The sequence below is a fragment of the Zea mays genome, chromosome 5 (assembly GCF_902167145.1).
Source record: "Zea mays cultivar B73 chromosome 5, Zm-B73-REFERENCE-NAM-5.0, whole genome shotgun sequence".
NCBI classification, from domain to species: domain Eukaryota; kingdom Viridiplantae; phylum Streptophyta; class Magnoliopsida; order Poales; family Poaceae; genus Zea; species Zea mays.
The window spans coordinates 15,464,712-15,536,012 of record NC_050100.1 but is presented as its reverse complement, the minus strand read 5'-3'; the positions used below and the strand labels follow the sequence as shown (position 1 = coordinate 15,536,012).

At 46.0% G+C, this 71,301-nt stretch overlaps 4 protein-coding genes, 1 long non-coding RNA gene and 1 pseudogene across 7 annotated transcripts; 3 read left to right on the top strand and 3 right to left on the bottom strand.

Moving 5' to 3' along the window:
* Window positions 1–4,246: 4,246 nt before the first annotated feature.
* LOC542417 (beta tubulin 4) lies at window positions 4,247–7,900 on the top strand. Its single transcript, NM_001174182.1, has 3 exons — window positions 4,247–4,772; window positions 6,596–6,865; window positions 6,960–7,900. Exons 1-3 carry the CDS (start codon window positions 4,373–4,375, stop codon window positions 7,631–7,633), a joined length of 1,344 nt encoding a protein of 447 aa, NP_001167653.1. The 5' UTR covers window positions 4,247–4,372; the 3' UTR covers window positions 7,634–7,900.
* Window positions 7,901–18,211: 10,311 nt separating this feature from the next.
* LOC103626020 (atherin) lies at window positions 18,212–20,054 on the top strand. The gene is given in 2 exon segments (XM_008646405.2): window positions 18,212–18,620; window positions 18,623–20,054. Coding segments are annotated over 2 exon segments (1,251 nt in total). The 5' UTR covers window positions 18,212–18,583; the 3' UTR covers window positions 19,837–20,054.
* Window positions 20,055–45,711: 25,657 nt separating this feature from the next.
* LOC103626019 (protein P21) lies at window positions 45,712–46,654 on the bottom strand. The gene has a single exon (XM_008646404.4). It carries the CDS (start codon window positions 46,593–46,595, stop codon window positions 45,933–45,935), a length of 663 nt encoding a protein of 220 aa, XP_008644626.1. The 5' UTR covers window positions 46,596–46,654; the 3' UTR covers window positions 45,712–45,932.
* Window positions 46,655–49,131: 2,477 nt separating this feature from the next.
* LOC111589504 (uncharacterized) lies at window positions 49,132–49,299 on the bottom strand (annotated as a pseudogene).
* A 3,235-nt stretch (window positions 49,300–52,534) lies between these two features.
* On the bottom strand, window positions 52,535–60,542 carry LOC100192032 (Trafficking protein particle complex subunit 1). Of its 3 annotated transcripts, none has more exons than XM_023302406.2 (5): window positions 59,980–60,542; window positions 57,122–57,236; window positions 56,136–56,254; window positions 53,774–53,835; window positions 52,535–53,272 (listed from the first exon to the last, which is right to left on the bottom strand). In XM_023302406.2, the coding sequence occupies exons 1-4, from the start codon at window positions 60,228–60,230 to the stop codon at window positions 53,784–53,786; spliced, it is 537 nt and encodes a 178-aa protein (XP_023158174.1). In that variant the 5' UTR covers window positions 60,231–60,542; the 3' UTR covers window positions 52,535–53,272; window positions 53,774–53,783. The 3 variants fall into 3 exon arrangements, with proteins under 3 accessions (XP_023158174.1, XP_008681012.1, NP_001130927.1); XM_008682790.3 differs by having other exon boundaries at window positions 52,535–53,102; NM_001137455.1 differs by having other exon boundaries at window positions 52,657–53,835; window positions 59,980–60,486.
* A 443-nt stretch (window positions 60,543–60,985) lies between these two features.
* LOC103626017 (uncharacterized) lies at window positions 60,986–61,418 on the top strand. The gene is made up of 3 exons (XR_552668.2): window positions 60,986–61,080; window positions 61,163–61,227; window positions 61,374–61,418. It is a non-coding gene; the product is annotated as an uncharacterized lncRNA (long non-coding RNA).
* The last annotated feature ends 9,883 nt before the right edge of the window (window positions 61,419–71,301 follow it).

The window sequence follows — 71,301 nt, the reverse complement described above, 5'->3', positions numbered from 1 at the left end:
TAGCCTTCGTACGACAAACGATTCAACTCGAAGACCCTATTCAGGCGGACGTTGGATCCACGGATATCCCAACTCCGCACAACCTCAGTCCTCGGCACATAACATCCCACAATCCGCACTGCCCCGTCTTCCACGCAGATCCAACGCGAAGGCCGGACTTCGCACTAGCTGCTCGCCCAGGGAGGGCATCTAGCGAGGGCATACTTCGCCCAACGCCCAGCCATGATCCAAGGGCCACACTCCATAGCTGATGAATTCCTCAACTAAATCGCACCCACTACTCATGCGGGCAGCACAACGAAGGGCCTCTTCGTCACTATCATCCTCCGCCACCTCAAACGGCGGGAACGCCACATAGCAGTGGGAGCACAACACGGCCGCCGGGAGTCCTGGGAGGTCTTCGACCTCGCCTACCGCCACATAAAACCAATAATCATACCAGTTGTCCCACTTGTTGCGGGCGCAGGGAACTATCTCAACAACTTCCGCTGAAGTCTTCCCAGTCCTCGGTGTGAAGGTGCATGACCCAAACTGTGCAATCTTGCTTCCAATTTTTCTTTTCTGCCAGTGCAGACAATAATTCTTAGCGAAAACCTCTACGGAGGGCTGACCGCCATACGAAGTCACTGCCCAGACATACTTCGCCAGGGCCACCACGACATTAGGTGTCAATTGATGGATCTGCACGTCATACCTCCGCAACACTTCCACCACAAAACGATGCGCAGGCAACCGAAGGCCGGCAGTGAAAAATGCCTCGAACACAACCATCTCACCCTCCGGCTCAGGAATCTCTTCCGCCCCCGGAACTCGGCCAACTTCGTTCCCAAAATACCCCAACTGCTGTATGTTTTGCACACGAACCAAGGAGATCCTCGAAACACCGAATTCCACCGTGTGGCCTGGGTGTAGCTCCACGGCTGCCAAATCACTGAAGGTACCCTCGGACGACGATTCGCCCAATGGCGTATTCGTAGCAGATGAAGAAGAAGACAACATGGCTACGTACCATCGGCGGCGGCGCGCGGTCTGCTTGACGCGGGCCAGTTCTCCGATGAACAGGAGCAAGGAGGGCAGGCGAGCGGACGACCGGTTTCAAAATGCTAGGGTTTTGCGGCGCACAGAAAGGTAACAGAGCCTGAGCCGTGCCGCCCCCCCTTTTTATACACAGGGCGCGACGCTTTGGGAAGCCCGCAGTCCAACAGTACCGCATCCGTCAACGGTCACATCAAAAACCCCCGCGGGACCACTTCGAGCGAGGGCAGCGTCTCCACCATCTAGCGACGTCTTCGGCACCAGATGACTCAGTCGAACTGGTCCCTCGGAGGGCTAATGTTGGGGCAAAGGCGAAGACACTACCCTTCGCTCCAGGCCTTCGCCAACTCGCAGCACCAACAGAGGCAAAATAACTGGCGCGGCCCACCCTTCGTCCTCTTCACTGCAAGACGAAGGCCTACGACGAAGTCTCTCCATCCCGTGTCCTCGGTCCTACCTGGGGGCCCACGTGGGATTCGGCCCGTCGTGACAGGCCCCGCACGGACAGGCGTGTTACGGGCCTGATTTGTAATAGCTTTTCTATAATGACAGTTTGTAACCCTCCCTTGTGGGAATATTCTGGGGATAATCCAAGTGTCTGAGGGCATAAACGTCCTTACATCGGGAAGTTGGGCGCTCGGGCACCTATAAATACCCCCGTACAGTGCCCTTGAGAGGCTGGATTAACAGAGCAATTGCCATCTCGAATTAAACCTTGCTTGCATTCTTTCTACCCCCGTTGGATCAACTTGCCTAGGAGAGCAAGTTCCAACAACCCGCTAACTCGTGTCGAATTCCCCTATTAGAGTACGGGTATGAGATAAAAATTGTCCACATGATTATGGATATGGGACAATCATTGCGTAAACGAGTATGGGTTTGGGAAGCAATAATTCGAACCCGATTACCCATGAGTATTTCATACATGTACACCTGTCCTGTTTATATGAATGAGTTGAGGCCGAGCTGGCCATCAAACCCAGCACGCCAGCGCACCAGGCCCTAGGTCTTAGCCCAACAAGGCAACACAGCATGGCAACTAGCAGACTAGCAAAAAAACAAAACCCTAAAATAACCAGCCATACGCTACGCCCTGCCCAGCCAGTCAACCACCGCACACCTAGACAGTTGCGCTGGCATTGCACACTAGCGACTTCACCAGCGACGAAGAGCACCGCCGACTGCTAGGAGCCTAGGACGACAATGACGGCCATGGATCCTCCAGCGCCAATGAACTCGGATGGTGACCAAGGAAGGTGAGCAGACTTCCTTTCTCTATTACTTCTATTGGTCCAAAAGTACTGATTTCTTTTCTAATGGATGGATGGATGAATGGGTCATGGTTTATGGATGAGTGCTTGTTGATGTGGTGATGTATGAAATCTGGATAGTTTATGCTAGTTGTTAGTATCCAGTTATCCCTTAATTGAGGATGAGGACCCATTGGGGACCCGAAATCCGAATGAGAATGTATATGAGATGAGTTTTACACCTATCATAGGTATGAGTATCGATATGTGGATGGATCAAACATGTTAGAGATGGATTTAAGATGCTATAACTTGGTGGAAAATTATCTATTGACATCTCTAGACGCCATAATCAAACCGTTTGGGGGATTGGCGACAGGACCCTTGTCGCTCTGGGTAGGAGAGGTAGATGCGGCATGTGCCTGCAACTGCAAGCGTGACCTCCCTCCCTCCATGGCTCCATGTGTGCCTGCGATTCCTGTGGTCATCGCTCTTATTTACACGCGTCATTAAATGCTGTCTTATTTATTCGCAGATCATGGCATATACACTATAGAGTATGCCTTGGAGAGTTGGTTGGTCGAAATCAGACGGAGCATGTGGCTGTGCATGTGGACTCGCATGGGTTCGATCGTATCGGCAGGATTATTGGCAGGTGGTACTCCCATTTGATCACTAGTACAATGATTGACAACGGCAATATATATATTTCAAGCTGAAGAACACAAGAGATATCTTCCTGACAACATTACAAATGCTACCCAATAAATGGAAAAAGAGGGCATAAATATCAATGTCAGCGAAGTGTCACTAGTCTATATATTAGTCATTCCATTTAGCAAAATAGAGATTAAACTGAACTAAAAACCAGTAACTAAAGATTATTCCATCTAACCAAACGGAGCCTTAGCTTGTCAATTAAAAACATTTTTTTTATCTTGGGTTCAAAATAGTAAGCTGACAACGTTAATTTGCATTAAGTGTACATTTGTTTTTTTAGCTGGCCGGAAATGAATAAGACCATTCTTAGTGGGTATGTCACCGAAATTTCATTCTCATTAAATACAATGCCATGTAAGCAAGCAAGATGATATGATATGCCAATTTAATGAAGAGAGGTATGAAAGAGTTTTATTGTTTGTTTGAGAGGAAAGGTACCGGAGGGGATTGGAGTGGCTAAAATCCTTTTGGTATTCAAAATTGAATATCAAGCGATTTTAGCCCTCCAATCCCCTCCGCTATCTTTACTCCAAAACAAGCGTTTTATGGGGAGATGATAGAGTTTTATGGGAATTAAACTCTAGCACCGTTTTCAAGATAAATGTTGACATTACACTCTTGAAAAACAGTGGGATGAAACTATCCATTAAGGCTCTATTCTAAACCTATAAAGCTAATTGTTAATTGTTAAAATTAGTTAAGAGGCTAAAACAAATCAACTAATGGACCAACTAATTATTAGTTATACCTTTTAAGTTGCTACTAGTTGTTAGATGTCTCAATCTAGCTAACAGCTAATTAGCTAGCTAATAATTAACTCTAGAGGTTTGGAAGGGAGCCTAAAAATGACCTAACTATGAATGGAAAGTGACCATTGCGAGGAGTGTAAACGTGAGACGCGGTTGGAGGACCATTAGGACAGCCCAACGTTGGCGTGCCCCACCTCCAGACACCATGTCTACGTCCCAATCTTGTACTACACACCTGGTCCACGGTTCCACGATTATGAACTGAATCACAGCTTTCACTTGCCGAAATGCATGGAACGGAATGGAAACAGGCAAGCAGCAGCAGCAGCAGCGAAAACTGTAGATATACACCTGGTCCTGCACAACCGATGGTGGTGAAGATAACCTACAGAGACAGACAGGTGGACCCAGACCACGTTCTCCCCCTCCAAACCGGGGTGGCCAACTGGCTAATATAACTGACCGCCCCGCACGACGCCCTCCGTCCCACCCGCTTCGGCCTCTCCCTCCTCCTCGCTCGCTCGATCGCTCCCACGTCCTCGCCTCCCTCCACAAACCACCACCACCATCCAGGATCGCAGCGCGGCGCGCGAGAGAGGGGTGAGCAGGTCGGGCAAGATGAGGGAGATCCTGCACATCCAGGGCGGCCAGTGCGGCAACCAGATCGGCGCCAAGTTCTGGGAGGTGATCTGCGGCGAGCACTGCGTCGACTCCACGGGCCGCTACTCGGGGACCTCCTCGCAGCAGCTCGAGCTCGAGCGGATCAACGTCTACTACAACGAGGCTGGGGGTGGCCGCTATGTGCCCCGCGCCGTGCTCATGGACCTGGAGCCCGGCACCATGGAATCCATCCGCGCCGGCCCCTTCGGCGGCATCTTCCGCCCCGACAACTTTGTCTACGGCCAGTCCGGCGCCGGGAACAACTGGGCCAAGGGCCACTACACCGAGGGCGCCGAGCTCATCGACTCCGTCCTTGACGTCGTGCGCAAGGAGGCCGAGAACTGCGACTGCCTCCAAGGTATGCACCTACACATCAATTCCACGCTAGGCTAGCTGTTCCTTTCGTCGATCTCGTGTTTCCGCAGTGGATCGGTCGCGCTCTGCTTCAATCATCAACTCTGATCTCATGGTATTGCCTGCTTCTGTCTCGTAATTTAGATCGGGCATTTGAGACACAAATGCAGAGGACATCGATTTTGGTCCAAATTTGTACGTCACAGCAGTGTTAGAATTTGTCACGTACATTGTGAATCTGCTGCAATCATCCTGCATTTGTGCCTCTAACAGCCATGGATGGATGCACGCGATTGCTTGATCCTTCGTGAGGACAGGAATAGGACAATACTAAAACACCCTAAAAGAGAAATTAGTTGCATTATAAACGAACGGAACTAATATGCCAGCTTAGTAGCATGTACAGGCAGGCCTTGATGGGTAACAGATTGTCCAGTACAGCTGATGTCAATTTGGTGAATTTGTTTTCTTCGAGGAAATAGATCCAAGGAAACTATTTGAATATAGAGATCATTCATTGCAAAATGAAAGAATTCGTAATTTGTTTGAAATCCAAACAACGCCTCATTTACTAGCATGACAAACTGAAAGACCAACATCATTTTCCTTTCTGATCATTCTTAGTACAGTAGTGTTGTTCAACTGTTTCTCCCGTTGTCCCACAAGTTGCATTAATTGTCCGATTTCCATTGAGATGGTTTAGTACTTGTTTCCATTCATCTTGTGCTTATGTGCAGTTGAATGGAATTACTAATGTTATAATTATTTGCTATATTCGATGAGCTGTGTTATTCTTTGAGATCTTAATTGATCAGTTGACAGTTACATTCGTGTGTGTCGGCGTAGCTAATTTTTAACCAGAAGTAATCATGCGGTTATTACTTAAATAATTCATACACACACTGTAGTTCTGAAAAGAAGGTAGATTAGGCCTGTCTCATCTGGTTCCAGTTTTTCTCTGCAATCTGTACTGCAACTTTGCTAGTGGCAACGGGGCCAAGTGTTTTCAACTAAAATATTTATCAGTGGGCACATAGAAACATGATCACGGCCAAGCAGAAGTCATTGCCACGCATTTGTTGTCCTACCAAGCTAGTGTCCCGTTTGTGAATGTCAGTTTCATTGCTAGCTGAACATATGTGAAAGTTAGTTTTGCTGAACAGCAAAAAATTCACAAATTGCTTCTTGTAAATTTACACCTTCGTTTTCTAGAGATACTGGTTTCAGTACTTTCTGCTGCCAATGACCTGGTTTGTCGGTCAGAAACCAGTTTTCAGGACTGAAGCATGTTACATCAGATGTCAACGTCTTCTTAGGCTGGTGAAAGTTCTTGAGATTATCGCAATATACACTACTAATGGCATTATCATGCTCTAATTAATCACAACTTTGTACGACCAACCGAAATAAAAAAGAAGGTATCTAGATCTGCTGCTACTGCAACAGTGTCGGTGGTGCTTGCAGCGAATGAGACACTGAGACAGGCTGTACCCAGTGGGCTGGTGGTTGGGTGGATTACTCATGTGTTGCTTACTTGTTTAATGTATATACTTGCATGATTGCATTTGGACTTATATGAGGTGAAATGGATTTTAGCGCAGCATAATAAAAAACATAAAGTTAGTTATACAGTGCATAACTTGGCACGGTATATGACCTGCGGGTCATGCTTTTCGACGGGCTTTGTACATGCATGACCGAACTTTGTTGATGCCTAATAGTCTAAGTCTGAACTCTGAACCATATAACATAACTCTGACTCTATGATCACTTAGTGTCTCCAGAACTGAAACTGTCGGCCACTAACATTGCTTGCACATTTGATAGGGTTCCAAGTATGCCACTCCCTGGGTGGCGGCACTGGTTCTGGCATGGGCACGCTGCTCATTTCCAAGATCCGGGAGGAGTACCCGGACCGCATGATGCTCACCTTCTCCGTGTTCCCGTCGCCCAAGGTGTCCGACACCGTCGTGGAGCCCTACAACGCCACGCTGTCCGTGCACCAGCTCGTGGAGAACGCCGACGAGTGCATGGTCCTTGACAACGAGGCGCTCTATGATATTTGCTTCCGCACCCTCAAGCTCACCAACCCTTCATGTAAGCATTATCTCGTTCGCTTTCATGCATGCTGCCAAATTGCCAACGCGCAAACAATTGCCAACGGATGCATTTAATCCAAATGAATGTGCAGTTGGTGACCTGAACCATCTGATCTCGGCGACGATGAGCGGCGTGACATGCTGCCTGCGGTTCCCGGGCCAGCTGAACTCGGACCTCCGCAAGCTGGCGGTGAACCTGATCCCGTTCCCGCGGCTGCACTTCTTCATGGTGGGGTTCGCCCCGCTGACGTCCCGCGGCTCGCAGCAGTACCGCGCGCTGACGGTGCCGGAGCTGACGCAGCAGATGTGGGATGCCAAGAACATGATGTGCGCGGCGGACCCGCGCCACGGGCGGTACCTGACAGCGTCCGCCATGTTCCGGGGCAAGATGAGCACCAAGGAGGTGGACGAGCAGATGATCAACGTGCAGAACAAGAACTCCTCCTACTTCGTGGAGTGGATCCCCAACAACGTCAAGTCCAGCGTGTGCGACATCCCGCCCGTCGGGCTGCCCATGGCCTCCACCTTCGTGGGCAACTCCACCTCCATCCAGGAGATGTTCCGCCGCGTGAGCGAGCAGTTCACGGCCATGTTCCGGCGCAAGGCTTTCTTGCACTGGTACACCAGCGAGGGCATGGACGAGATGGAGTTCACAGAGGCCGAGAGCAACATGAACGACCTCGTTGCCGAGTACCAGCAGTACCAGGACGCCACCGCCGAGGAGTACGAAGAGGAAGAGCACGACGGCGAGGAGGAGCACGCCTGATCTGGACGCCAACTCATCGGTGCAAAGCGTTTCAGTTTCATCGCTCCTATGGTACACAAATCGCGACTACGTATTCCTACAATCCTACTACCTTAAGTATGTATATTCATGTACTGCCGTATTTGCCTTACTGCTTTTATTAGCTTGTGTGTGTATCTACAGTCGTGTGTGTTAGTGTTTTCTGAAATTGTGATATATTGCCACCGCTGTCCAGATTCTGTGGGTATGTTTATTCATATAATTGGAATGCTCTCTGTTCTTGTACGTATCCCCTCCATTGTTTTTTGTTTGTCAGATTTTAGCTGAAAAATGAACAAGCGGGCCAAATATTCGACAACGGAGTTAGTAAATGTTAGGAATATTCATTTCATCGTAAGGGTGTTTTGTGTTTCCTCATTTGCGCTCATGTGTTAATACATCTCCGGTTGTCTCTACTACTTTATTATCTTGCTTTCGGCGCCAAAGTGCTCAGTGCGATTTCTTCTTTTTTTTTAAGATAAAAGAGCAGAAGTTCTTAGCTGAGGCTCGTTTGTAGCTGTGTATTCTAGCTTTATTTTGACAGAGGTTGGTGAAGAGCCGAAGAGATAATCAGAGGATAACGAAAACCCTAGTTTTTTTTTTTTTTTGCTATGGAGCATGTTTCAAAGATCAATCCAATTCCAAGGTGTCCTTCTAAATTGATCATAAGAAACATCTGAGACCGCCCGCCTCAAACAAAAAATCATGTAATTCACCGAAAGAGGGGTTTTAGAGTGATGAAACTTAGCAGATAAGTGATGAGCTCCAAGACATGATGATATGGCTAAATTCCAAGAACCAAAATGATGAGGACGTCACTCATTCGGCTAGAATGTGACAATTAAATCCAAATATGAGCTCGTTCTTAGGCGAATCTTTTCGTAGCTTTTAAAATAGATCTAAGCATATCCAAGAGTTTTTCTAGCCGCTAAATATGATTAGCAATAAAGGAGAGTTTTTCTAATAATTTATATAAAATAACTTCTAAAACATAAAAAAGATACTCATGCAACTTTTCATGCTCAGTGGCAATTTTATAAATAATATGACCTTCGTCAGTGTTATTCTACGAGGAGTTGAATATCTATCAAACCAATCTCATAGACTGAATATCAAACTAGCTCGGCTCCGAACTTGAGCTGCCCACTAAGTTAACAAGCTGACTTGGCTCGGCTTGTTAAGGAACCGAGCAAGAGAATCAGCTCGACTTTGTTCGTTTGCGAGCTCGAGCTAGCTCATTTAGCTCGCGAGCCACAAAAAAAATCAATATACATATATATATACAACAATATAATCTATTGTTAACTAATTCTATACCAATTTAACAATAGAAAAGAATAATAGTACTCATAATTTCATATATCACATCAATCAACACTAAATTAACACAGATCATCACTTATTAGTTCATCAAACATAAGTGGAGGCTTTGTTGTGCTAACAAATGCTAACTTGTTCAAGCTAAGGAGCTAACTCGAGCTGGCTTGTTAACAAACCAAGCTGAGATGCTAGCTTCGCTCATGACCAAATTGAAATGAGCCAAGTCGAGCTAACTACGAGCTAAGCGAGCTCACGATCCACGAGTACTTTGTTCAGCTCTACTCCCATAGCTCCGGAACCAGCGAGAATCACTCCCGTGCAATCAAACAACAAGCAAACTGACCTACTCTATGGTGGGAGCATGGTGAATCTAGTGTTCATTTTGTACTAGAGAGTGGGAGAGAGAAAAAATGATCCCCGACACTCCCAACTTGTTCCCCACTTTCAAATTCCTCAGGAATCACTTTACAGACTTTTTTGTCAAATGTTTTTGGTCAAATAGATTCACTCAAGCTAAAGAATTATTCGAAATAACTCTACTAGAATCAGCTGGGGTAGAGAACTATGGAACAAAGCTCTACCAAACAGTCCCTTAGATTCTATCAAATTAAAGGACATATCTTAGATTCTATCAAGCGTAATTCTAAGAGTAACCTTTAAGAACTAAGCCGGTAATCTCATAGACCATATATGAGTGGACGAGTGGTGGATCGTAGCCATTCGTCGTAAGGTCTAAAGGCCCATATAAATGAAGGGTTTGAGGGCCCAGGAGAGAAAGATGTGGTTGTCTTCTGCTGAAAATTTCCTCTGTTTCACTGTCACGCGAACCGCATTGGTTTTCCCGGTGACAAACTGTAGCTAACCCGGCCATGGCACCACGCATGCCCATTCCCGTAAAGCTTCCGCACTCAGCTAGCGCAGATCTGATGTCCAAGAGACTGGAGAGATCGGCAGAGCTGAAAGGCGCCACTCTGCCCTGCCCTGCACTGCACTTCCAGTGGCCAAGACTTGCGGAGCTTTAAGGGACGACAGCATTGCGTGTGCTCCTGCGGCGCCAGTCCGGGTCTCGCTAGCTAATCGGGGCCCCGCGTCGCGTCTGCTGCCATTTGCTGAGCTGCAAGGTGTTGCCTGTTTAAGTGTCCCTGTCACGGCACAACGCAAACAACAAGATCGACGACGACTGGGTCTTAGTGCTCCATCATGCACTAGTGGTGTTTTGACTCTGTTTTCTGAGCAGGTCACACTGGGTTTGTTTTAGGCTGTGCCAATGCGACTTGTTCAGCAATTATCTCGTTAGTTCTCCCACTACTGGTCTACACGCGGTAGCCATAATAATAATTATTGCCCCCCAAGGTCGACGTTAGAAATCACTAAGCTTCCAGTGGTTATAAACCATTGGCGTTTCTAATCTGATTCATTAGGTCATATCTTTCACAGTTTCAGGGAGATATATGGTAACCTGAGATGGCTTCCGAGCTCCTGGTGTACGCAGGGCCAGGGGGACCCATCCATCGCTTTCGCGAGGTTCGTCTGAAACGTGGACGGCGTCAGGGCCAGAGGTCGTTGGAACGCGAGGGCGACACGCGTGAAGACGAAGCAGCAGCAGGAGGAGAGACTCTTGCTGTATTGCAGGCAAGCGGGTGGGGGCGGACCAGTGTTTTCGCTTGGAAACAGCTAGAACTAGAACCTTTCTGCTGAGGGAACGGAGCGGAGGGATTTGGAATCGTAGAGCAAAGGGAGGTGGCGTAGAGCGCGATTCGAATAATCACATGGCTAGTGGGGTCTAGACTCCCCACGCAACAGGGGTCAGAGGTGGGCTGTTTTTTCCAAAGAGTGGAACCGGTCAGTGCTACAGGTCCAGCTTGTCAGCGTGAGTGCCTGGCTATTAAAATAAAAACCCAAAGAAAGCATGTGGAACTTTGTGGTCCGACCATCATCCCATTCCATTCGCCCCTGTTGTTGGGTGACCGACGAATAGCACGCAGAGAAACTTGACCTCGACTTGGGGTGGGCGTATTTGATTCGAAGAATCAATATATTTTAGATGATATAGTTCATCGTAAGTTTATTCTCCAAATTTATTAAAATAAACTTATTCTTATATTATTACTAATTATTAATTGAGACGGCCTGGACCCACGTTGTATGGCGTCGACACCCACGGTAGAGTCGGTTGAGCGCCCGTGGAAACTGGACTGCACGTACCTACGCTGCACGGCATGGCCCTGTACCAAGCCCGAGTCGCGAGGGCTCAAGTGTCAAGTCTCCCCCTGCTACCACGAACCCTGCGTGACGGAGACGGCCTGGACTTTTGGGGGCGGATTTGGTGACCCCTGCTGCTCACTAAATCAGTCCTTGGGAAAGGAAAAAAACGAGAATCAGACAAGTGACAACCTATAACTATCTTTCTAGTCTAATCTAATCTACTATTTCGACCACTGTGTTTCAACGAGAATCATCTCGTCGGTCGCGCTATGCTGATTGCGGCCCTTCCGGTCCAGAAGATCTCGTGATGACAACAGTGTAATATAAATAATATAGCAGGAGAATGTATCAGCCATCGATTAGCGGCCAAAAATCCACAGTATTCTATGAGAGGACCGCCAAGCATATTAGTATATTACTAGCGATTAGCGCTACTTGCATGTCAACCTGCCGTCGTCTTTCACCAAAGAGCACCACAACCGCGCCCAAGAATAAAGATATTTGCTCGGCTTTCACGCGCAAGCATGTGACGGCGGCCCGGCTTGCTTTAAAAAATAAATCTATGTTGACTTCTTTAGCACCAAACATTTTTCTTTCTAAAAATTTCAGGTCCCCCGGCCCCCCTCACCGTATAGCTCAAAATTGCCCAACTGCACAGCTTACGTTGCTGGCATGTAAAATTGAGGACATCACTAAGTCAACGCAAATTGCTTATTTGCTGTTAGAATTATATGCATTTTCCATATCATTTTAATTCTATAAATTAATATTATGGTGATGACATATAAAAAAAATTAATCATATAAACCGTGATATCAAGTTGATCTACATCAATATGGACCAAGAGAACATAAAGCATATGTATGATATAAAACATATAAATATAATAAACATATAAACTGACTGAACAATTAAAAATAAACAGATAGTAACATAAACAACATGAATGTAAAATTAAAACAAACAGATATAACATTATATAATATGACAGACCAGATGAGATAAATTCATGGTTACATATGAAACAGCAGAGATGAACATATGAAATATATATAATCTGCAGAACATAAAACAGTAAGGACATAAATTGATCATACCCTCCCATGCGCTCTGAGGACCAACTGGAAGAGGCTCGGGACATGGCCTTACTGCACACGGCGCGGTACCAGCAGTCCCTGCGAAGCTACCACGCCCGAGGGGTCCGGTCCCGAGACCTCCAGGTGGGCGACCTGGTGCTTCGGCTGCGACAGGACGCCCGAGGGCGGCACAAGCTCACACCTCCCTGGGAAGGGCCGTTCGTCATCGCCAAAGTTCTGAAGCCCGGAACGTACAAGCTGGCCAACAGTCAAGGCGAGGTCTACAACAACGCTTGGAACATCCAACAGCTACGTCGCTTCTACCCTTAAGATGCTTTCAAGTTGTTCATATACCTCGTTCCCACGCAAAGTTTAGTCATCAAGGAAGGGTTAGCCTTGCCTCGGCAAAGCCCGACCCTCCCTCGGGGGCTAAAAGGGGGGAACCACCTCTGCGTCGAAATTTTCCTCGAAAAAAGATCTTTTCTGCCAGAATATCTTTCGTGTTTTTTGACTACTTCGAAAGTGGATCCTGAAAACGGCGGAGTACACGTAAGCAGCCAAGGCTGACCGAGCCGAGGGACTCCTACGCCTCCGGGATACGGATACCTCACTCATCACCTTCTGCGATAAGTAACTCGCGTTCGGATAAGTGATTCCGCGGACCGAACAAGTCTTCACGCTCGAAAGCTCCTCTGCCGAAGCGATTCTTCGGGCCTTCTCGACTGCGTCGGTGACAGAACCCTATGGACGGGCAAGAGTACGCGTAAGCGGCAAGGCCGACCGAGCCGAGGGATTCCTACGCCTCCGGGATACGGATACCTCACTCATCACCTTCCGTGAAAAGCAACTCTCGCTCGCACAGACAATTCTGTTACCGACGGAAAAGTCCAGATACTCGAAACGAGAGGAAAAGAAGCGCAGCTTTACGACACGACGATGGTGTGTTTGGGCCTCGGCGGCCGCAGAAAACACACGCTACAAGATAATCCGATCCTGCAGGCTCGGATCTTGACAGTTGAAGGGAGCAGCAGCACCCTCGGCGTCAAACTACACCTTCGGCGAGGTCCGACCTAGCCTCGGATGGCGACCTAGCCTCCGAGGATCTCCACTCTGAAGGACGACGTCATCATCACGCCCGGGCCATCGCCGCCAGGGTCTTCTCCAAGAATCCGGCTCGAGCAGGCGGCTCGGCTGGCCACCCCGAGGCCTCGGCCAGCTGTCCCCCGAAGACATCAGCCCGGCCCGAGGCCTCGACAGATCAACTCCGGCGTCGGTCCCGCTAACGGACGACCCGGCCAGGCTCCGCCCGACCAAGTCTTCTTTTCGAGCCAACTCTGCCTCTGTCCGTGCTGACACCGCTACCCCTGGCTTCGGCTCATCGAAGAGCGGCAGAGGGGTTCCTTTAACTAAGCAAGAGAAGCCTCGGACAGCAAGGCCGACCGAGCCGAGGGACTCCTACGCCTCCGGGATACGGATACCTCACTCGTCACCTTTGCACGGGGCGACTCGCGCTTAGTGAAGCGGTTCAGACAACCAACAGGCGAGTCTTAGTGCTCGAAAATGAGGAAAAAACACGGCTCCGCACCAAAAATACATACACGTTCAGGCCCCGACAGCCACAATGAACAAAAGACCGGCATTCAAGGTGCCATTACAAACGGAACTCTGGTTCCACCTCCACAGGTACGAACAACCCCACACGATTGGGGGCCTGCGGAGCAACAGAAGACCGACGGATGGCTCGCCGTCGCCCGTTCCAGCAGCAGCGACAACGACCACCGCTCCGGGTGGCCGAACTGCAGCAGCGATGGCCTCAGGCCGGACGCTGCTGCAACCTTGCCCACGCCCACGCGTCATGCAACCGGCGTGCCGGTCGCTACGTGCAAGCAACTGCACCGCCGCTCGCACCACTACCACGCCTCCTCGACTGCGGAACCAGTACCGCGACTCGAGGCGACCCTGCGTACGACCCAGCAGTGCCAGCCTGGCGCGACGGTCAATACGGTCAAAAATGGGCCGGCAGTAATGGCGGTGGCAGGCGGGCAGGAGCAGCGGTCACGTCGTCATCCAAGCTTACGTCCCATCGAGGGACAGCGAGAGAAACCTCTCTCACGGCGTGAAGAAGGCGCACCCGTGTTCCGTTCCTCGAACGGCTCGCGCGCGCGCAACGGCCGCCCCGCGAACCACTCGCCCTGTCGCATTAACTCCGCGGCGGGACAGGCGGCGCCTCTGGCAGGGGAAGCGAGCGACGCTTCGCCTTCGCCATAATGACCGCGTCAAAAAAGGTACGCCACGTCATTCGATTTCGTATCCTTTTCCTTTTCCTCTTTCTCTCTCTTACAACAGGGACCGGGAAAGGGGGATACCCCGAAAAGGATCCTTCTCCGTGAAGGAAACAGGCTCCGAGCCTCCCTACTGATCAGAGGTTCAAAGGCTGGCCCCTCGGAGGGGTTTAACAGCCGCCTCAGAGCGCGTGGGCTCCACACCCACTACTGGTCAGAGGTTCGAAGGCCGGCCCCTCGGAAGGGTTCAACGGCCGCCTCAGGCCACTCGGGCTCCGCGCCCACTACTGATCAGGGGTTCGTAGGCTGGCCCTCGAAGGGTTCACAGCCGCCTCAGACATAGAGCGAGGGATGACCCTGGGTACGTTCGATACATAACCAAGGCTCGGGCTATGCTCCCGAGGTACCCTAGGACATTTACGAGACCAGCGGGAACGATCTTGTAACGGAATCCTATCAGAGGGAGGCATCGAGCCCTTGGACCCCGTCGACAGGGTACCGGGTCCGGCAGATCACCCGCATGTACTTTTGAGCGCGCCTCCGGGCCTCTAGCCGACCCCTAACAAATGGGCACGGGCGCCCACTCGGATTACCCGCCAGCAGCTCACCGGAGACACCATGTTCGGCACCCTCCGAGGGCAACATGGCGCTTTCCCCCTCTCCTCCTTGCGGAAAGGCGACGCAGGGGCGTATGTAAAAAAGTCGAGTCTGTCCTTGACCGTCCTCTCGCCCTGTGCAGAGGCTTGGGGGCTGCTCTCGCAAACCCGGCTCCGACCAAACCGTTGACAGCGCCAACATACCAGCCCGAGAACTTGGGACCCGACCGTGCACCCGGGCTACGACCAGCTCACATGAGGGAACGACCAGACCAGCCGAAGCATTGCGCGAGGCATTAAGACCTCGGAGGAGTCAAACCACTCCTCCGAGGCCTCGGGGGCTACACCCGGCGGGTGCGCTCGCGCGCACCCCCTGGAACAAAATGCAACCGAGAAAGACTGGTCCCCTTGCAAAAAAGTGCGACAAAAGCCTCCAAGCGATTGTTAACACTCCCTTCGAGGCTCAGGGGCTACTGTCGGGGACCATAATTAGGGGTACCCTCAAGACTCCTAATTCTCAGCTGGTAACCCCCATCAGCACAAAACTGCAAAGGCCTGATGGGTGCGACTAAGTCAGGGATCGGTCCATTCGAGGGACTTGATCACGCCTCGCCCGAGCCCAGCCTCGGGCAAGGGCAGCCGACCCTGGAGGATCTACGTCTCGCCCGAGGCCCCCCTCCAGCGACGAACATACTTCCGGCTCGCCCGAGGCCCGGTCTTCGCCAAGAAGCAACCCTGGCCGAATCGCCACGCCAGCCGACCAAATCGCAGGGGCATTTAATGCAAAGGTGGCCTGACACCTTTATCCTGACGCACGTCCTCCAGTCGACAGAGCCGAAGTGACCGCAGTCACTTCGCCGCTGCACTGACCGACCTGACAGAAGGACAGCGCCGCCTGCACCGCTCCGACTGCTGTGCCACTCGACAGAGTGAGGCTGACAGGCAGCCAGGCCCGGCCTCAGGCACCGTAGGAAACTCCGCTTCGCCCGACCCAGGGCTCGGACTCGGGCTCAGCCCCGGAAGACGGCGAACTCCGCTCCGCCCGACCCAGGGCTCGGACTCGGGCTCAGCCCCGGAAGATGGTGAACTCCGCACCGCCCGACCCAGGGCTCGGACTCGGGCTCAGCTCCGGAAGACGGCGAACTCCGCTCCGCCCGACCCAGGGCTCGGACTCGGGCTCAGCCCCGGAAGACGACGAACTCCGTTTCGCCCGACCCCAGGGCTCAGACTCAGCCCTGGCCTCAGCCGACGGTCTCCGCCTCGCCCGACTCAGGGGCTCGGACTCGACCTTGGCCTCGGAAGACAGACTCGACCTCGACCTCGGAGGAGCCTCCACATCGCCCAAGCTAGGGCACGGACCGACCACGTCAACAGGGGGCGCCATCATTACCCTACCCCAAGCTGACTCAGGCTACGGGAAACAAGACCGACGTCCCATCTGGCTCGCTCCGCCAGACATGCAATGATGGCGCCCCGCACGCTCTATGACGACGGCGGCTCTCAGCCCCCTTACGGAAGCAAGAGGACGTCAGCAAGGACTCGACAGCTCCGACAGCTGTCCTTCCGTCAGGCTCCAGCGCTCCTCCGACGGCCACGACACCACACGAACCGGGTGCCAAAACCTCTCTGGCTGCCACGATGGCATGTACTTAGGGCGCTAGCTCTCCTCCGCTAGACACGTTAGCACTCTGCTACACCCCCATTGTACACATGGATCCTCTCCTTACGCCTATAAAAGGAAGGATCAGGGCCCTCTTACAGAGGGTTGGCCGCGCGGGGAAGAGGACGGGACAGGCGATCGCGTGAGGCCGCTCGCTCCCTCCCGCGTGGACGCTTGTAACCCCCTACTGCAAGCGCACCCGACCTGGGCGCGGGACAAACACGAAGGCCGCGAGATTTCCACCTCTCACGCCCGTCTCCTCCCCCTTCGCGCTCCGTCTCGCGCCGACCCATCTGGGTTGGGGCACGCGACAACATTTCACTCGTCGGTCCAGGGACCCCTCGGTCTCGAAACGCCGACAATAAATATGAAATATATAGATGTCATTCATTATTATGAGGAATCTAAATTATTAATTGTCATATATCTATCATGAAACGCTAAGGAACAAACTGACAATCTAATAAATTAGCCAATATCCATCATTATTCTACATATTAAGAAATTTGACACAGCTCGCGAGCCGGCTTGGCTCGGCTCGCTACGGGAACGAACCCAAAAGGCAGGCTCGGCTCGGCTCGCTCGAGGCTCGCGAGCCGCTCCGAGCTCGAGCCGGCTCGCGAGCCTCGAGCTTATTTTCCAGCCCTATCTGTCTGTACCAGCAACAATGCTAGTTGATCGTTAATTTTAACAGAAAATACTATAATTTAGATCCCTAAACTTGTAGAATAGACATCCATATACACAAACTAGCTTTACACTAGACCACAAGGTTCAAACGGATCTTGCGTGAACCCGTTTATTCACGTACGTAGCTCGCTGTAGAGGGGCGCACTTCGGCCTCAGCCCATGACGAGAGCAGCAATCGTGTCGCCGCTCCTCACGGCCGTTTACTCAGTCATAGCTCGCTGTAGAGGGCGCACTTCGGCCGTCGCCCACGACCAGAGCAACCCTGTCGCCACTCCTCACGGTCAGTTCGGCAAGCAGGTCTGGCAATGTGTCCGTCGGCAACACCAACAGGAGCCAAGCCAGTGACCGCTGGGAGCCTGCCTTAATGCTTGATCAGCAACACAACCCCAACCGAAGCCTACCAATCTCGGCCTCCATGCATGTTAATTGTCGCCCCTAGGTGGCGCCGTGACCGCTGGTATGGCGTTTCTACGCGGGAGCACGCGGTGTTGATCATGCATTGGCGTTGAGGAGGAAGGGAATGCAAGGTCAGCCAGTCGTGCGGGAACGACGACCAAGTCCACACCCAAGGCATCCAAGGAAAAAGAAATCAGGGACACACCTGCCACCTGCGCCGCGGCGTCCTCCCTCCCTGAGATGCGCCCCCAAATCCTTGTACGTTTAAAATCTGTAACATGTTTAGGAGCGATAGCTAAGTGCTTCGAAACAGCATACAAGGCGTGTTCCATATTCTTTTTTTTTTCACAAAACCCGTGCTCGTCATCGTCAACCGCTCCCAAACACGTTGCTTTCACCCCGTTTCAAATTTAGCCAATCACGAAAAAACCTGCCTCCATATATTCTTGTCCCAGAAAACAAGAAATTGCAACCAATAAGACAAAGAAAAAAGTTGAAAAAAGAAAACAAGCCCCACTCGCGCCCCTTCCTACACGGCTACTACTCGCTACGCTGGGTCTCCGGCTCTCCGCACGCCACCAAAAGGAGCGGAGCGGGCACGAACCCGGCCAACCCAAGGCAACCAACCGCACCAAACCCAACCAGAAAGCCAAGACCTCCCCTCCCCTCCCAATCAACCCCTCCGGCCCGCGCGCCGGCGTCCTCCTATGCTCGCCGGCGACGGGCGCGGCCGCCGATGCCCAGCCCGCCGAAGGACCGCTCCTCCGGCCGCCTCGGCCGCTTCCTCGCCGCGCTCCGCCCCTCCCGCGCCGGGCCCCTCCCCGTCCAGACCGGCTTCCCCACCTCCCTCGCCGACCTCGTCGTCAAGAACCATGGCCGCCTCAAGAAGCAGCCCTCACCGTCCTCCAAGCGCGGGAGGCGCGCCGCTGCCGCCGCCGCCGCCGCTTCTCCTTCGCCGTCCCCCTGCAGTCCCACCACCTCGCCCTCGCCGTCACCGTCCCCGCCGCCCGCCTCTCCGCCTCCCCCGGCGGCCGCTGCCGCGGTCTCGCCGTCGGATCGGCCGCGGCCCGACCTTCCGCCGGCCCAGCCCCCTCGCGGCTTCGGCCTGGGCTTCCTCGCGGTCAGCGGCGTGGTGTCGCTCGCGCTCCTGGTGATCTGGAGCAAGAAGGTGGTTGCGGCCGTCACCGTCGCCGCCTTCTCGCTATACCTGCTCGAGTCCGTGAGGTCGTCCTCGCTCCCCAGGCGGCGGCCCCGGCCCCGGCCCGGCCCGGGAGCGGCCGAGAGGCGGCTCTGCCTGGACGGCCGCGGCCGCGTCTCGCCGATCCGGGAGGTCGATGCGGCGGACACCGAGCCGTCGCGGCCCAGCTGCTCGGATTCCGACAGGGCAAGCGAGGCCGAAGGGAGGAGCGGCGTCCTGGACGAATCAAGCAACACGAAGGCCAAGGCAAGGAACAAGTCCTGGAAGAAGCTGCTCGCAGTCGCAGGCGCCAAGAAGCTGCAGAGAGGACGGAGGAGCAAGGAGGCGGATTCGTCAGGCTCTTTCCGCAGCGACGGCGACCGGGAGGACGCTGCCACGGCATGCGGCGGCGGCGGCAATGCCAGGGCGGCGGATTCCTCGGGCTCCCGCCGCGGCTCCGCCAGTCAAAGCGATGTCCTCGCGGAGGATGGCGCTGCCAGAGAGGCGGATTCTTCGATGGGGTCTCGCCGCAGCCAAGGCGTAGAGGTAGAAATCGATGCGGACGTCATCGAGGTGGAGGAGGAGGAGGAGCAGGCAGGGACCGGGTTTCCCGCTCTAGTTCTGGTCGCCGTCGTCCTCGTCGGCCTGGTCGCCGGGAAGGCCGTGGCCCTGGCGCTCACCGTGCTCTGCTCCGCGTTCCTTAGCTCGGATCGGAGATCGCCTTGCGGCGGCGGCGGCGGCGGTTGCTCGCAGGGGAGGCGGTTGGAGCCTTCCATGCCGTAGTAATTATTGTAAATTAGTGGGCAACAGATTTAAAGAGAAGAAAAGATAGTGGTAGTTGAGTTCTTGATGTTTGTTCAGTGGCCGTCGTTGTTCTTGCTTGCATCCGTTTGTTGTATCGGACCAACAAGTGCGATCGCGAACTCAGCTCACCGCTAGATTCGTGGTGATTGGATTGGTTCAAAAAATCTGCTGCCACTGTCAAGTTGACAGTACGTTCACCCCCGGCCCGGGAACCCATGCTCCAGTCCTGTCGGTCCGCCGCTTTCTCAAGATGAACGGAGGCGCGGACTGTTCCATCCTTGGCGTCCCTGCCGTGCCGGGCTAGTTCGCCCCGACAAGCGCCAGTACGCAGCGGCCCGGGACAAGCAGGAGCTGCGGCCGCGTGCGTTGTATTTGTGTATCTCCGCGCCAAAACGTCGTGAGACTTTGGATTCTTCTTCCTTCCTTGGTTCCGACTGCGGTGCTCGCCGACGACGCAACAAAGGCTGCCATGCCAAGCGGGCAAAGCCTGACCTGACATGACCGAGTAGGACTAGGAGGGCGCCATCATTCAAAAAGCAGCACAGTATCGGCGGCACTGCGGTGGAATGGAAGGCAGCAGGAGCAGGCCCAGCTTCCCTGAATCATGAGGCGTTCGCGTTCAGCGGCAGCACTGGCACCAGCACTGCTGCCTGCCTAGTGCCTGCGGCGTGCCCCCTCTGTAGTGTACCCGCGCTCGGGAGGCGTGTCGGCCGGCCCCCTCCGCCACGTCCGCTTTTCTGGCAGACATGGCGTTATTATGAGGGGGCGTCCTTTTTCGCATGGCTAATGATGGAACCAAAATGTGCCGCCTCAGGCTGCCTCCAACAGTCGGCAGCTAAAAGAAGCAGCATGTTGGCTACTTGGCTGGCGTAGATATTTTAGCTGTCCATCTATAATATAACATGTATAGTAAAAATAGCTTGTCTCATGCTCGCTGACAAGAATGGTCCACCAATTTGCATCAGAGATGTCTGCTCAGTTCATGTCCAGCCATAATAGCTTTCTCTCACCTGCCATGGAATTTGGCTGCTCTGTTTGGCTACTCTGTTGGATGGAAGATTTATGGTGCTACAATAAATATGAGTAGTCATAATAGCTTTGCATACCCTTTTAGCTGCTCCGTTGGAGGCAGTCTCACTGGTTTGGGGGAGCCTGGGATGCGTTGCGTGGTGGGCTGGGCCCCGGAACGAACGGAAGCATGCGTTTGCGCTAGCTCAAGCGCTGATTTTGTGTGAACTTGCACTTCCGTTTGGGCGGGTTCAGGAGGGGATGACCCAGCCGAGCCATGCTATTCTCGTGACATGCGAGGAGGTAGTATCGGTCAGTCACCGGCCGGACGTGGTAGGCTTAGCGTCTCGGAATTCCTCGCGAGCAGCGCGTCAGGCGCCATTCCGGGGCCACGGACCACGCGTTCTTCCACCCAGTTTAGCCGGTAATGAGTTACTACTAATTTCGAGCCGTCAGCGTCAGAGTCTGGCTGTCTGAGCGGTGGAAATGCACCAAGCCACCAACTGTGAATAACTGTCGCTTTCCTGTGAGTCATTTTCAGAATCGAGGTTAGTTATTCGCCGTGCCCTAAAACTATATAATCAATCGGACCCTATATATTTGCCCTTTTTTTTTTTTTTGCTTCCCCTGACCGGTTCTGCTGCCCTTGTTTTTTCTCAGGCTGTTGATGCAGACTGCTGCTGTGTGCGGTGACCAACTGGTATGCCGCTGGATTTGGAGGTAGCCGGCCGGACCAATGTTCTAGTTTTCGGGGGGTAAGAAAACCTTTCGTGTTAGGTTTGCATAGCAAGTAGCAAGGTGGTACTAGTAGTCAGTTACGTAGAACATGGAAACATTTATTTATTCTCCGAAGTGTCTTCGGTGGTCCATCGTCTGTGCTCATCACAGTCACGTCATAGGAGCACTAGTCTTCTTGGCGAAAAAAAAGATGAAAATGGCGATGAGTAGTGGTAGTAGTAGTAGGACCACGTCCATGACTGGAGGTCGGTAAAGTCAGTGGCACGTGGCGGGCTTTTCTCACGGCGTGTTCCGTGTTGGACGACAAAGGGGAGAACAACCTGCCGCGTGCGTACGTGCGGGCGGCGCAGCCGGAGCTGGAGCAGAGCTGGTCCCCTTCCAAGACGGCGGCGAAGGATGACATTGCCGTCAAGGGGGGCCGACCACAAAACAGTCGCCAGCAGCCCAGCGCCCGCCCGGCCCAACAAAACAATCGACAGGAGCAGCATGTCCGTCCGGTCGCCCTGCAGCAGAAAGAGCTTTCAAATTTTTCGGGATATATGAAAAAAGGGGTGCGAAAACGGGATATATCGTTTAAAAAACGATACGGTAAACGGCAAGAAATATTTATCGTCTGTTTTCAAATTTCTCGAGAAAAATCGGTATTTTCCTGTATTTTCAAGACCCACAAGACAGTCAAGGAGGCAAAAACTATACCCATTAGAGCCCACAAAACAACGTTAGAAGTAGCACTTAGCAAGTTTACATGCACATTCCAACCCGCCACCCCACCGGACATGGCCACGCGCCCACACATGACACAGTCACACAGGCTCTTAGACACGCCACCAGCCATCAGCTTATGTTTTGTGTACTTTTGTGAATGAGACTTGTATGTAGCTGTGAATGAACAATTGTGTGGTTAGAATTTGTTTATTGTGAGCTTTTCCTATTACAATTACCGTTTCTCGGTCAATTTCGAACTATTTTGCTCGGATTTATCCGTTTTCGATATAACGGAATTTACCTGCCATTATCCATTTCCGACTTCCGGTTTACGACCTAACAAAAAATTATACGAGTGAAAACGATGAGAGGTTTTTTCCGACCATTATTGACCGTTTTCACCCTTACGTACGCGCTCGTGCTCGTGGATCGGATCGACCGAGGCACTCAATCCGAAAGTGTAATGTTACTCCCCTAGACTAAAATATTAGATGTTTGAGCTCTTGATTTTTATGTCTATGTTCAAACTGATGATAATAAATATAGGCATTTTTCTATATTGTTTAAAACTATGTTTAAACATTTTTTTAAACGTTTAAAATTCAAAAACTTTGTCCATGAGTGTTTCAACGTTTTATTATTTTAATAACCTTGCTCATATGTTTTCTATATTGTATTGGTAGAACTTATTTAAATGAGATAATTGTTCAAATATGTTTATTTTTTTACAACAAATTATATCATTGTGTTCGATCCCAACACATATACCGTGTAACTTATATAACGATAATTTATATGTCGGGTGACAAACCACAATTTCAATACATGCCTGTCTCCCGTGAGGTGGCTCGAGTAGCACCAGACGCTAGGCAATTGCACTGACCACGACTAGGGTGGCGACAACTAGGGATGGCAACGGGGAATTTCCCGTCGGGGAATAGCTCCTCACCCCCTCCCCACGACGAAAATTTCCCCACGAGGATCCACACGAATGTTTGCGGGGAACGTTTCTTCCCCATCCCCGTTCCCCACGGGGATAAATTCCCAACGAGATCACTATCTCCATTTAAATTATGATTAGGACATATGCTCTTTGTTATTAATGTAAAACATTGTCACTTATACACATTGTCAGATGTAAGAAATTATCATGTATACATTAAAATAAACACATTTGTATAATTAGTGGTCACTTGACAAGGTAATTATTTATTTTTATTGTTAATTAGTACACGAAAAAACCGTCACGTGCAAGTTTAACGGGTCCCCGCGGGGAACGGGATGTAGAATGCTTCCCGTCCCCATCCCAGTTTACCCGTCGGGGATGAATTTTTTCCGTTTACATCACCGCGGGGGAAGTTTATTCCCCATCCCCATCTATACATGTACATGTGGGCCGGTCTGGTCCGGCACGGCATAGACCCACAAAAGCACGGCCCACAAAGGCACGGCCCACAAAAGCACATATCTAATTATGGGCCGTGCCGTGCCAACACGTGTGCCCAGTCATCAGCCCACGGCACGGTCCACAATTAGTTATGTGTGACAGGCCGACCCAAATAGCCCATAATGCCTTAATGTGCTAGACCAGCCCATATACATACAACAGTAATACATAAACAAAAAGTATAGAATATATATATGACCAAAATAAAACTAAGATGTTTTGTGGATGCACATTGTTGGGGACCTTCGGCATCCGAAGGTCCTCAAAAACAAGATTTAACAGTATTTCTGGAGTATAATGTGTGAACAGGTATCTTTGGATTCAAGTCAGCATCACAGTAGACCAGAGTAATACGAAGGTTGATACAGAGCCGAAGGTGTGAGCAGGAAAGCTTCGGCGCGGTAGCAACAAGTGAAACCGACTTAAAGATGAAAAGACTATTTAAACCTCGACAGATTACTATAGAATTATTATCAAGTGTAAAGGGCATGAATGTAATTTTGTATGGATTGTGTCCCGTGTCTATAAATAGGAGAACAGTACCCCCGTACTGTTCGGGCTGACTTGGCATTCGCTTTTTGCGTCACGCTTGTACTATCATCTCCTTCCAGTTGAAGGTACATTTGTAATTCAAAGATGTTTATATCTATGTCTGATAGTAATATATAATTATTTATGTTATTTTTTATATTCTCTACATTTTATCCTTCGTCACTGTATAATAAATTTATGAAGGCACGCTCTTCACTACCTTCGTCCGAAAATCATTATATCCTAAGGGAAATAATGCTTCGAAGGACGAAGGACTTTAGCGATTAACATTTTTTATGTTGCCTTGTTCTTAACTCCTAGCATTTGAGAACAAGTCCACAACATTGGCGCCCACCTCCGGTGAACTCACTTCCACTCTGAGTTTTTTGAACACCTTCGGCGGTCATAAACCTTCGTTATGGCGCCGAAGAAGGCTTCAGCGACTGGGGCTGCAGCTCTGCAACCACTGGACCACAATCAGGAGACAGTCTCCCTGCGGGAGGCCCGAAGCCAGAAAAGGAAGGCTGTCAGCCCGACACCACCAGAGGACGAGATAGATCAAGAAATCAGAAATATGGAGATGCTTCATCAACAAGTACAGAGGAAGAAAGAAAAGATGGCCAGGCTAGCTGAACTGCAGAGGCAGATAGACGAAGCCTCTGAAGAAGTTCGTCATCTTGCCCAGGATGAGCAGCACCGAAGACCTCAACACCAAGATCTTCATCAGGAGGGTTTTCCCAACGAAGATGACTGGTATGACAATTTCCATCATGGGAATTTTGTTTTTGATGATGCATCTCCTCTGTCCGCTGAGCTGCAGGCTACACCTTGGCCTCCGTCCTACAAGCCGCCCCAGCTTCCCGTATTCGATGGCCACTCAGACCCGAAGCAGTTTTTGATGAGCTACGAAGCAACAATATCTTCGTATGGTGGCAATGCTTCAGTCATGGCCAAATCTTTCGTTATGGCTGTCAGGAATGTTGCTCAAACCTGGTATTCCTCCCTTCGACCAGGAACGATCACTTCATGGCAGAAGCTGAAGGACTTGTTGTTAACTAGCTTCCAAGGATTTCAGACGAAGCCGGTCACTGCTCAGGCTCTGTTCCAGTGCACCCAGGATCACGAAGAATACCTTCAGGCGTATGTCCGAAGGTTCTTGCGTTTGAGGGCACAGGCACCAACGGTGCCCAATGAAATTGTCATTGAGGCCATGATCAAGGGGCTTCAGCCAGGACCGTCAGCTCAGTACTTCGCTCGGAAGCCTCCTAAAACTTTGGAGAAGCTGCTCCAGAAGATGGACGAGTACATTCGGGCCGATAATGATTTTCGCCAAAGAAGGGAGGAGGCTTTCAGGTTTTCTGAAATGACCAGGGGCTTCGGAGGGAGGTTTTACCCGAGGCACGTGAGATCAATTCATAACTCTACACAAAATGATGATAGAGGAAGCCAACAGCAAAGGCCACAATGTTCCTCACAGGCTTCGGGGCAACAGCAAAGCTCCTTCCGACCACCAGCTCCAAGAGGCAGAGGCGCCAGGGGCTTTGGAGGAAGATTTGGCGATCAACCGAGAAGAATCTTTTGCTTATTCTGCGGTGAGAACAAAGGCCATACTACCAGGATGTGCCATGTTACTATTCAGAAGCAAAAGGAAATAGCTGAAGCAGCAGCACAACAAGCTCAGCCGAAGCAGGTCATGCATACAGCTTCGTATCATTCGCCCTACATCCCAGAATATATGGGCAATCATCCTGCAGTTTCTGTTGCTTCGGCGAGTCAGCCTCAAGCTTCTTGGCAACAGCCTCCGCCTCCACCTCCGTTGCAACAAGGCCAGCAGCCAGAAGGGAGCCAGTATGCTCCACACCAGAGGGACTTCAGAGAGCAGTCCGAAGCTCGTACAGTCAATAGCACTGTGCCAGAGTCAAAGCACATCTATTGACAAATATCCTACCTTAATAGCGATCTTTTTCATTCAGTTTTATTTTCTGTAATAAAGGACATTGTTTAGGTTTCATGTAATTAGTTTCGTTGATTCCTACAAGGAAAATATATTTTCTTCACAGGCTTATATTGATTAAAGTTCAAAGACTTGCGATAACAAAGAGGACTTTCGAACTATCGAAAATTCTTCGAAGCAACAAAAAGTCGTTCTAAGGAACGCAGAGTAAGTTTGCCGAAGTCACAAAAAAGTCGTTCCAAAGGGAGCGCAGTGTAAGTTTTCTGCTCCAAAGTCGTTCCAAAGGGAATGCAGAGCATACAGCGAAAAGTCAACGCTGATACCGCCTAAGTAAAAGGCGAAGCGCGAAAAGTCAACGCGAATACCGCTGAAAGTAAAAGGCGAAGAAGCTCCTAAGGGAGGCTTACAGCGAAAAATAAACGCTGATTCCGCTGAAGTAAAAGGCGAAGAAGCTCCTAAGGGAGGCTTGTAAAAGATTGTATTTTATTGCAGGGATGCGTATGTATCTTCGGAATAAACATCATCTCACATAACATAACATCATCGCATCATTTCGCATAGCATAAGCATCATACATCATTTTGCACATGGCACAAGAGGTGGACACATTATCAATCTACAGAAGAACGCTTTGAAAAAAGGGAGAAATCATAGTCACAGAAAGATACATCAATGATCTTCGGAAGTGTAGCTTCGGAAAATATTTTCACGAAGCCTGGATATTATTCATCAGAACATTGGATATTGTTGAGACAAAGAAAAATTCTTCTTCACGAAGCATGAAAAGAAGGGAAGGTGTTTTTTCGTCAAAGACTCAAAAGCGGTACGTGTAAAGTTTCATGCATCGTAAAGAATCGACTAACAAAAATAGGTATATTACATTTGGGGTTACAAAATGTTACAGTATATTACATTTCAGAAGTTTTCACAAAAATACTTAATCTTCTCTCAAAACGACTTCTGCAGCATCGTTCAGGAGCCGATTGACGACTTCGTCCATAATATCTTCAGCCATCTTTTTAATTTCGTCGTCTCCTTTCGGCTGAGGGCCCGAAGACGCTTTAGCAGGATCTGAAGTAAGACAGGATACAGCTACATTGCTATTACAAATCGCAAACAAATCTTAAAGCCTAAAGATTACAACACAATAAAAACTATTAGTTAATACCTAATTGACCTTCGGCCTCTGCGCTCTTTTCAGCAGCCTCAGCTACTTCTCTAGCATCGTGAATGCCCTTTTCACTTCTTCGAATAATTTCTCCGGCCATTTCTCGGCCACCATTATCCCAGATATCGGTAAAAAATTTTCCACCAATTATACTAGCTTCGGCCGAAGGATCTCTTGCATCTTCAAAGGACAAAGCAGCTTCGGACTGTGCTAAAATTTTTACATGTTCGCAGCCCTTCTTCTCTAAGATGGTGGCAATCCCTCTGGCACCAGAGAAGGCGCATATATCTCCTCGGCTATTTAAAATTTCTTCGAAGGCCTCAGCTTCGTGGTCGATCCATTCGATGGGACCTTCGGGATTGCCTCTCGTAAAGTTTTCTTCGCTTGAAAAGGCGCCAACCCTGGCGAAGCTAGCTTTTAACTTCTTAACACACTCTATAGATTTGTTATAGCATCTCTTTCCGGACGAACGAAGCTCTTCAACAGTTATTTCTAGGTGATCGGCCCATTGGTCGCTGAGTTCTCGCTTTGTTTCTTCAAGTATGCGTTCTTCCTTGGCTCTGGCCAGTTGTTTCCGAAGATCTTCAATTTCCCGCTTCTGAGCTTCAGCTTGACCTTTAAAAGCAGCTTCGTCTTCCTTTATTTTATTTATCAATGAGTGCAATATTTTATCTTTTTCGAGACCTTCGTTCCTCAGTTCAATAACTTCGGAACGAAGGTTGCTCAGGGCTATAGAACACCCTTCGTCTTCAGTATCTTTCTGTGCCCTGAGGGCATTGCTAAGTATCAGGCCCTGCAAAGAGAAATATGTGTGCGTCAATAGGTTTAAACAAACGAAAATTTTTTGGACTCAACAAAAAATACAAGGATTTCATTTGTCGCACCTTTAAGCTATTGTAAGCTAGGCTGTCGGCCAGATCATTCTTCGACAGCACCGAGAGCCCGTCTTCTAAAGTTGGGAATCCGAAGCTCCTGCTCATCTCCCGACAGACAGAAATTTCCTTGCTGTCAGGGAGACAATACAAGAAGTCTTCTTCTCCACTGCCATTGAATATTAACGCCCCCTTTGGATATTTCAGTTTTTGGGCGTAGTGCTGGGCCTCTTGCTCTTCTTTTTCTGATAGTTTTTTCCCCGAAGCATGACGAACAATATAATCACGAACTTTGGGGGATGCTTCGGGGGCAATGACACCGGTTTCTTCAACAAAAGTTGGCTTTGTTATTTTTTCTGCCTCACTTTCCAAGGATTTTATCTTTGCAGGCTCTGAGGGCCCAGCTTCGGCTTCAGTCTCTTGCCCTGGAGCTTTAGAACCAGAAATTTCAGTTGTTGTTTCAGAAATGACAGCAACCCTCTTCGGAGGTGTGCTTGAAGATTTGATCGTTTCCAGTACATCTAGCACATTAGTCATTCTCTTTCTTTTCGGAGTCACTGCTGGCACTTTTTGTTTTTTTACTGTCTCAATGTTTGCTGCAGGACTCAAAACTTCTGATGTTTTGGATCCCTCAGTTGCTTCTTTTACCTCTTCCATTTTTTCTATGGACGGCGCTTCGGCCTTCTCTTTCATTTCTGATAACAAAATCTTTGATTGTTCCAATTCTATCTTTGTTGGCACTTCGGCCGTTTCTGCGACTTCTGGCAGCAAGGTTGGCTCGGCTGGTTTTTCAGCTTCGGTGGCCGAAGAAGTTTCTCCGATAAACTCAGGCACCGAAGCTGGTTCAATATAGTGCGGCCGATGTGTAAGGACCTTTATCTTCTTTCTTTTCGGTTCTGGCTCGCTAGGAGCAGTTGCAGCTTCTTCTTTTGCAGAGGTTGTGTTTTTTCTCTTCTGCCTTCGAATTGGATAGCAATAGTCAGGGTAGACAAACCCGATTGCATCAAATACCCGATTCAGCCTCTTCTTTTTTCGGCCTCCGAAGGCTGCTGACATTGCAGTGTCTTCGGCCTTCGAATAAGCCCCAAGTAGTTCATCACTTAAATTTTCAATACTTTTTAACCAATCATCATCTGGCTCAACGAATTTATCTCCAAATTTAAAAGTGTACTTCAACCTGATAAGTCCACCTTCGTCGGCCTCTTTTACGGTTTCTTGTGGCATTTCCCATTTCTCCGCGAGCGGCCATACCCTGAAGGCAATATGCTCTTGTACTAAGTCTCTCGTTCCAATGAAGGAGCAGACTGCGCCGAAGGCCCTCTGGCATTCTTCGGCAGCTTCATTCATTTCAACCTTCGGCCTCCGAAGGCCGAAGCTTTGCCAAATAGGGCGCATAATTATACCTTTGATATCTTCTCGTATTGTCAGATCATTCTTCACATAAAACCATTCTGTCATCCAATCTCCGGGCCATCTCTTCCGAAAGGTTGGCACGGGGCAACTTGACCCGGACCGAGAAACAAAACTGTAGCAGCCAAAATTATTGTGATACTGTTCCTTACCCCAAGGTTTTGTCTCATATGATAATTCGTGTATATTACAGAAGCTTTTTGCATCAGGCTTCAGACCTTGGCTTCTCACGGCCCACACGAAGATATTCAGCTTTATAATTGCCTCGGGGGTAAGTTGATGGAGATAGATTTCGAATATTTTCAGCACCTCCACAACGAAGCTGCTCAAGGGAAATCGCAGTCCAGCTTTCAAAAAGCTTCGGTACACTACGACTTCATTCTCTTCGGGATGTGGGCAAGTTTTTTCCCCTTCGTCCGCCCTCGCAATGGACAAATCCCGGAAATACCTTCCTCTCATATTGACAAGATGATTTTCTTTGATAGTTGATTTACCATAAACTGAGTGGCTTGGTCGCCAGGGACGATCTTCGGAGTCTTCACCACCACTGTCCACATCATAGCTGTCACTGTCACCAGTATCCTCAGACAAACCTTCCAGAATCTCCTTGGTGATTTTTTCTGTGTTGGTCTTTGACATCGCTATAAGAAACCCCAAATTTTTCTCTTCGTCGAGGCTCAGCTTCGTCTCAGCAGCAGTCTTCTTATCTTCGGACATCTTCGGAGATGCTAAAAAACTATTTTCAAAGCCGAAGCTTCAAAACTAAAAGCTTAGCAAATCTTAGTGCACAGGAGCTAAAAATTGAGTGAGTGGGAGCAGTTGGCCAGAGAGCGTATCAAATGAGTTTGCGGTATGGCCGTATTTATACGCCAAGTGCGTTGAAAATTGAAAGACCCCGCTTGTCAGTGAATGTTGCTATTCTAGCAAAGGGAAGGTGTTTTTTCGGACCTTTGGCGTAAAGTCTTTGTCCATGTCGCAATCTAAATTTATTATTTTAAACAAATTAATATTGCGAGGGGCTACTGTTGGGGACCTTCGGCATCCGAAGGTCCTCAAAAACAAGATTTAACAGTATTTCTGGAGTATAATGTGTGAACAGGTATCTTTGGATTCAAGTCAGCATCACAGTAGACCAGAGTAATACGAAGGTTGATACAGAGCCGAAGGTGTGAGCAGGAAAGCTTCGGCGCGGTAGCAACAAGTGAAACCGACTTAAAGATGAAAAGGCTATTTAAACCTCGACAGATTACTATAGAATTATTATCAAGTGTAAAGGGCATGAATGTAATTTTGTATGGATTGTGTCCCGTGTCTATAAATAGGAGAACAGTACCCCCGTACTGTTCGGGCTGACTTGGCATTCGCTTTTTGCGTCACGCTTGTACTATCATCTCCTTCCAGTTGAAGGTACATTTGTAATTCAAAGATGTTTATATCTATGTCTGATAGTAATATATAATTATTTATGTTATTTTTTATATTCTCTACATTTTATCCTTCGTCACTGTATAATAAATTTATGAAGGCACGCTCTTCACTACCTTCGTCCGAAAATCATTATATCCTAAGGGAAATAATGCTTCGAAGGACGAAGGACTTTAGCGATTAACATTTTTTATGTTGCCTTGTTCTTAACTCCTAGCATTTGAGAACAAGTCCACAACACACATTAAAACATTTGGTCAGAAAGAAAAATATTACAACTAGCTCAGAAATAATATTCAATTCTCTATCCAGTGTTTAATTAAGTACTATAAATCCATACAGAATACATATACAATGATCATCATCACTATTCACTATCCACATATAGGTATTGGTTCTCGAAGGCTTATTGAAGCTCTAGATTCTCCAAGATGTGCTAGTCATGTGGGCTTTGACGGACCTTAGTTAAATACTGAGTCTATATTAGTGGGCCTCGATGGGCCTTAGTTAAATGGGTCGTGCCAGGCCGGCACGTGGGCTTGACTTGAGGCCCAGACACGACCCACATATTGGGCCGTGCCGGCCCAGACCCACAATTAGGTTGGGCCGTGCCAGATATGAGTCGTGCCAAAAATTATGTGTTTTGTGCTGGCCTATTAGGCACAACACAAATGTACATCTATAGACCTCATCCTTTAACACAGTAATTCTCTGCGGGGAATCGGGAATCGAGTCCCTATTGCTATCTTTAGAGGCATTTTTACTTGTGTCGTGTCTCTGTGGCGCATGGCCAGCGTGGGTGTTGCTATAGAAGGACGAAGGGGATAAGAGTTAAATGAGCCTAAACTATTGTTGGGCCTTGGGGCATATTGAAGTGGCGATAGGGCGGGCGGGCGGGCTGATGTGCACATCGAGCAGTGGGCAGTGATCCACGATACACATGTGCCTGCACTGCACTTGCTCGGTATGTTTGGCAGTTTTGGTGTTTGTTGTTCAGGTTAAAGATGCTCCACCCTACTGAAATTTGTCAAACAAGTCTATAAAAATCTTGCAGCCCTTTATTATGGATCACGAGGTGCCTATTATTAATTATGTCCACCTGTCAGCCTATCTTTCCCGTGTCTCATCTTCTATCCCGTCTCTTATTTTAAACTTCACTTTATAACCAGTACTATCTACGTAGCAAAGCAGTCTTTTACACGGATCAGCTGAATAAAGCCTCTCTTAAGACCAGGCACCATCTACAAGCTCAGAGACAACCTGCGTCCCGACCCCGTCGGTGCGCGTGCGCTGAACGCATCCTGTGGCCTGACGTGCGACGTGGATACGTGTGAGCCGCACCGCACCGCAGCGCCGACGACGCACACGCCAGTACGCCACCCACGATCATAAGGCCTCATCATACCATGTTGCACAGGTTTCCTCCAATTTTCTGGATCAATCACAATCAAGCACATCCACCATGTGCTGAACTTATTATTACCCTGTTATCGTGGGCAGTATGACCATGACGTGAACTTCTTTGTTGTACACGTGTCACGTGTGCTAAACTTATCCGCACAAATACAAGTACGTCACCATGAATTCTCTACAGTTCATATGGATCAGCCAGCCTGCTGAAATCGGAGGTGGTCTGCTTATTAGTCGACCAGCATGCACTAGAGATGGCAGTGGGTACCCGCGACCCGATACCCGATGGGTATTTACTCCATTAGGGTATGTATGTGGGCTAAATATTCTACCCGTGGGTCTGTTATTGGGCAAAAAACTTCACCCAATGGGTAAACGGGTATTAGAACGTTCCGCCTTCACCCATACCTGTTAACCCGTGGGTATAAAATACCCAATATAAACTTAGCCCAAGCATGAACTTGGACATTAGTCATCCATCTTTATACTATTTAACAACCTTTTAGACCATAATGTCATAGAAGCCTTAACGACAATTAATGACCATGTAATGGAACATGTAATATGCTATGTAGTACTATCCTAGTGTTAATATTTTATCCAATCATCTTTGGTGTGTTGAATGGATGGTTAAATGATGCTAGAAAAATTTTGTAATGATATTTAAATGGATATACTTGATATTTGTATAGTATAATATTTTGTTAGATGTTTAATTTTCGTGGGTACGGGTGACCCGATGGGTGACCCATACCCACATGGGTATGGGTATGGGGGTAAATTCATACCCACCAGTGTATATGGTTGACTCGATGGGGTTATTTTTATGTTGTGGGTATGGGTATGGGGTAGTAATACCCGGTGGGTATTTACCCATTGCCATCTCTAGCATGCACGTGCCAGAATAGGTGTACCTGATTTCGACGTCCACACAAGTCGTTACTGATTATTTGAGTATCTAGTGAATTCTGTCTAGTTTGTTATATCCATATGTTCATTGAAGTTATTTACAATTTTTAATGGACTAAAACACCATGCCTCACTTAACTTAAAAGACTACTAGTCTGACAGGCTTCCATAATCATTTTTTTGATTTGATGTCTCACGTGCTCCTCTATCAGTCTACCACCACCGTGCATAGGACCATTGAGATTTTTTTTGATCCTCCTGAGCTCCAATACCACTTATCCAAAAGAATAGTCTGGTATCCCCCTTGTTCATATGCTGTATATCTTTCTATCATTATTTTTTATGTGAGACTAAATCTAACGTACGTGTCATTCACGAGATTATTACTGGCACGATCGAAATTTGAACTGTGCTCGGATTTTATATATCCTGCCGACAATAATTAATCCGCGCAGCGATCCTTCTTCAGTCTTCGTGTGGGTGCAGCTACGCGTGCAAGCAGTGTAAGGATCCGAAAACAGCTACCACTAGTACAATTTGGCTCTATACAAGCGGTAGGCTTTTTACATCACAGGCGGTTCGGTTAGAAAAACGTCTGTGATGTCCCAGGCGGTTCAGTACGCCTGTGATGTAATAGTATCACAAGCGGTTTTTGTTTAGAACCGCCTGTGGTGCTCTATTCTTTTCACAAGCGGACCCTAAGAAAAAACCGCCTGTGATTGTAAAAATATGAAAATACAATTTAAATATGAAAATAATTTTAATTTTTAACAGAAATATGCAAATACAATTTAAATGAATTAATATTTAATTTTTAACAATAATATGCAAATACAATTTAAATGAATTATAATAGCACACATAGATAACTAGAGAGATTTTAAATTAATTGGCAACCACAATTCATAGTCGATCATACATGATAACAAATACAATTTGATTCATACAATTTTTCATGAACTACCATTTTTCCGCATGTATGGCTTTAAGTTCTTATCAATTTTCTTTTCCACACGCTTGATTCTCTCTGGACCGTTAAAGACGAACATCTCTTCATACTTATTGTATTCCTCATCTTGGTCTCCCACATTCTCAACTCCAACAATTTTTTGCTTTCCAGAAATAACTACATGCATCTTCTCATCTGCTGGATCGAGTACATAGAACACTTGTGCAACACATTCGGCGAGAACCCACGGGTCATCTTTATATCCTACTTTCTTTAAGTCTACCAGTGTGAGTCCGTAGTTATCCACTATCACCCCCACGGGATGTTGTACCCATTGGCACTTAAATAAGGGTATTTTCATGCTTGGGCCATAATCAAGTTCCCATATTTCCTCTATGAATCCAAAATATGTGGTCTTCTGTCCATGTAGGTCAAAAGCATCGATACGAACACCGCTATTTTGTGCAACACTTTTCATGTCTTTTGATTTAGTGTAGAATGTGTACCCATTGATGTCATATGCTTGCCATGATGTCACAAAACACGATGGCCCAGAAGCCAAATTCTTCATTGTTTTCTCTTCCAAAGAGTCTCCGAATGGGATGTTTTTGTCCATTAACCATTCGCTGAAACGATGTTTGTGCTCCCTCATGATCCAGTCCTCTGTGCGGTTCTGATTTTCTTTACGAAGCTCATCCAGGTGTTCCTCTATGTAAGGCTCGGCTATCGTGAGATATTGTAGTACACTACCATGAGCACAATGTACTAGCTTGTAATCCTCAACACGAAAAGTTTTCTTGCCCATTCTCCCTCTCCCACATAGTTTACCCTCATGTTTAGGTACAGGCACACCTATCATTGTTCCGTCACTGATGTAATCTATACAGCTCTCAATCACTTCTTCTGTAGTGTATCCCTCCATGATTGAACCCTCTGGGTGAGCGCGATTTCGCACATAACCTTTTAATACTCCCAGGTATCGCTCCAACTGAAACATATGATGTAAATATAGTGGCCCTAATATTTTTATCTGATCCACGAGATGTATGATTAGGTGTACTTGCATATCAAAAAATGATGGAGGAAAACACATTTCAAGCTTGCACATAGTCTCGATGATGTATGCCTTTAGATAGTCCAAGTCTTCTAAAGCTATTACTTTTTGTGAAACCGCATTGAAAAAGTAACACAAGCGTGTGATGACAACTTTGACATGCTCTGTTTCGAGGGCTCTTACCGCAATTGGGAGGAACACCGTCATCATCACATGGCAGTCATGAGAGTTGTAGCCAAATAGAGACAAGTCCTTCATCCTGACTAGTCTGCTGATATTGGATGAGAAACCTGTGGACACTTTGACCCCACGCAAACATTTGCAAATCTTTGTTCTCTCCTCAACTGACAAGTTGTAGCTAGCTGGGGGGAGGTAAGGCTTCCCTTTGCCACTATCCACTGGATGAAGTTCCGGTCTGATTTGAAGATCTACTAGATCATTGCGTGATTTGAGTCCGTCTTTTGTCTTACTCGGCATGCCCAGCAAGGTTCCAATGATGCTATCAAAAACATTTTTTGTTACATGCATCAAATCAATGCTGTGGCAAATTTCCATATCCTTCCAGTACGGGAGGTACTTGAAAAAAATTGATTGCTTCTTGAAAGTTGTGTAAGTTGAAGGGTCAGTTCTCTTTCTCTTTTCTCCTTTGTTTTTTCCCTTTCTGAATACAACATGAATGTTCTTTACAATTTCAAAAACAAGTTTCCCACTATAAGGCTTTGGTGCACCTTCACTTTCCAGTTGATTGTTAAATTCCGCTTTCATCTTTCGATACTTATGTTGCTTCATCAAGAACCGTCTGTGTCCCATGAACACCAACTTCTTGGATGATTTAAGGTACATGGAAGCAGTTCCATTGACGCACACTACACAACCATTCTTTCCTTTAGTCTTTTGCCCTGATAGTGTGGCGCCACCGGGAGAATCATGGATGGTAACAAATATAATTGCTCTTAAGTTGAAATACTCATGGCAATACTCATCCCATATTCTAACTCCTTCATTCCAGAGCTTTGTCATATCTTCCATAAGAGGTTCTAGGAACACATCAATATCAACACCAGCTGATTTCGGACCTTGAATAAGAATAGTCAACATAATGTACTTTCTTTTGTGACACGACCATGATGGAAGGTTGTACATCGTTAAAGTCACGGGCCAGGTGCTATGTACACTTATTTTTTCACCAAATGGATTCATTCCGTCTGTACCCAAAGCAAATCTTACATTTCTGGTTTCTTTGGCAAACTCAGGATACATAAGATCGAAATTTTTCCATTGTGACGCATCAGCAGGGTGTCGAATCTGTTTGTTATTCTGCTTGCGATTTTCAGCATGCCAACGCATAAGCTCAGCCTCCCTAGGATTTGAGAACAAACGTTTTAAGCGATCAATTACTGGAAGATACCACATCACCAAAGCTGGGTTCTTTGACTTCTTTTTCCCATCCATGTCATCAAAAGTGTCATCGTCACTTTCAGGTCCAATAGTGGATTTCTTGTTTTTATTTTTCTTCGGGAATTTTTTACACAGTCTTGATTGTAGCTCTTCTTGTATCGACTGACATTGCAAACTGGGCATCTTGATGCGTTCTCAAAATCGCCACGATACAGAATACAATGGTTCGGACATGCATGAATTTTTTGCACACCCAGAGCTATGGGAGATATAAGCTTCTTCGCTTTATAAGTGCTTGTTGGTAGTTTGTTGGGTTTTGGTAGTAATTGAGACAGAAAATTCAAAAGATCTGTGAAGCTAGTATCAGACCATCCGGCGCTAGCCTTCAACTTCAGAAGTTCTAGAACTGTACGCAGTGTAGTAAACTCTTTGTCACAACCCTTTGATTCATCATATAAAGGTTCTTTTGAAGCACTTTCCAGTCCCTCCATTTTAGATAGCCCTTTCTGCGATCCCACAGAACTCAACATTTCTGGTTCCATATGGCGCAACATCTCTTCGCAATCAAATTCTTCAAAATCTTGATTAGCATCCACATTATCCACTTTACCATCAACTTTAAGATCTAAAATTCTGACAACTCTCTCGTCATTACCAGGCACTTCACACGGATCCAACTCACCATGTTCTGACGATATCGTGTAATTGTTTGTAAACCCTCTTTTTAGCAGATGTGATTGGATTACTCCTGTATCTCTCCAAGCTATCTTATTATCACAGTCGATGCACGGACATAATATCTCCTTGCTCTTTCGCAAATTCGCGTGCTTTTTGGCCGCTTCAATAAAGCTTCTCAATTTTCGAATATATGACGGATGTGGTCTTGGCACATTGTACATCCAACCTCGGTCCATTACCTATCCTTATATTGATTAACATCAATAAAATCATTAATTAATTGAATTCATCCATAAAACATGAAACGAATTGGTATGTATGAAAATAAAACAAACATTGCAATAATAGATACCTTGAGGTGAGACAATTGTGTTTTTAAACAATCTTTAAACTAGATCAACTATTATAAGTCCAAATCTTGAATTCCAAAGCTTTTCTTCAAATCCGTTCTATATTACAAAATTAAGGCAAAAAATCGCATCAAAATGAGAAAGAAAACAAATGGAGATCATATATATGCATAAACTATTGAAATCAATCAATAAACTCAAAAACAAAACCTTCTCCCTGTAGATCTAAAAAAAACCCGCCGCCACTATTGAAATTAGGGTTCTGCGAGTTAGGGTTCTGGAACCCGTCGGGGGGCTAGCCCTTTTATAGTGTACACACATCACAGGCGGTTTTTGTTGTCGACCGCCTGTGAAGTTAATTTATCACAGGCGGTCGGAATTAACAACCGCCTGTGATGTTGTCTATCACAGGCGGTTTGGCTAAATAACCGCCTGTGATGCTTTACAATATAAAAAGCTAAGCGCCGCCAGGAACCCTAACTCTTCCCGCCTGAGCAAGAACCCGAGCGCCGCCAGGCTGCCGTCGTGTCCCCGTCCCCGAGCACGAACCCGAGCGCCGCCGTCCTAGTCCCCGAGCTCGAGCGCCGCCGTCCCCGTCCCCGAGCCCGAGCGCCGCCGTCCCCGAGCGCCCGAGCAACGCCGTCCCCTTCACCGAGTCCGAGCGTCGCCGTCCCCTTCACCGAGCTCGAGCCCCGCCGTCCTCGTCCCCGAGCCCGAGCGTCGCCGTCCCCGAGCGCCCGAGCAACGCCGTCCTCTTCACCGAGCCCGAGCGCCCGCCGTCCCCGAGCCCGAGCTCGAGCCCCGCCGTCCTCGTCCCCGAGCCCAAGGGCCGCCGTCACGGTCCCCGAGCCCGAAGCGCCGTCGTCCCCAAGCTCTTAAACTTCTTCCTCTCGTAGTAAGGTCAAAGTTCAGGTTCATTTCTTCTAAGTTCATAGCTCGAATTTCCTATATGTGTTTGAATCATATATGTGTTTGAATCATATATGTTAATTGATGGCAGATTACTTGTATTTGAATCATATATGTGTTTGAATACACAGCTGGATATATATGTGTTTGAATCATAGCTTAGGTTAATCAAATGGTTAGGTTAATCGAATGCTTAGGTTAATCAATGGTTCAAACACATTAAGGTGTTAATCAATGGCTATCCCTGATTATCAGTTCTTAGATTAATTACTGTTGTTGTTTTCACTTATATATTTTGTTTGGTTGTCAATATGCTTATTGCTTATTGCTTGGTTGTCAATTACTTGTTTGGCTATCCCTGAATTTTGTGTCCCTCCATCGATTGGGATCTATTTTTATCCCTTCTGATTAAATGTTTTTTCACTTACATATTCAGTTATAAGAAAATCATGGAAGTACATAGCCATGACAATGTTATTATCTCCCTATGTTATAAAACTTGTTCTTATCTCCCTTCTTAGTTTTTTGACTACCTATCTTTGCTTCCCAACCCTATGTTATAAGACTTGTTCTTATCTCCCATCTTTGACTTGTTCATAGCCATGACAATGTTATTTGGACCCCTCTTTTTGCCCTATAAGCCACATCCTTGTTTTCCCTTTGATCCCTGCCTTTGTTGCGATCTCAATTTTGATTGTGAGACTTGGCCATTTTCAGTTTTAGAGATGGAAAAAGAGCCACTTGACATGGTTGAGAGCTCAGTTCGAGTCATCGAGACACATGTTGACATCATTCGCAGTCTAGTGACTGATGGGGTTGTGGATACTAGTGAACCGGAATCAGTGTACACACTTAAGACCACTTTGTTTCAAATTGGAGATGTATGCGACATGCTTGAGAAGTGTGCTCTGTCCATCAAAAAGTATGCTGACTCCAAGAGGGCTAAAATTATTCAAGATGAAGCCCTGCAATATGCTGAAGATGATGAAGCTGCAGATGATTTGGAGGAACTCCCAAGCCCAGATCTCCTTACTCAAGCCGACATATTGGAAAAATATTTTGGAATTGAGTATGATAGCGACCAGTCAAGGGGTTGTTGATGTTTAGTCCTAAACAACACGATATGAGTATCGTAGGTTTCACTCTTAGATATAATGTATTTTGTATGAACCTCTTAGAGAGTGTCAAGTCAATGAACTATCTTCGAGTACTATTAGGAAGTGGATCTCTTTGATGTATTTTTTTTAGTGATATCGATGGTGCCGAGTAGCACCAAATTTGGACTTGTGTCCATATCTATAGATGCTAGTAGTTGAGCACTAGCGCCTACAATCTTGACTACCTCATCCCTATTCTCTGTTTGGGACTTATATGGAGAATGGCATCGGCGGAATGCCTGAATCGGGTCGGGAAGCAAGCTCGCAGATAGAAGTGCACTTTCCAATGCAGTTAGACAGAGAAGGCATGGCTGTGATGTTATAATGCTGAAGGACCCCAAGAAAAGATTAAGCCCTGTAGTCTACCACCTCTCGTTATTTGTGGGCTTCACCGATGGCTGGAAACATTTGGTGATAGCAAACGACCTTCAGGCTGAAGACGTCTGCGAGCTTGTTAAGGGGCCAGACGATGTTGAGCCGGTGTACTATGTCCAGATGTGTGGTCACAAAATTAAAAGTCGCCCCAGCTGCATGTGTGTGCTTCTCTTCTCTTCTCTTAGGTGGGGTGCTAAGTGATCTTAGTAGCCAACATAAGAGAAGAGAAGCGCACAGATGAAGCCAGGGCGACTTTAAATTTTGTGACCACACATTCGGACAGAGTACACCGGCTCACCATCGTCTGGCCCCTTAAAAAGCTCGCATACGTCCCCAGCCCGAAGGTCGTTTGATGTCACCAAATGTTTCCCGCCCTCGGTGAAGCCCACAAATAACGAGAGGTGGTAGACTATAGGGCATAATCTCTTCTTGGGGTCCTTCAGCATTATAACATCACAGCCATGCCTTCTCTGTCTAACTGCATTGGAAAGTGCACTTCTATCTGCGAGCTTGCTTCCCGACCCGATCCTGCCTCGGAGGGGGGTTTGGGCTCGATTTCTTTTGAATCACCTTTTCTCCAAGTTCCCTTATTGATGGAACCAGTATATCAGACTAACAGTATATCCCTTTATCGATGGAACCAGCTTGAATGGCAGACAACGAGCAGCCTAGTATGGATGTGGTCTGCACCGGTGCGTCTAACAAAGTTGATGAAGACGCGACCAAACTTGAATGGCAGACAACGAGCAACTCCGGTGAAGGGAGCGGGGAGGATAGTTCTAGTGACGACAATCCTTGTACTCCTATACCTCCAAGGAAGAAAAAAACATCAGATGAGCTTGATGCCGACTATATTCCCAACGATGAAGAGGTAAATAGAAATATGCCGACTATATTCTAAAATAATGTTCATATATGAAAGGCCATTAATTGTTTCACTATATAGATTTCAAATGAAGAGAAGAAAGAGGATGCATCTTCTACACGAAACACGGAGGATGCTCCGATGCCTGAATCATCCGTTTCACATAAGCGGAAACGAGGGCGAAGAGGTCCGAATCAGATGAAAGAAGGTGCAGTTATGTACGTAACAAAACTAAATGCAGAGGAGTTTCCTGAAGAACCACTTGACGTGGTTACAAAGTTTCGAAATTCCTGCGGGTCTACTGTTAGAGATATAGTGCCAATCACACTTCAAAAATGGAAGGATTTAGATGAAGACACCCGCAACAAGCTATGGGCTAAGTTGTCTGAGTCATTCAAGTTCCCAAAAGGCACAGAGGATGCAGTAAGAAAGTCAATGCTCTCTGCTATGGCCAAGATGTTTCGTGGGTGGAAGGCCGAGATGAATAGGGAATTTGTTAAGAAGAATAAGGTTCATCCGCCCAAGAAAATGGGGAAAATCACTCAAGCTCAGTGGGAGGAATTTGTTCGTCAGAAGACCGAACTGAAGGCCAAAGAACTGGGCGAAACTAATTCTCAGAGAGCGAAGATGAACAAACACCCCCATCGCCTGGGGTCAAGCGGATATCACCATAAAGTTGTGCAGTGGAACAGGATAATCGAGGAAGCTATAACTAACGGCACTTTGGACCCAATATTAAAAGATATCGATGAGAGAGCTATTCGTTGGATCTTAGGTCGGGCAGGTTTGAGTGAGGACGACAAACTTTTGCATCCAGAATTGGTAGGCGAAGTTTCGACAAAAATTCAAGAATATGCAGATAAGAGAAAAAAGGAGAATTTAAGCCTCGGAGGGAGAATGACATACTAACTGCAGCACTAGGCAATCCTGAACACACTGGACGGGCTCGGGGAATCTCTTCTAAGATTTCCTGGAGAGAGGCGTTTCCAGAGTATGCGTCGTCATATAGGAAACACGAGAAGTCGAAAAGGGCCCTTGAAGAGACTATTGATGAAAGGGTACAAAAGGCTATTAATGACGTGATGAACAAAATGAAGAAAACAGAATGCATATCATTTGAACTCAAGCCAAGCCACATGAGTCCACCTATAGTCCCTAGCAGCGTTGGATCTGTGCAAGACTTGACCAAGTACCCTGTAGACGATATTGTTGAGGACAAGCCTTGCTTTTCTTCATATTCCAATCAATCGATCTGGGACAAAAACAAAGCAAGCTGCTACTGGTTTGGTAAAACCAGGACTTGTTAACTACAAGGATAATCCTGTCCCGCCACACTATGCTGTGGTCCAAGTTCTAGAAATCACAGACAGTGGTTGTGAAGATTGGAAGATAGATTTTCCAGTTGAGGGGATCATAACTTTGCAGGAGGCAATGAACGAGTTGGTCCTTTGGCATCGACGCGACATCAAGTTGGGTGATGAGCCAAATTCAACACCAATGCAACAAAAAGATAGTTCGATCATTCCACACCCTATGGTGCAGGAAAATATGACACCGACCTCCAAAAAAATCGTTGAAACAATCATATCGCCTCTTGCGAAGGAACTCGACGAGGGGGACGTAGACAAAATTGTTCCTCAGAATGTCGACGTCAACATCAAAAAGGAACCAAAGGTTGGCACCGATGTTGAAGGGCCAATTATTTCAAAGAAAATTCATAAGCGAATCGCCACTGACGATGTCAAGAAACCGTCAGAATCAGTGGCACGCTACCTGCATAAATTGCAGAGAGTTATGACAAATCAATCAAAAGCGGAATCAGCATCTCATGGAGTAGGCACACGGTCGACCCAAATAGACAATTTCGAAGTATGGGAAGAAGATGGAATGATTCATACTCGAGAATCATTACGTCTTAAAACCAATATCTCGGTATACAAGAAGGAGGATGTTCCTCCAAAATTTGTGAATGGGAGGTCGTTCTTAACGACGGTGCAACTTTCTAAGTTGTCGACTCCGAAGATTAGAATGCATGAGTGGTACATGGTGGCTAGCAACAAATACAAACTCGAGGAATTCACATTTGTTGTGCCAGAAGATGCATTTTGGAGCAATGATCATATAGATCCTGTGCGGCATTTATTCTTTGACGATCTCTGGTCGTTGTACCACCGACAAAGGATGGAAACCAACTACTTAACCCTCTTTTGCTTGTAAGTACCTCTAAACTTTCATATTTGTTAGTTTTGTACACGCACACATAAACGAGAGTCTAACGATTAACACTATTACACGTAGGATGCAATACATGGATGATAATAAGAAACAACTTAAGACAGGGTTTCTTGACCCGTTGATGATATCCCAAGCTCGCTACAAAGTAGTTGCTCGGAGGCATGGAGAAGAATATAAAGACTTGAACGATGCTGAATTTGAGAAAGCCGTCAAACAGAATCAGAGAAAGAAAATGAAGGTAATGGCGGCATACATTGGACGAGCCATGTATAATCATGTACAACATGGCAAGGACTTAATAATAGCTCCGCACCACTTTAAGTAAGTTATCGACATGGTTTAATTTTGAACTATAAATTATGGCAATCGTGATATTAACATGTGTTTTCGTCTTTGTATATATAGTGACCACTACATTTGTATCATGATCTGGCCAAAGGATGGTAAAGTCGTGGTCTTCGACTCACTGAGAATGGAAAAGACTACGTATAATGACTTCTTGAAGATTTTAGAGAAGTATGATTATTATTGCACACTTGTACTTATTACAACTTAACAAATGTATTCTTAATCTCACAATGCTATTCTTATATGCAGTGCATACCATTTTTATTGGAAAGATCTTGGCGGCGAACATCCAGAGGATAAGCCTAATTTGTCAATATCATTATTTCCATATGGTGACAAACAACCTCCGGGTACTGTCCTGTGCGGTTATTATGTATGCGAATGGTGTCGTGTCACCTTCCATTACATGGTCAATCGTGAGGATGTAAGTTCGCTATCATTGTCTATGTTGCAATTTTTATGTTATATTGTTGCTCATCACATTACTCTTAGCACCGCTTGCTTTTTGCTTTCATTGCAGGTTCCTAAATCCAAGATCAATGCTGAATGGTTACAAAGAGATATGGTTTCCGTCGGCGTTGCTAAGGTTGTAAGAGACTTGCTTTACTTTATGCGCCGTGAAGTTCTTCATCAACAAGGGCTATTCTACAATGTAAATGGAAATTTGCAAAAATTCCCAGAACTAAGTTTGTACACAATATCACACAGTGTTTAGGTCTTTAGTTAGGAACTTTAGATGTTTAGTTGTCTATGGAACTTTGAGATGTTTAGTTGTATATGGAACTTGATATGTGTATAATTCTGTGTATGACGATGAAACTTGATATGTGGATGAATCTGTGTATTATACCTGTTATGGAACTTGTAATCTGTGTATTATACCTGTTATGGAACTTGTAATATGTGTAAATCTGTGTATGTGGATGAATCTGTGTACAATCTGTGTGAATATGTGTATAATCTGTGTGAATCTGTGTATTATGCAATCTGTTTGAAAATTCTGTGTATTATACCTGTTTGAAAATTCTGTATATATGAATCTGTATAATGAAAACCGTCTGTGATTTATAGTGTATGCAGTCGGTTCCTTTGAACTGGACCGCCTGTGATGTGTGTCTATCACAGGCGGTTACTTTGAACTGGACCGCCTGTAATCTGTGTTTTTCACAGGCGGTTTTTTATTGACCGCCTGTGATGTTGTTTTACATCACAGACGGTGCACCACAAGCGGTTCCTGGAACCGCCTGTGTAGTGGCGAACCAGACCGCCTGTACAGAGGTGTGTTGTAGTAGTGTACGTATATTATATATATACACTACCATATTGCACACATCCGGCCACCTTTTATTTATACAAGGGTGTGGAGAGTGCTGTAAAGACTCTGTTACCAGGGGTCGTGCGGACTGTGCGAGGCCACAGAGAAGACGGAGGTCACCTTCTTCGAACGCCGGCACCCAGGCCGCCCCAAATCCAGGCCGTCACGGCTCACTGGCTTGCCACCGCTGCCCCGGCTATCTACGGGATGCCAAGGTAGCGCACGAGGGGCCCAGGAGCGGGAGGAAGCAAACACATGGGAAAGATGGAGTGAGGGAGGCGATGATCCGCGCGCGGGTGACTGTGAAGTAACCCTAGCGAGCCGGCGACCAGGATTGAGGGGAAGCGGGGTCAGGTGTGGGGAGAGGAGGAAAGGATGGAGACTCACCTGAACCTGGAGCCGTGTGTCCGTGACGGTGGTGGAGACCAAGCAGGCCGCCGGTAGACGCTCAAGCCGCCAGCGAGCGCGAAGGGAAGCGGGAGGCGGCGTGGGACAGTGGGAGTGGGAAGCCAGAAGCAGGCGAGGGAGAGAGAGGCCGTAGGGAGCGGACCCGAGATAGCTCAACACAATTTGATAATAAATTCGAGTCCGCCACGGATCGGTGCGAGACAGGCGGAACAGCCGCCGAACGCGGAGAGCACTTGGAATCGGTTCAGGTTTTAAGTAACCTGATATCATCCAGAAATATATAATATATATAGATGACATCATAAGATGATGATCTATAAACCGATGTTTACATATACGTACGCAAACACGAGCTGCAGAGAGAGCCCATGCAGGACCAAAATCCATCACGAGCTCCGATCCTATCCGTACGTGTCGGTGGCTCAGCTCGCTAGCTCGCTTGCCAGCTCGTGGTTTCTCACGGGCAGAAGGTGATCTCGTAGCTCGTCCCGGCCGGGCACGTGAAGACGGTGTTGGTCGTGTCCCGGGGGTACGTGATCGTCTGCGGGCACGCCTTCTTGAAGTACTCCGTCCCGTTGTTGGGGCCGCAGCTGCTGCTCTTGCCGTCGCAGGGGTTGCCGCACCCGGCCACCCGCCGCTGCTCGGAGGGGCAGTCGAACGTGATCTCCTGCACGGGGCACGACGGCCCGCCGCGGCCGCACCTGGCGCCGCCGCCGCCGCCGCTGGCCGGGAGGAACGACATGGGCGCGTTGAAGCCGTGGACGAGGGAGATGTCGAACCGGTCGGCGCCTGTGCCGCCGAGCGAGTACTCGGCCAGCGTGATGGGCTCGAACCCGACCTTGCTGCACGCCAGCGTGCCGCCGCAGTCGCCCGTCTGGCACTGCCCCAGCGTGCCGTTGGTGACGAAGCCGCACCCCGTGCGGCCCCACACGCGGCCGCTCCGCGTCCCCGCGGGCACGTCGATGGGCCACGACTCCCCGGTGTTCAGCACCGTGCCGCCGCCCGGCAGCGCCGCCGGCCACACGGTGTAAGCGCACTTGTTGGTCACCACGATGCTCGCGGCGTCCGCCACCGCGGCGGCCACGAGGAGGAGAGCGAGTACGCGCAAAACGGATGCCATTTCCGGGCCGTGTGGTTGCTATATTAGAGGCAGCTCGAAGTAGTAGCGAGGTGGGTTACTGGATTGGACGAGACTCGCATGCATGGGCATTTGTAGGATCGGAGTCGGGGACGCCGAAGAAGTCAGCATCTGCATGCGCGAATTTTCTTCCACGAGTTGGGTGAGGCATCTTGATTCATAACACCGTTGCTGACCAAGTCAGTCCCGTCCCAACAGTTTACCAAGTTTTTTTAACTGGTAACAGTCTACGAAAGCGAGTTGGTTCTGAATAATATGCAATTCATTTTTTTTTCATTTATACTCGATTTCTCTCTGCAACATAATTTTGTAGTTTCCAGTCTGCACAGAATAAAGATGAGCCCCTAGCTAGGTTTGCGGAAGATCAACAATCTCCCAAGTTCTTTTAAACACACTATAATCCATTTTACACTTGTCGCTTTCCTTCCAATAATAGTGTGCTTAAGAAAATGACTATCCCTATACCATCCGCAAGGTATACCATGTAATCATCATCAGAACATAGTTTTTTTTTGGTCTTTGCTCTTTCAAGAAGCTACATTGTAATCCTCCTTAGGATTATCCACAAATGTTTACTCCTTATGTTCTATCGGAACAAATAATCCATATAGATAAAACAGGTTCTTGACTAGATGTCTAGATGTGCAGTGTGCCCTCAGCGTTAGTACAGCCTCTACATATACTATTGTAACTCATTTAGTCGTTTTGTTTTTTCTCATTTGACCTGTATTCTTTTAGCATGACAGAAGTGATATTCATTAATTGCTATACAATAAGATCACACTCACATTTACCTTTGGTATTTTAGTTAAAATATGTCATAATTTCCTAAATTTCTAAACTTTTAAAACTTGATAAGGGTATCTAATAAGAACAAAAGATAAAGCATCGCATAATTTTAAGTTGTACAAAGCTGAAGTAAAAAAAGGCCAACTTAAAAGAAAAGATTAAACGGTTACGACCAAAACATGAGATAATATTTTTTGAATGAATTTAATCTATTTTGTGATGAATATGTTGGATCTTTTATGGTCTTGACTCATTTATTGAATAAACTCTATGGTGTTTAATGGTGGAGAATACCAATAGTACCATATTGGAAGTTCAAGTGTCTTTTGGCTTAACTTATATAGTGGGAATTATTCCACCTAACTTGAGAAGTTAAGAAACGGACAAGGGCGCGCCATACGCGCGCGCGCCGCCGGCCGGGCGAGGCAGGCGTGCGTGCGTTGTTGTGTTAATTTTTAGCACTCACTAACCGCGTAAACCTTTCAGTTGTCTGTCTCTTCGTCAGCTGCATGTGAGACTCTTGTCCTTCAGCTGCCTGTCCCTTGGCGTGCAGCATGCAACCCTTCTCCTTCAGCTTCCCTCTGCGAGAGGTTAAGTAGAGGAGAACCCCTGGCACTTGGTACACGAGAACAGAACCATTTCAGAGTCACAACCCAGCCGCAATTGAGGAGTATTCTCATCTCGTGACTCTGCGCGCACAGAGCAGCGAGATGGCAGGTGCCTCCGAAGCCCTTGCCGTTCGAGTCCCTGCTCGGGGGATCGACAATTAGGTTTTTGGAGAGCGTTTACGCGACTGCCCAACGTCCGTCATTGTCTTCTTCACTGGTTCCTGGCGTCTTCGTCTCGTACGGATGACAAGAGAAGTTGGACAAGGATCAGGATCCTCGGAGCGCATGGGAGGGTATAATCAATTCAGTTTGTTACTGTTTTACATCTGCATATTATATATGTTCATCTCTATTGTTTCGTATGGAGCTCTGTTCTGTCATATATAATAGGTTATATCTGTCTGTTATAATTTTACAGTCATTCTGTTTATATTGCTATCTGTTTATTTTTAGTTGTTCCGTAATAATTCATGAACCATGTTTATATACTTATTATATTTATATGATTCATATGCTTTATGTTCTCTTGATCCATATTGGTATGGATCATTTTGAGATCATAATTTCTATGGTCAATTTTCTTTTATATATCATCATCATAATATTAATTTATGAAATTAAAATGATATGGAAAATGCTATAATTCTAACAGAATATAAAAATATTCATGGGAAGAGACACCTCTATATTCATTGTAATCATATGAGATTGTCGGGGAGAAAATAACTCTTGCATCGTGTTAGAGATAGCGGTACTTTCCAATAAATTTTAGGACGAGGCTAGTCATATTTTGAGTAGAGTGTCTACAAAGAATAAATAAATGACATCATTTGAGAAATAGAAAAGGAAAAGATTAAATCTCTCCTACTTGTGTGTATTTGATTGTTTGGTTAAAGGTCAATATTCCGGTTAACAAAAATCATAAGCTTGATAAAAAAAACCCGTAGATTTCATCTTTCTTGGTTACACTACAAATAGCGTGGGTTATAAATTTTTTATTTAATAATAAACTCATTTAGCCTCTAGTCCAGAGATATTTTTTAGAATGATATTAGCATTAAAGGTACACTAGCTAGTCTAATACACGTGTGTTGCGACAGTACCAAAGCCTATTTAATGATATTGATTGGGTAACTAAGCGACACTTGAGAGTCTTAATGAACCCTCTACATAAAAATATCCATAATAAATGAATTTAATGTCAAAGTGAACATATTATTCATATACCAGATAATGAACTGGTAAAACAAATATTACACTTGATCTTAGCCAAAAGACAAAAAAATGAGTTGAAAATGAGCCCCTATGTTCGAATTAAATTATAGCCAATGTTTTTGCTTAGGACTTGGGAGCGAGAAGATGATGTAGATCTGATGCCCTGACCAAAATCATCATTGAGATTTCATAGGTAACACATGTAAAATCATTTATGATGATGGCTTAATAATTTTCTCCAAGTTTAGTAAGACATAGAAAAAGCACAAGTACGCTAATAAGATCATTCTTGAAATACCAAATATAACAAGTTTATCCTCTAATGTTTAACATGCTTACTGAAATACATATTTGCTCTTGCCTTTAGAGTATCATATCAAACAATAAAAACATTTCCGCTTTTACAGAGTTTGTACTCATTTCCAATTGCATAGTTGGTTTCACTTAAATTTCAATGAGCAACGACGGAAGAAACGGGCAGAGAGGTTGTTGCTAAATGAATGATTTTTGTTGCTAGAGCGATAACTGCGAGAACAATAAATAGAATAAAGATGGAATATGATCTAGAACCGCTTGTTAATTTTGAAGAAATACAACAGATTTTTTTGTAAAAATGATTTAGCACATTAGACAAAGCCGACGCCGCTTCCACTTGTTATCTGTGGACTGTGGGCCGTTCAACACTTCGACTCGGTGCAGTGGCGCGGCAAGAGCAAGACCACACGACGAGGGCCCGTCCCAGCTGCCGCGTCACAAGTCGTTACGTGCACGACTTCTGCTTCTGCCGAAAAAAAAATTCAATTATCACTTATCAAGAAGTCAAACGATATAAAATTTGTTTAAATTATATAAAATTTCACTAACATTTGTAATATAAAATAATAATTATTAATTCAGTTATGAAATATATTTTGTTGTAGATCTATATATTATTTAGTATAAATCTTATCAAAGCTAAACTAGTTTAATTTACATAAGTCTTATAGTTTTGTGAACCGAGGAGTAGTTAAGGATCAATTTAGAGTAAAGAATTTTTTATAGAAATTATGAAGAAATTTCAAATAAATAAGTTCATTTCCATAAGAAAAACGTAGAAACAGAGAAAAATTCTCGCATTAGAAACAGTGGCGGATTCACACCCGAGACTGCTCGGGCTGCAGCCCCAGTCGTGACAGCTGCAACCTGCCCCCGTCTCGTACTCTAGTTTCATCACGCACATGCGCCTGCAGCAGCGCACGCCAGCAGGCTGCGGCTAGCAGGCCAGCAACTAGCAGCGCTAGTAACTACTAGCAAGCGCAGCAACGTTGTCCAATAGCCTATAGAGTGCACCAACTAGTAGACGCCGCCAAGAACCGATGGACAGTAGCCAGTAGACCACCACGCGCAAGCCAACAACGTCATTGCAGGCTTGTGGCCAGCAACTCCATGTAAATGTACGTTGCTTTTTTAGATTTTAATTAATTTTCTTTCATTAATTATTTGCTAGGTTAGTTAATAAAATTAATGCTTATGTTTATAATGATATAATGGATACGTTTCTCATCAAAAGATGGTTCTAACATAAGGTTTGGAACAAATTTTTTAGTCTTGTCTTAGTAGACCCCTTTAAACCATTTCTGAATCCGCCACTGATTACAAATATGGCCAAATATGGCCTAGGCACTTATGTATATCCTGCCAACAGTGGTCAAAGATTAGATGCCCATCAGCTAGTGCCATGCTATGTTGTTTCAAATTGATGGCTTCCTGTGGGTACCGTTGAACTATGTCAGCATACTATCACTATATGCCGGGAAAAGTTGGTGAAGCCAAAACTAAATATGTACACCTTCAACACACGGGCAAGCTGTGGCGGAGCGAAAGTTCAAAGTTGGATGGACATGGATCTCGTTCCACGCACATAGAAGACGTATTTTATTGTTTCACGAGTTTCATTCGTTGAATAGACTATACTACGTGTTTGGTATGCGTTTACAGTATTATTCGACATAAATTCCCTCGCTCTCGTAAAAAATATTATTGAACTTTAACTAAAATATATAAAAATATATTAAGACCTCATTTAGCTGGCTCTACTTTACAAATGAAATACGCCCCAGTTCCAATTTATAATTCAACTAACTTTTTACCCTAAATGTGACCTGCTCGTATTAATTAAAATTTAGAATTATTACTCTCTCCGTCCTAAATTAAAATTTGTTTTACTTTTACCGAATTCATACAAAAATCAATGTATGTGTTCTATATACATGTCTAGGTTCATAATTATCCATATGAATATGGACATAAAAATAAAATCTAGAGCTAAAACTACTATTTTATAATGGAGAGAGTATTAATTTTTACTATATTATAGTTTAGCATATAATATAATTTAAGTATGACTTTAAATTTTCCATTTTTCCTAAAAAATGAATCAAACGAACCCGTCAAGTCAAGTAAAAAAAGGTCAAACGAATTATAATTATTGACGGTGGAAGTAGTTTTTTCTTCAGCTCCATTGACGAAGGTGAAGCCGTTTTAGCAATCGTTTTTTTCTGATGCCTACAGTTATCTTCACATGCTGTTCATAAGAAGTACATACCAGCAGAAAAAAAAATGTGAGCCCGAGCTAATAACCGATTTAGTAAATACACATACACTTTTGTGTTTTTTTCTAAGAAAACCGTCAAGGTAAATAATATAGATTTTATCTTGTTTTTTAGTTTATTGTAGCGTTAGGACGAGTAATGGTCGGGCTACAAGAGAGTCTGGGCTGTCAAGGCATGGCATAATCAATAACTATTTCATGGGCCGATCTTAGGCAGATCGTGCCTCATCGAGCCCATGTCGTGTCGCAGATTTAATCACTTATGCCATGACACCGAGAGGAATATGTTTTTTGGAAGAGGGTCGGTAAATGCTGGCAATGTGATGGCGGATTGGCAGTGGCTTTTAGTTTTAGCTTTGCAAATTGCGAGTCCTCTCGGGCCGAGCATCGCTCAACATAACACAATACACTGCCAGCCATCAGACACGTCAGAACATATTGAGTCTTTCTAAATTTTGCTCTCTAAATGGTAATTTAGAGATTCATTTACATGAAAACTACTTTCTATATCTTTTCAATTTTCAACAGTTTTTTTATCTTGTTTGCACTTTAGCGTCATTCACATTTTATATCTTTAACTACCGTCGGAATAGAAGATGATTACATTTGAATAACCATTTAGATAAACTGTTGAAAGACATTTTTCTAAAAAAATCTAAAATCTCTGTTCTAAGAGAATAGAAAGAATATATTCTTTTGAAGTTGCTCTTAGCCAATGATTGAGTCGCCAAAAACTTGACTTATTAGAACAGTTAGGATGGTGTATATGCATTTCATGCAGTCAACATTCTGATAATCTGGAGACTACCGGATACGACCGAGACCGAAATCGCCTAGCATGAAGACCTTTAGTATCACGTTTCCTGATATGACTTTATCCTAGCAGCCAACCATACAAATCATACAATGTCTCAAGCGGAAAACATGATGTTTCAGTCTAGTCATCTGACAAGGCGACCGGTTCAAATATGAAATAATTACTACTTGACCATGAACCCCCTTGAACGGTGACGCAATAACCCATGGATTAATCATGTACACGTCACACTAGAAGCGACAATGCACAATGCAGCTTCCCTGTCGAATGCATCCGTAACGATCAAACAAACAGGCTACAGGAGTGTTGTCACAGTAGAGCTGTCAAATTGAGGTCGGTACACAAGAATACTGCAGCTCCCATGGTGCGGCTGTGCAAATTTTCCACCAGAAAAGTCTACCATCCACGAAATGGTGATATCACGCTAAAGAACATGAAATGGACCTTTTTTTGCCTCACCAACCCATTGTCTGCAAATAAACATTTCACTGGTGATAAGTATGAGAAAGACATGTATATTAGCAGCTATGCCTGCCTGCCTTCTCGGTTGTGCCAGTTCTAGATAAACAGTAAGACCGCATTGTGTGAAACTGGAACACAATGCTCAGCTGAACAAGGACGAAGGTGAGTCAATGGCTCTCTGCCATAAACACCGAGAACATGTTAGTTTGAGCTGCTAGCCACTTTTGGACTGCTAACTTATAAGAGGTCCAAAAGATAGGAGCTCCCAGAAGCCAGAAGCCTGCGCCTTCCAAAAGCTAGCAGTTCAAAAATGGCCAGAAGCTCACATAAGCACGGCCTAAATTATTGACAGATCCTTAAGAGCAAGTAAAGCTGTCGAGATTCTTATGATACATAATTTTAAATGTCGGTTTCCAGATGATAGAAGGAAACACAAGAAAAGCATCTGAAATTTTTTTAGTCAGGATTTTTTGTCAACTCGATAGAACTTTACAAAAGGTTCATACGAAGCAAATGGGAATGAGCAATAAAGAGCCCAAAGTATATAATCACATAAAAAGATTGTCAAACACTGATGCAAAATACATGCAGCACTGTACATCACACCAATGATCGATTGTTAAGCATTCAAAGAACTAGTATTTCAGGTGCTGCGCAAAACACCAAGGATAGAAATTACCTCAATGACATCAAATTATTGTTCTCACGTATTGATCGAGATGTTTGTTGAAAAGTTCGCACCTACAAATAAGAGATGCTCATGAAATTAGTGAACTCAGGTATCTATTCACTCTTGGAGGCATGAAAACTCAGGTATCTGTTCGGCTAAATCCTGTTATAAGGCCCTCTTCTCTTCACAGGTTCTATAGCATTTGAACCTTGGAAGAGGTTGTGGAAGTCATGGGCAACCCCCAGATGCAAGTTCTTATGGCTGGCAATTCGGTACAGAGTTTGGACTACCGATAGATTGCAAAAGAGGGGGCTGCCTCACCCTTCTGTTTGCCCTTTATGTGACCAAGCCCAGGAAACAGTGCAACACACCTTAACCTCCTGCGTTTTCGCCCGGCAGTTTTGGTTCAATATTCTCTCCCCCTTTGGTTTGGGGCATCTTGTTCCCTCCTCTTCTGCCTCTTCCTTTGCAGAATGGTGGCGAGACATGAATTGCAGGATCATCAAGGATAAAAGGAAAGGCCTTAATTGCGCTATCATTCTTGGAGCCTGATGCCTTTGGTTGCAAAGCAACAGGGCTGTTTTTGAGGGGGGAATCACCTTCTATTTCCAAGCCGCAGCATTGTTTCCTTAATTAATTAGGTTGTTGGGTTATGATTGGGGCAAAGCACCTTGGCAGCTTTGGTATCGCTGAAGCCCTTTGGGCAGCTGGATCGAATTAGTTTTTTTCTTCCTTTCTCCTTTTTCTAGGTGGTTTTTATTTTTCTGTCCGGCCTTGCTCTGCATGGCCTCCTTGTAAATATTTTTGCTTTCTTCCTCTTAAAATAATGATGCACAGTGCTATTGCGCGTTCGAGAAAAAAATTAGTGAACTCGGATAAAGTAGAAACACTGTGTGACCAGTAGGCATGAAATAAGAAACTACCGGTTGTTTATGAGTAATTGGGGTATCCGGTATCATCTAAATTCTCAAAACTAAGACCGTGTCCAGCAAGTTACACATATGGTCACCCAAAATATTGTTTTGCACTGTAGACTGCACTGTTCGCGGAGTGAAGATTGAAATAGGAGATGACATGGGAGATAGGATGGGTAAACTTTTGGAGATAGTCTAATGATTTTCCAGGGTTCATATACATTACAAGACTGTTATCCTCAACTAGAAATAACACTAAGTTATGGACGCCAAGAATTAGGTTATTGCTTATCAATAACTCAGCTGAACATGCTCAAAACAATGGTCAAACAGAAACACTCATGATGTTTGAAAACAACAAAATTCATGAACAATCATGTGAATTAAAGGAAGAGCAGTAAACAGTATCACTGAGTGCCACTATCACAACTTGAATGTATAAGCTTAGATTTCACAAGTTTTAGTAAGTTTGGGAGACCGAGGACTACTAGATGTGAAAAGATCTAACACCTGATGCTGGCTAGCTACATCTATCATGATATCTTGTAGGATCGACATGCCTCCCAAATAAGTTATGCACTTATATCTGTCTAATGTCTGCTCATTACTTAAGTCAAAATGCTCAAATATAACTGGAACAAATCATACCATTCTACAAATACTCTCAAAAAGAAGATCCCATCCTTCTAAAAGTTGTAATGTTAGGAAAGAATAAAATACTAAAAGGTATCATAGATCCTTAAACTTTTCACGGGTTCTCACTAAAAAATGACCATCTGGGTCCTCAATCTACTGAAGATTTTCACATGGATCCTCCAACTAAAAAAGTGACAATTTAGCTCTGCACTCGACTACAGGCCCAAATCCCACCACATCACCTCATGTGTTTGTGCAGTTGTGCCAGCATGAATGAGGCCAAGTGAAACTTGCAGAGAGAAAAAAACCTCCCTCCGCCTCTCCTCCCCGTACACTTCTTCCTTTGCCTCCTGTCAGTCTCGCGCCCGCCTTGCGACTATACCTGTGTGCCCGCCTACGCTATCCGCAGGCCTTGTGGCTATGCCTGTGCTCCAAAGGCACACTCTCAACGACCGTGGAACAGACAAAGAGAGGTGGACTGAAAGAGAGAAGGGGCTGCAAGGAGAGAGATGGATCGGAAGGGGGGTTTTGCAACTTTAACAGGCTTGTCCATGTAAGCAGTTGGTGGTGGCATGATGGGTTCTAGACATTTAGTCAAGTGCACATTAAGGACCTAGATAGTCACTTCGTTAGTTTGAGGACCCAAATGAGAATTAGCAGTAGATTGAGGACTCAGATGGTCACTTCTTTAGTTCAAGGACCCAACCGAGGATCCATAAAAAGTTTAAGGACCTAGAATGTATTTTACTCTTAGCAAAAACAACAATATTCTAGCTAAACATGCAGTAATAACCATTTTCCATTAAATGGAAAAAACTTACTTGATTGGTGTTCCAGGAGCATACAGAGGATTTTTTACAACGTATTCCACATATAGGTTGTAGATATGCTTTAGCGAGTCTCGCTGATCACCAGTCCTTGGATGTGTAATTAGTATAAGCTACACCAACAGGGTATAGTAGGTCATAGAGTATAGCTCTGGAGAAAGGAATATTGTACATCTATCTGCACGATCACTACCATGCTAAAAGAAATGACCAAATTACAGAGAACATTCAATTGGTACAAAGTTGCAGAAAAACTAAGATTGCACTGATGTATTTCATACTAAAAAGTAAAAGTGCCAAAACATACATTTAGTACATCAAAAGGAAATGGATTTAGCTTTTCAAAGGAGAGAAAGTGTAACCTAGTGCAAGAATATATCACATCAGAAGCTTTCCTGATAGAAGGATACTGATGGGACTAGGACACTATGGATGGAAATTAAATGAAAATAGTCAGCATGCATATAGGTAGACTAAAAGCCATGCTATCCAGTGTCCTAAAACCTGTGGTGCACATATAGTTAAGAGTGCTCACATGTTGGCTATCAATACTCTGATACTTGTTACACAAGCATCAGATATTTCAGCATTTTTAGCATTTTTAAATAAAAAATAATTCTGATACTTGTCGATACTTATTCAATTCTTTCATGGGACCACCAAACCCTAAGCTCTCATCATGCTCATAAAACCACCCTTCCCATGCTGCTCCCATCGATCCTCAAAATACGAAGGTGCAACCCATTGGTTATACCAGACAAATTATTAAATAAATGGTGAAGCGATCTGGTAGTTTGATAGCAAATAGCATTTAAAGCAATATTTATTTCTGCTGCAAGTCTTTGTATAACCAATTAAATTCATCTGGCCCAAACACAAATGAATGTTGAAATACATAAAAAGAAACTTTGACCTTGACAAGATAATCCAAGTATCCAAATTAGTTAATGCAGCAGGGCAAGAACATAGGCAATACTAACCTTTATACCAGAAGGGCTCTCCGTAAAGTTCAGTTTGTATGTGTTTGTCTTGAAGCTATAAAACGAACAACCTTGGCCTGGCAGTAGTGGCACACCAAGATTTCCCTTTTCTGCCCTGCATTTGATATGTGAAAAAGGCCAAGAGGAAAATAAGAAAATTAGTCATCTTAAAGACTCAAAACATTTGCCACTCGGTACAAGGAAGTTCTAGGTTCTCCAGTTATTTGTAAGTATTAAATGATTTTCTTTCACAATAATCCTGTTATCAATCAGACAATGCACAGTTTGGGAAAATATATAATACAAAACTAATGCAAACTAGTGTGAAAATACAAAAAAAAAAACTACCAAGCTGTTTGTGAATCCAAGTGAAACATCAGTGGTTTAACATTTGAGCAACTGGTCAACTTCCATCCATTTTTTTACCTTTAGCCATATCATGTTAACACTCCAGTAATTATTGTGTTAAATCCCCCAACCGTTTAAATTGTTACAAGCTCATGTAAACTAACCAGCACGTCTATATATACATGATAGCTGGCAAGAAAGCACCAGCCTGTCCCTTTAGCAATGTTCATAAGAGATGGAGATACTTGTCGTATTATAAGGATAATCCTCTGTAACCTTTTCCAGCTCTCTTCTTCCATTTTCTACGCTAAATTCTTCTACTACAAAAGAGCATGAAATCTCCTCCAGACTCATCATGCTGTGAACGACTACTTGGACTGATGATGTAACTCCTACTCATCTCTATAATACTAATCAAAAGCCAAGGTTCGGGCGGCGGATCAATCCATGTTGCTCGCCAACCTAGTAACCGTCAGATCCGACAAGGACACAATGTAGACCATTCGACCTGGTCATAGCGGGTCTATCGCACATTAGTCCGTAAACCCATGCGCTCGTGAATCATCATGAACCTGTACAATGCCTCCGCCTCCTGCTGCCATGCCCATCTCTCCTCCCACTACCCTCTGATGTCCCCTACTCTTCCCCTCTGCTGGGGTGCTGAAGAGGCGCAATCACTGTTGGTCCCAACCTCCCAGGCCTCCGGTGCTAGTTCTTTGCACTTCTTAGTTAGCCCTCTGTCTCCTGCCACTAATCGCCATCTCCATCACGCCTGATCTACTCTCCTGCATGGCAGAGGTGCGGCGCAAGGAGGTCGCCTCCTCCTAGGCAAGGAAGCCACATCGAACTGCTGAGCTGGAGGCAAAAGGACAAAGCAACCCCTGGGTAGAGACTCGGCGGCCTCATTGAACCCATCGGGCGCTGCCACGCGCTCCCCCTGCCTTCTCTCCCTGATGCAGCATCACCCTCGCTGCCACTCCTTTCTTGTGCCTACCTCCTACTTACGCAGAGTGGAGGCGGAGGCAGCGAAAGGCGCAGCATAAGGAGGAGCAAAGCACGCATGGGTGACGCAGGCATGTGACGCAAGGAAGATATGAAGCGCAGATGTGCCGCAGGAAGGTACTGGCATGGCGCTGATGGTGAGTTGGAGCTGCAAATGCTCAACGGACACTCCCATAATGTTTGATGAAATGGTCATTTGGAACACGACAACCTGCCTGCTGCTCGGTCGCTTCCTCTAGCCCCTCCACCATCGAACTGTCATGTCTGGCAAGGATGTTCGGTGTTTGCAGTCAACAGCACTGGAGCTCGACGCGAAAACGTGCTTCAGCGAGGATTTGTTTGGAGGACAGACTGCCTTGCTTTACGTCAGGATTCATTTTCGTATGTAGTTTCTGCTTCAGAAGTAATCTCAACCTATCAGTTTAGGTTGCTCAAAAAACATTTTATATGTTCAGGTTCATTTTTGCTAGTAACTGCTGATTCCAGTGGCGGATCCAGGGGGGGCTCCAGCCCGCCCTACAGCCATGAAACTCTATGGGAAATGGAGGTGAAGTGTAGAGGAAAATAGAGGAGAAAGAAGGAGAAGAGAGAAAAACGAGTCTCTATCAGTTCGCAACTCCCAATATCCATAAAACTTCATTGGAGAAAGAGGTGGATATTAGAAAAAAATGGAGAAAAAAGAAGCTTGTGTTGTCTCTGCCACTCGTCACTGGGAAGCCCCCCCTTTAACTCATTTCTGGATCCGCCACTGGCTGATTCACAACTAACCTCATGCTACCAGTTTAGGCTGCAAAAATTCATTTTACATGCTCATTTATTTCAAGGAAGTAGTTTCAATTTTGAAAGTACATCAAGAGGTCCTTGGAGGATCAATCCAAGAGCTGTTGGCATAAAGTAAGAAATGCAGATAGTTTACTTACTACTTTACCAATTTGTATCATCAATTAATGTATCAGACTGCCTTATGGGCTACTTTACCCATTTGCATCATCAACCAATTTATCTGTCTGCCTTATAGGCTTCTGCTATGGATGTCATGCTGTCAAGTGTCAATGTTTACGTTGAGACATAGAATATTTTTACTATTCCATAGAACTATTGTGAGTTTTCTCTGCTTTCAAACTGAACTATCAGATCACACAAAAGCTAGAGCTGCCACTCTAAATATTCAGCCATTTAATTAACATTCATATGTGATTTGGCAGGAGTACCGTGCTCTGCAGAAAGGGTACTAGGCCACCATTGACCATACATACAAGTGTACCAAAAAATGTGTGGGCTGATCAAAACTGGCCCAACCCAGATTTGGCGGGGCAAGGTCGCACCTGCCTTTCTAGTCTAGTGTCTAACAGAAGATCATGCATTGACTTTCTAACAGAATATCATACATTGCCAGAAGATCATACATTACCCTGATGTAGGATCGATGCGAAATTATTTCCGACTAGCGACCGCCTCAGTAAATAACCGCTCACACGAGTGCTAGAAGATCGAGAAGTAGGACGTACGTGGTTGGGTCGATCTTGGCGGTGAAGGAGCGAAGGGAGAAGAGGAGCCCGAACATGAGCTTGTGATCCTGGGTGGGGTCGAGCGTGCGGAGGGGGCGGTGCCACTCGCGGTAGAGCAGGCAGACGCCGTTGCGGTTGAAGACGTAGAGGACCTGCGCGCTGGCGCCCGTGCCCGTACCAGGGGGCGCCGCCGGGGCTGGGGTCGCCTCCGGCGCGACCGACGTCAGCGACGAGCCGCCGAAGAACTGCATCGGCCCGTTTGCCCGGATCTGTCGCGGAGATGCGAAGCGGATCTCCGGCCGGAAAGGAAGGTTGAAGTCTTGGGATGCGTTTTCCAGGCGAGGTGGGATCGTCTTCCTCGTTTCTCGTCTTCCAGGCGGAGATGTGGAGGCGGATCGGCAAAGGCGGCAGTTTGCAGACGGGCGACGCGATGGGGAGGGGCGGCGGAAGCAGCTGGGGAGAGGGCGACGTGGAGGGGCCGAGGCTGGATCGCCATGTGGGGCCGACAGATGGCGGGCTGATGAGCAGTACAAGAATGTCCTCTAAACTAGTGCAATGCGCGCGCCTTGCGCGCGACTACTGTGACAGTAACAATATATGGTGCATATTAGAGATGGAGGCGATTATATATTAAATATCATTGACCATGCACCAGATTTGAAAGGTAGATTTTAGAAAAGATAAGGTGTTTAAAGCGTTTCCAACAGCTCATATATATGAGAGCTTTTGTCCTTTAAAGAAAATCTGTAATCCAACGGCTCCTTTTAGATTTTCTAAAAAAAATCTGTTAAACATGGTAATCTGTCATTTATTCCGTAGATTAAATACCCCTAGTAAACAACCTCTAGTAAACAGAAATTCCAACAGCACCACCATCTGCAGCTTCTCTGTAGTATGTACTACTCAAGTCCTCAACCAAGTCCAACTTCGGCTGCTTCATCAGGAGTCAGGACCTTGCGAGTAGCACAAGAAAAGCCGGCGTCAGGATCCAACGCGCCCACGTGGCAGAGGTGGCTGGCCGGTTACCGTCTGTACAGTGGATGCCAGAGCTTCGCCGATTTTCACCTACTGTTCCTGTAGTTCTTGTTGGAACCAAACTAGGTAATTAAGGTTGATGCTGGCATGGCCTAAATATTGCAAGCACAATAGTTATGTATTTATCCAGGCATATCTGCCACTGCAGATCTCCGTGAAGACAGATCTTACCTTGCTGACCATTCTGCTGCTTCCATCATCTCTACTGAACAGGTAATATGGCCACAGAATGGACTGAAATCATCATTCATTCAATACTAGAACAGTTTTGGCTAATTTTTTCCCTTAAGAACTGAAAGGGGCACCTGCACTGCACAGCAGTCACTTCAACTGATAACATTATTCTCTTGTAATGCTAGGGAGAAGAGCTCAGGAAGCAGATTGAAATAAAACGACAAACATTTCCTTATCGGTAAAACCGATTCAAAAGGGTAAATGCAGATATTGTACTTTTAAAATGAAGCAAAGACAGGAGCGCACGCAATACTTGAACTGAGTGTACACAATAAAATTGTACCTAGCACGAATCATGTAGTATACCAATCAAGGTTTTAAAGTCGTCCGACTAATCGCGATTAGTCGCGATTAGTCGGCCTTATCGCTAGTTCGAGCTCGAGTAGGGTCTCTGACTCGACTAGAGCGACTAGATAGCGATTAGTCGTCCTAGTCGCCGACTAATCGTGATTAGTCGTCCGACTAGGGATATGGTCGACTAGTTATGACTGTTTGGGCCACTAATCTGACCTCTATTATGTGGGTCGGCCCACCATCTGTACACAACACAAACGTTGTTTTGCCCTATGCCCCTGCTTGTACCAATACGGTAAGCACTATTGCGCGTGCGCTCTTCCCCAGCTCAGCCACCCCTTATCTAGCATCGCCGTCCCTTACCCATTGTCGCCGCTCTCCTCTCCTGCCGCCCTGTTGTGCTTTGGCGGCCCTCTGCTCGAGCAGCAGTTGCGCTCCCTCCATCGTGCGTCGGTTGTAGTCTGCAGAGGCCCCCTCCCCCTCCAGCGCGTTCTCGTCCTCCTCTGTTGTCTTTTCAGCGGCTGAACAGGCGAGTAGGCGACCACTCCTCTGTTTAGAATTCAGAGATTGAGATGAGGACCTCTTCAGACGGTAATTGCTATGATATTTTGGTTGTTCAGTGTTCTCTGTTCACTAACTGAGTAGTATTGTGCCCGCATTGGCCTCCTCTTGAGTTGTGCTTCACTTGATTGTGGTGCCACTACATATGAGAATAGGAGGCGACCTAATAATGTTGAAGTCATCTTTCCAGAATCTGTGTTGCCCCAGCCTTAGAACGATGGCAGTGGCACTGGTACAGTTCATGCAGTCCTGCAGTCTAGCTAGGCAGCTACAACTATATATATTCATATATATTGATATATATACACACACATATGGTCCTTTTATAGGTGGACGACTATAGGACGACTAGGAGTCGACTAGGCTCGACTAATCGAGCAAATCGACGACTAATCGCGATTAGTCACCTTATCGGTGCTCAGGCGACTAGAGTCGACTAGCCGACTTTAAAACCTTGATACCAATACTGGGAATGGATAATAGACTAAAGCAAGTAACAATTACCTCGCCAGCAAATTGTATAAGGATCAAACATCCTGTTGCACGAGCTTGAACGAAAAGAGCTGAATTAAACCAAACCTAAAGCAGGAAATGCAATACATAAACTCAGTGCACAAAAGAAAATTGTAATCACTATTACATCATGTAGTGGGCCAATGAAGGACCAACTAAATTAAGTGCCAATTACCTCCTTTGAGAAATTTGTAAGGATTAGTAGTAATTTCCAAACTTCGCTGAACCGGGCTTCAAACCGAAAGATTTCTTCAAAATTAAGCAACACAAGCAGAAGAAGGTTGTTAGTCACTGCCAGTACAATTCTAAACAGCCTCCAAGCTCCCAATCAGCAAACCATTCATAAGACAAATCATTTCTACTTCTAGTATATAATAGTACTAATAAATAGCATTTAACCATCTCCTAATAAATTTGCTAATTACCGTACCAAAAGAGCGAAGACCAAGAAAAAACGCATCAAGAAAGTCGTCAAAATCTCCACCACCACAAGAAATCATATAAAGTGCGGCTCTGGTGCCCCCACCTTCTGATCTTCTCGCGTCGATTGCTTTCCTAGCTCGCTTCCTCTTCGTATTCCTTCTCCCCCTTCTCCTCGCCTCCGGTTAACCGCCACAGCCTGGATTCGCCTTCTCCCGCGGCGGCGCGGCCGGCCGCTGCTGCTGCGTCGGCGTGTGAGATGGATGATTGCGACGGCGGCGGCAAGAGGCCGTTCCAGCTGGCGCGGTCGCTGATGTACCACCACCACCCGGGGCACCGGCCGGCGGCCGCGTCCAGGTGGCGACGGCAGCACCAGCAGCATCAGCTCGCGGACGAGCCGCGTGCGCCCCGGCCGCAGGCGGTGGTGCTGTACACGACGTCGCTGTGCGGGGTGCGACGCACATTCATGGACTGCGCCGCGGTGCGCGCCATCCTGCGCGGCTGCCGCCACCCAGCAACAGCGCAGCCACATAAAGGTCGTCCCATAGCCTGCAGTTCGCCGCAACGCTTCCACGCACGTCGGTGTCACTGAGGGGAGACAGATTAGGGGGGCGGCGTCTAGCCGGAGCTCCTGGAGGGCAGCGTTGAAGAGGGGGTCGGGGGCCTCCTTGACTGAAAGTCGCCTAGAGGGGGGGTGAATAGGGCGAAACTGAAATTCTCAAAAATAAACACAACTACAAGCCGGGTTAGCGTTAGAAATATAATAGAGTCCGCGAGAGAGGGTGCAAAACAAATCGTAAGCGAATAATTAAGTGAGACACGCGGATTTGTTTTACCGAGGTTCGGTTTTCTCAAACCTACTCCCCGTTGAGGAGGCCACAAAGGCCGGGTCTCTTTCAACCCTTACCCTCTCTCAAACGGTCCCTCAGACCGAGTGAGCTTTCTCTTCTTAGTCACTTGGAACACAAAGTTCCTACAAGGACCACCACAAGATTGGTGTCTCTTGCCTCAATTACAAGTGAGTTTGATCGCAAGAAAGAATCAAGAAAGAAGAAAAGCAATCCAAGCGCAAGAGCTCGAAAGAACACAAGCAAATCTCTCTCTCTAATCACTAGGGCGTTGTGTGGAATTTGGAGAGGATTTGATCTCTTTGGTGTGTCTAGAATTGAATGCTAGAGCTCTTGTAAGTAGTTGAGAAGTGGAAAACTTGGATGACTTGAATGTGGGGTGGTTGGGGGTATTTATAGCCCCAACCACCAAACTAGCCGTTTGGTGAGGCTGTCTGTTCGATGGCGCAACGGACAGTCCGGTGCACACCGGACATGTCCGGTGCGACAGCCACGTCACCAAAAGCCATTGGGTTCGACCGTTGGAGTTCTGTCTTCTGGGCCCGCCTGGATGTCTGGTGGCGCACCGGGCATGCACTGTAGATTGTCCGGTGCACCAGCATGGGCGTGCCTGACCTCTGCACGCGCAGCGCGCGCATTTAATGCGTCGCAGGTAGCCGTTGGCGCCGAAATAGCCGTTGCCCCGCTGTTACACCGGACAGTCCGGTGAATAATAGCGGAGCAGTTGAAATGAATTCCCGAGGCTGGCGAGTTCCTGAGGCCGCTCTTCCTTGGAGCACCAGACATGTCCGGTGTACACCGGACAGTCCGGTGAATTATAGCGGAGTCGCCTCTGGAATTTCCCGAAGGTGACGAGTTTGAAGTTTGAGTCCTCTGGTGCACCGGACATGTCCGGTGGCACACCGGACAGTCCAGTGCGCCAGACCAGAGGTGCCTTCGGTTGTCCCTTTGCTCTTTTGTTGAACCCAATACTTGGTCTTTTTATTGGCACCTGTATAACTTATACACTAGAGCAAACTAGTTAGTACAAATATTTGTGTTGGGCAATTCAACCACCAAAATTAATTAGAGACTAGGTGTGAGCCTAATTCCCTTTCAATATCCCCTTTTTGGTGATTGATGCCAACACAAACCAAAGCAAATATAAAAGTACATAATTGAACTAGTTTGCATAATGTAAGTGCAAAGGTTGCTTGGAATTGAGCCAATAAATGTTACTTACTAGATGTGCATGGATTGTTTCTTTATTATTAACATTTTGGACCACACATGCACCACATGTTTTGTTTTTGCAAATTATTTTTGTAAATCCTTTTCAAAGTTCTTTTGCAAACAGTCAAAGGTAAATGAATAAGATTTTGCGAAGCATTTTCAATGCTTTTCCTTTGACTAAACAAAACTCCCCCTCAAATAAATTCTCCTCTTAGTGTTCAAGAGGGTTTTGAGATATCAAGTTTTGAAAATACTACTTGCTCCCCCTTTAGAACACAAAGAGATACCAATTTGAAATTTTCCAATTTGAAAACCATTAATTTTAAAATTAGGGTGGTGGTGCGGTCCTTTTGCTTTAGGCCAATACTTTCTCCCCCTTTGGCATGAATCGCCAAAAACGGATACTCGGAATGAAATATAGGCCCTTTGTTTAACTACTATCTCCCCTTTGGCAAATAAAACATATGAGTGAGGATTATACCAAAGATGGAGAGTGATGCGGAGTGACGGCGAAGGATGAGTAGTAGAGTGGAGTGGAAGCCTTTGTCTTCGCCGAAGACTCCAATTCCCTTTCAATATACCTATGACTTGGTTTGAAATACACTTGAAAACTCATTAGTCATAGCATATATAAAAGAGACATGATCAAAGGTATATTTATGAGCTATGTGTGCAAGTTTAGCAAGAAAAATTCCTAGAATCAAGAACATTGAGCTCATGCCTAAGTTTGGTAAAAGATTGTTCATCAAGTGGCTTGGTAAAGATATCGGCTAATTGATCTTTAGTGTTAATGTATGAAATCTCGATATCCCCCTTTTGTTGGTGATCCCTAAGAAAATGATACCGAATGGCTATGTGTTTAGTGCGGCTGTGCTCAACGGGATTGTCCGCCATGCGAATTGCACTCTCATTATCACATAGAAGAGGAACTTTGGTTAATTTGTAACCATAGTCCCGCAGGGTTTGCCTCATCCAAAGCAATTGCGCGCAACAATGGCCTGTGGCAATGTACTCGGCTTCGGCGGTAGAAAGAGCGACCGAATTTTGCTTCTTTGAAGCCCAAGACACCAAGGATCTTCCCAAGAACTGGCAAGTCCCCGATGTGCTCTTCCTATTAATCTTACACCCCGCCCAATCGGCATCCGAATAACCAATCAAATCAAATGTGGATCCCCGAGGGTACCAAAGCCCAAACTTAGGTGTATAAGCCAAATATCTCAAGATTCGTTTTACGGCCATAAGGTGGGATTCCTTAGGGTCGGATTGGAATCTTGCACACATGCAAACGGAAAGCATAATGTCCGGTCGAGATGCACATAAATAAAGCAATGAACCAATCATCGACCGGTATACCTTTTGATCCACGGACTTACCTCCCGTGTCGAGGTCGAGATGCCCATTTGTTCCCATGGGTGTCTTGATGGGCTTGGCATCCTTCATTCCAAACTTGGCTAGAATGTCTTGAGTATACTTTGTTTGGCTAATGAAGGTGCCCTCTTGGAGTTGCTTGACTTGGAATCCTAGAAAATACTTTAACTCCCCCATCATAGACATCTCAAATTTTTGTGTCATGATCCTACTAAATTCTTCACATGTAGATTCATTAGTAGACCCAAATATAATATCATCAACATAAATTTGGCATACAAACAAATCATTGTCAAGAGTTTTTAGTGAATAAAGTAGGATCGGCCTTGCCGACTTTGAAGCCATTAGCAATAAGGAAATCTCTAAGGCATTCATACCATGCTCTTGGAGCTTGCTTGAGCCCATAAAGCGCCTTAGATAGCCTATAGACATGTTTAGGATACTCACTGTCTTCAAAGCCGGGAGGTTGCTCAACATAGACCTCTTCCTTGATTGGTCCATTGAGGAAGGCACTCTTCACGTCCATTTGATAAAGCTTGAAGCCATGGTAAGTAGCATAGGCTAATAATATGCGAATTGATTCAAGCCTAGCTACGGGTGCATAGGTTTCACCAAAATCCAAACCTTCGACTTGTGAGTACCCCTTGGCCACGAGTCGAGCTTTGTTCCTTGTCACCACACCATGCTCGTCTTGCTTGTTGCGGAAGACCCACTTGGTTCCTACAACATTTTGATTAGGACGTGGAACTAAATGCCATACCTCATTCCTCGTGAAATTGTTGAGCTCCTCTTGCATTGCCATCACCCAATCCGAATCTTGGAGTGCTTCCTCTACCCTGTGTGGCTCAATAGAGGAAACAAAAGAGTAATGCTCACAAAAATGTGCAACACGAGATCGAGTAGTTGCCCCCTTTTGAATGTCGCCGAGGATGGTGTCGATGGGGTGATCTCGTTGGATTGCTTGGTGGACTCTTGGGTGTGGCGGCCTTGGTTGTTCATCCTCCTTGTCTTGATTATTCACATTTCCCCCTTGATCATTGCCGTCATCTTGAGGTGGCTCATCTCTTTGATCTTCTCCTTCATCAACTTGAGCCTCGTCCTCATTTTGGGTTGGTGGAGATGCTTGCGTGGAGGAGGATGGTTGATCTTGTGCATGTGGTGGCTCTTCGGATTCCTTAGGACACACATCCCCAATGGACATGTTCCTTAGCGCGATGCACGGAGCCTGTTCTTCACCTATCTCATCAAGATCAACTTGCTCTACTTGAGAGCCGTTAGTCTCATCAAACACAACGTCACAAGAAACTTCAACAAGTCCTGAGGACTTGTTAAAGACTCTATATGCCCTTGTGTTTGAATCATATCCTAGTAAAAAGCCTTCTACAGTTTTAGGAGCAAATTTAGATTTTCTACCTCTCTTAACAAGAATAAAGCATTTGCTACCAAAAACTCTAAAATATGAAATATTGGGCTTTTTATCGGTTAGGAGTTCATAGGATGTCTTCTTGAGGATTCAGTGAAGATATAACCGGTTGATGACGTAACAAGCGGTGTTGACCGCCTCGGCCCAAAACCGATCCGGTGTCTTGTACTCATCAAGCATGGTTCTTGCCATGTCCAATAAAGTTTGATTCTTCCTCTCCACTACACCATTTTGTTGTGGAGTGTAGGGAGAAGAGAACTCATGCTTGATGCCCTCCTCCTCAAGGAAGCCTTCAATTTGAGAGTTCTTGAACTCCGTCCCGTTGTCGCTTCTAATTTTCTTGATCTTTAAGCCGAACTCATTTTGAGCCCGTCTCAAGAATCCCTTTAAGGTCTCTTGGGTATGGGATTTTTCCTGCAAAAAGAACACCCAAGTGAAGCGAGAATAATCATCCACAATAACTAGACAGTACTTACTCCTGCCGATGCTTATGTAAGCGATCGGGCCGAATAGGTCCATGTGTAGGAGCTCCAGTGGCCTGTCACTAGTCATGATGTTCTTGTGTGGATGATGAGATCCAACTTGCTTTCCTGCTTGGCATGCGCTACAAATCCTGTCTTTCTCAAAATGAACATTTGTTAGTCCCAAAATGTGCTCTCCCTTTAGAAGCTTATGAAGATTTTTCATTCCAACGTGGGCTAGTCGGCGATGCCAGAGCCAACCCATGTTAGTCTTAGCAATTAAGCATGTGTCGAGTTCAGCTCTATCAAAATCTACCAAGTATAGCTGACCCTCTAACACACCCTTAAATGCTATTGAATCATCACTTCTTCTAAAGACAGTGACACCTACATCAGTAAAGAGACAGTTGTAGCCCATTTGACATAATTGAGATACAGAAAGCAAATTGTAATCTAAAGAGTCTACAAGAAAAACATTGGAAATAGTATGGTCAGGTGATATAGCAATTTTACCCAATCCTTTGACCAAACCTTGATTTCCATCTCCGAATGTGATAGCTCGTTGGGGATCTTGGTTTTTCTCATATGAGGAGAACATCTTCTTCTCCCCTGTCATGTGGTTTGTGCACCCGCTGTCGAGTATCCAACTTGAGCCCCCGGATGCATAAACCTACAAAACAATTTTAGTTCTTGACTTTAGGTACCCAAACGGTTTTGGGTCCTTTGGCATTAGAAACAAGAACTTTGGGTACCCAAACACAAGTTTTGAAACCCTTGTGTTTGCCCCCAACAAACTTGGCAACTACCTTGCCGGATTTGTTAGTCAACACATAAGATGCATCAAAAGTTTTAAATGAAATATCATGATTATTTGATGCATTAGGAGTTTTCTTTCTAGGCAACTTGGCACGGGTTGGTTGCCTAGAGCTAGATGTCTCACCCTTATACATAAAAGCATGATTAGGGCCAGAGTGAGACTTCCTAGAATGAGTTCTCCTAATTTTGCTCTCGGGATAACCGGCAGGGTACAAAATGTAACCCTCGTTATCCTGAGGCATGGGAGCCTTGCCCTTAACAAAGTTAGACAAGTTCTTAGGAGAGACATTAAGTTTGACATTGTCTCCCCTTTGGAAGCCAATGCCATCCTTGATGCCAGGGCGTCTCCCATTATAGAGCATACTTCTAGCAAATTTAAATTTTTCATTTTCTAAATTATGCTCAGTAATTTTAGCATCTAATAATGCTATATGATCATTTTGTTGTTTAATTAAAGCCATGTGATCATGAATAGCATTGATATCAACATCTCTACATCTAGTACAAATAGAAGTGTGCTCAATGGTAGATGTAGAGGGTTTGCAAGATTTTAGTTCTACGACCTTAGCATGCAACATATCATTCTTAGTTCTAAGGTCGGAAATAGTAGAATTGCAAGCATCAAAACTTTTAGCCTTAGCAATCAAAATTTCATTTTCTACCCTAAGGCTAGCAAGAGAATCATTCAATTCCTTAATCTTAGCAAGCAAATCATCATTATCATTTCTAAGATTGGGAATTGAGACATCACATACATGAGAATCAACCTTAGCAATTAATCTAGCATTTTTATTTCTAAGGTTGTCAATAGTCTCATGGCAAGTGCTTAGCTCACTAGACAATTTTTCACATTTTTCAATTTGTAGAGCATAAGCATTTTTAACCTTAACATGCTTTTTATTTTCCTTGATTAGGAAGTCCTCTTGGGAGTCCAAGAGATCATCCTTCTCATGGATGGCACTAATTAATTCATTTAATTTTTCCTTTTGTTGCATGTTTAGGTCGACAAAAAGGGTACGCAAATTATTTTCCTCATCACTAGCATTATCATCACTAGAGGATTCATATTTAGTGGAGGATTTAGATTTAACCTTCTTCCTTTTGCCGTCCTTTGCCATGAGGCATTTGTGGCCGACGTTGGGGAAGAGGAGGCCCTTGGTGACGGCGATGTTGGCGGCGTCCTCGTCGGAGGAGGAGTCGGTGGAGCTCTCATCGGAGTCCCACTCGCGGCACACGTGGGCATCGCCGCCCTTTTTCTTGTAGTATCTCTTCTTTTCTCTCCTCTTTCCCTTCTTGTCGTTGTCCCTGTCACTGTCACTTGATAATGGACATTTAGCGATAAAGTGACCGGGCTTACCACATTTGTAGCACACTTTCTTGGAGCGGGGTTTGTAGTCCTTCCCCCTCTGTTGCTTGAGGATTTGGCGAAAGCTTTTGATGATTAAGGTCATTTCCTCATTGTCGAGCTTGGAGGCGTCAATTGGTTGTCTACTCGGTGTAGACTCCTCCTTCTTCTCCTCCGTTGCCTTAAATGCCACCGGTTGCGCTTCGGACGTGGAGGGTTCGTCAAGCTCGTTGATCTTCTTTGAGCCTTTAATCATACATTCAAAGCTCACAAAATTCCCGATTACTTCCTCGGGAGTCATTAGTGTATACCTTGGATTACCACGAATTAATTGTACTTGAGTAGGGTTAAGGAAAATAAGTGATCTCAAAATAACCTTAACCACCTCGTGGTCATCCCATTTCTTGCTCCCGAGGTTGCGCACTTGGTTTACCAAGGTTTTGAGCCGGTTGTACATATCTTGTGGCTCCTCCCCTTGGCGAAGACGAAAACGACCGAGCTCCCCCTCGATCGTTTCCCGCTTGGTGATCTTGGTGAGTTCATCACCTTCGTGCGCGGTATTGAGAAGGTCTCAAATCTCCTTTGCATTCTTCAACCCTTGCACTTTGTTGTATTCCTCCTTGCTTAGAGAAGCGAGGAGTATGGTTGTGGCTTGGGAGTTGAAGTGGTCGATTTGGGCCACTTCGTTCGTATCATAGTCTTCATCCCCTACGGATGGTACCTGTGCTCCAAACTCAACAACATTCCATATACTTTTATGGAGTGAGGTTAGATGAAATTTCATTAAATCAC

Bases quoted from the DNA above. Each gene is read 5' to 3' on its own strand.
- LOC542417 (NM_001174182.1), top strand. From the start codon at position 4,373: ATGAGGGAGATCCTGCACATCCAGGGCGGCCAGTGCGGCAACCAGATC. The intron at 4,773-6,595 runs GTATGCACCTAC...CACATTTGATAG, and splicing joins GAACTGCGACTGCCTCCAAG to GGTTCCAAGTATGCCACTCC. The intron at 6,866-6,959 runs GTAAGCATTATC...ATGAATGTGCAG, and splicing joins CAAGCTCACCAACCCTTCAT to TTGGTGACCTGAACCATCTG.
- LOC103626019 (XM_008646404.4), bottom strand. From the start codon at position 46,595: ATGGCATCCGTTTTGCGCGTACTCGCTCTCCTCCTCGTGGCCGCCGCG.
- LOC100192032 (XM_023302406.2), bottom strand. From the start codon at position 60,230: ATGCAGTTCTTCGGCGGCTCGTCGCTGACGTCGGTCGCGCCGGAGGCG. The intron at 56,255-57,121 runs GTTAGTATTGCC...CTGTTGGTGTAG, and splicing joins AGAGCCCTTCTGGTATAAAG to CTTATACTAATTACACATCC. The intron at 53,836-56,135 runs GTAAGTTTTTTC...TCTTATTTGTAG, and splicing joins GCTCCTGGAACACCAATCAA to GTGCGAACTTTTCAACAAAC.